The sequence below is a fragment of the Oryctolagus cuniculus genome, assembly GCF_964237555.1.
Source record: "Oryctolagus cuniculus chromosome 16 unlocalized genomic scaffold, mOryCun1.1 SUPER_16_unloc_1, whole genome shotgun sequence".
Classification (NCBI taxonomy): Eukaryota; Metazoa; Chordata; class Mammalia; order Lagomorpha; family Leporidae; genus Oryctolagus; species Oryctolagus cuniculus.
The window spans coordinates 193,087-265,175 of record NW_027208201.1 but is presented as its reverse complement, the minus strand read 5'-3'; the positions used below and the strand labels follow the sequence as shown (position 1 = coordinate 265,175).

At 39.5% G+C, this 72,089-nt stretch overlaps 1 protein-coding gene and 1 pseudogene across 1 annotated transcript; both read right to left on the bottom strand.

Moving 5' to 3' along the window:
- Nucleotides 1–13,274: 13,274 nt before the first annotated feature.
- Nucleotides 13,275–42,730, bottom strand: LOC127490094 (vomeronasal type-2 receptor 116-like; annotated as a pseudogene).
- A 9,925-nt stretch (nt 42,731–52,655) lies between these two features.
- LOC100338377 (vomeronasal type-2 receptor 116) lies at nt 52,656–63,893 on the bottom strand. The gene is made up of 5 exons (XM_051827904.2): nt 63,609–63,893; nt 62,436–63,242; nt 61,520–61,747; nt 61,049–61,172; nt 52,656–54,177 (listed from the first exon to the last, which is right to left on the bottom strand). The coding sequence occupies exons 1-5, from the start codon at nt 63,777–63,779 to the stop codon at nt 53,243–53,245; spliced, it is 2,265 nt and encodes a 754-aa protein (XP_051683864.2). The 5' UTR covers nt 63,780–63,893; the 3' UTR covers nt 52,656–53,242.
- Nucleotides 63,894–72,089: the final 8,196 nt, after the last annotated feature.

Here is a 72,089-nt window from a genome sequence, read left to right as displayed (position 1 = left end):
TTCTTTGTCTTTCTTAACATTTTTTATGTTAAAGTTTATTTTGTCTGATATTAAGATGGCTACACTAGCTGTTTTTTGGTTTCTGTTGGCATGGAATATCTTTTTCCAACCGTTCACTTTCAGTCAGCATGCATCAGTGTTGGAAAGATGTGTTTCTTTTAAGCAGAAAATAGATGCGTTTTGTTTTTTATCCATTCAACCAGTCTGTGCCTTTTAACTGTAGAGTTGAGGTTATTAACATTCAATGTTACTATTGATAAGTAGTAATCTTGCCCTCTCATTTTTCAAAGATATCTAAAATATGCTTTGAACTTCCTGTGATATTTTACTGGGATGTTTTCTTCCTTTACCTTCTTTAAAACTGATGGCTGTGTTTCTGTATTTCTGTGTGTAACACATCTTTAACCATCTTTTGCAGGGCTGGACAAGTGGTGACCAATTTTTTCAATTTGTTTGCTATGAAAGGTCTTTATTTCAAATTCATTCACAAATGAGAGCTTTGCAGGATATGATATTCTGGGCTGGCAGGTTTTTTTCTCTTAGTACTTGGGCTATATCTCGCCATTCTCTCCTAGACTGTATGGTTTCTGAAGAGAAGTCAGCTATGAGTGTAATTGGAGATCCTCAGAGTAATCTGACGTTTCTCTCTTGCACATTTTAGAATCTTTTCTTTATGTTTCACTGTGGTGAGTTTGATTACAATGTGTCATGGTGAGGATCTCTTTTGGTCATGTTTATTGGGAGTTCTATGTGCTTCCTGTACTAGGATGTCTCTGTCCTTCTCCAAACCTGGGAAGTTTTTTGCTAGCATCTCCCTAAAAATACCTTCTAATCCTTTCTCTCTCTCCATGCCTTCAGGAACTCCTAGAACTCGAATGTTAGGTTTTTTAAATAGCATCCTGAAGATTCCCAACAATATTTTTTAATTTCTAATTTCCTCTTCTTTTCTTTCATTTGACTTTATACTTTCCTGTGCTTTGTCTTCTAAGTCCAATATTCTCTCTTCTATCTCACTGATTCTGTTTTTAAGGCTCTCTAATGCGTTTGTCATTTGATCTATTGAATTCTTCATTTCATTTTGATTTCTCTTCAATATCACAATTTCATGGTCTACTAGTTTTCCTCATTTCATTTTCATTCCTCCTAAAGATTTCATTTTCAGAGAGAGATTTTCTATCCTATCCAGTAAGGCTTTCTATAGTTCATCAATATGAATTTGAGAACTTCTAAATGTGCTTATCATAAATTTTTTGAAACCTGAATCTTGCATTTCTTCAATCTCATCTTCTTCATAATCTTGTTTTGGAGTGTCATGTTCATTTTGTGGCATCATAATGTCTTCCTGTTCTAGTTTCCTCAGTTTCTGCATTTATTGTTTGGCATTGTGGAGATATCCTTTAGTTTCTTCTTTTTTTCCTCACTGTGGTGGCTTTTCTCATTATACTAAAACTCTAGATTAAGTGGACTGTCTGCATTTTATATATACTTAGAGGCTTGTTGTGAGTGTGGCCAGAGAGCTCTGTTCAGTTCTTTAGGGTTAATGGTGTGCCAAAAGTGACACACCCAGGTTTGATGTGGTAAATCTTCTCTATCTCTCTCTTTTTTTTTATTCAGAAGGGAACTAATTCTGCACAGCTGAGCTATTCTCCTTAAAGGGAACCAGTGCCTGAGTGCTAGCCCCTGTGGATATAATATTCATCCGCTCTGTCACAAGGACAACACAAAGGATCTGTGCAGTTCTCAGTGTAAGCTCAGATTCCCTGCAATCTCCCACTGGGTTGCTAAGGTTACTGAGTTTGTGGCATCTCCTACCGAGGGTAAGTCTCAGGCACTCTGTGAATTCTCCCACACACCCTGCATTTTTTTTTCACAGTCCCAGTTCATAAGCTCCACACATTCACTAGGTCTTAACCTCCTGTTATTTCTCTCCACCAGAGTCAGATTTTTCTGCTTGGCTGTGGGCAGGACAGTCCTGAGCTGGCACAGCTGTTACATAGTTCCAAAATGGTGTCTGCTCTTAGTCTTGCTCACCTTTGCAAGGTGAGTGGGGAGAGAGAATCGTGTCCAATCCACTCCCTTTTATTTATTTATTTTCTCTTCTCTGGTTATCCTGGTGAAATTTCCCCCACAGGGCTTCAAGCCTCGTTGCCTCTAGGCTCTTTCTGCCACTTTTCCATCAGTGTCTCGGGCTATTGCAGTTTTGCCTCAACTCCATTTCCAGTGCTGGTGCGTAGACTCAGCAGCTGGGGTCCCAAGCTGTGGGCTCCCCGTGTACTCCATGTAGGTCTACCATGTCCCACTAGTTCCAGAAGAGTTTCCTCTCCAATTTTTCCCCTAACTCTTTCCCAAAACTACAGTATCTCCACTTTTATTAAAATATCTTTTCCCAGACGATTGTGCACTCCCTGCCTATTCTGCCATCTTGGAGCCATGCTTTATTTGATATCTAAAGTAAATACTACAACAGGCTCTGGAATGCCCTCTCTAAAATTCATGCACAGCTAGGAAGAACATTCAAGTTGTCAAAAAAAAGCATGACTAGAAAAGGCACATCATCTTTAGCACTGCATCTAAATGTTTCCAATATTCACAAACTACAATGATTCTTCATCTTATCATATCAGTAAATGTTCTTAAAATAAGAGTCACACATGGGACAGGCGCTGTGGCTCACTTGGTTAATCCTCCACCTGTGGCACTGGCATCCCATCTGGGTGCCAGGTTTTAGTCCCAGTTGCTCCTCTTCCAGTCCAGCTCTCTGCTCTGGCCCAGGAAGGCAGTTGAGGATGGCCAGAGTGGTTGGGCTCTGCACCCGCATGGGAGACTAGGAGGAAGCACCTGGCTCCTGGCTTCAGATTGGTGCAGTGAGCCGGCCATAGTAGGATGCAGAGCTTGAAAGAAGGGAAACACTGAAAAGGGTGAACCTCTTTAGAGAAGCCTAAAACGATAATAGGATGGACTGGAAACATTGCACTGCAAGACCTGTGATGCTTTACAATTAAGACAGTCATGCATTTGTTTAGAACACTAAGCATATGTTAAAGTAAATCATTACTAGTGGTATCAGTATTTATTCAAAACAGGCCTTCTTCATTCAATTTTCCCTACAGAATTGAACATAAATAGCATTGATGTAAAGAATACTATGCATTTCTACTTTCTGGGATCTGACATTTCACAAAGAATGTGAATGACATGTCCCTTGTATTTATTTCTGATGTCCTGTGTATCGAGTCCTGATGAATAGACCAATCATGTACACAGTTTGTTGAAGGTCACTTTGTCCTTCAGAGAAAGTGACATTTTTTTCTTTTCTTGGTTCATGTTGCAACATAATATGTATGTATGAATGTATGTATGTATATTATATACTTATTCTCTCTATATATATATATTCTAAAAACTATTGTACAGTTGCTATATAGTATTTTATTTTATTTTATTTTTAACTTTTATTTAATGAATATAAATTTCCAAAGTACAGAATATTGATTACAATGGCTTCCCCCCCATAATGTCCCTCCAACCCGCAACCTCCCCTTATCCACTCCCTCTCCCGTTCCATTCAAATCAAGATTCATTTTCGATTCTCTTTATATACAGAAGATCAGTTGAGCATACATTAAGTAAAGATTTCAACAGTTTGCTCCCACACAGAAACATAAAGTGAAAAATACTGTTTGAGTACTAGTTATAGCATTATATCTCAATGTACAGCACGCTAAGGGCAAAGATCCTACATGAGGAGTAAGTGCACAGTGACTCCTGTTGTTGACTTAACAAATTGACACTCTTGTTTATGGCATCAGTAATCACCTTAGGCTCTTGTCATGAGTTGCCAAGGCTATGGAAGCCCCCTGAGTTCATTGACTCTGATCATTTTTAGACAAGGCCATGGTCAAAGTGGAAGTTCTCTCCTCCCTTCAGAGAAAGGTACCTCCTTCTTTGATGACCCATTCTTTCCACTGGGATCTCACTCGCAGAGACCTTTCATTTAGGTTTTTTTTTCCCCCAGAGTGTCTTGGCTTTCCATGCCTGAAATACTCTCATGTGCATTTCAGCTGGATCCGCATGCCTTAAGGGCTGATTATGAGGCCAGAGTGCTGTTAGGACATTTGCCATTCTATGGGTCTGCTGTGTATCTCACTTCCCATGTTGGATCATTCTTTCCCTTTTTTATTCTATCACCTAGTATTTGCAGACACTAGTCTTGTTTATGTGATCCCTTTGGTTCTTAGTCCTATCATTATGATCAATTGTGAACAGAAATTGATCACTGGGACTAGTGAGATGGCATTGGTACATGCCACCTCGATGGGATTGAATTAGAATCCCCTGGTATGTTTCTAACTCTACTGTTTGACGTAAGTCAGCTTGAGCATGTCCTGAATTGCACATCTCTTCCCTCTCTTATTCCCACTCTTATATTTAACAGCGATCACTTTTCAGTTAAGTTTCAGCACTTAAGAAGACTTGTGTATTGATTACAATGTTCAACCAAAAGTATTAAGTAGAACAAAAAAAAATACCAAGAGGGATAACATATTAAGCTGCTCATCAACAGTCAGGGTGAGGGCTGATCAAGTCACCGTTTCTCATAGTGTTCATTTCACTTTAACAGGTTTCCTTTTTGGTGCTCAGTTTGGTGTCACCTATCAAGGAGAACAAGTGGTATTTGTCCCTTTGGGATTGGCTTATTTCACTCAACATAATGTTTTCCAAATTTCTAACAGGGATCACTTTTCAGTTAAAATTTAAACACCTAAGAATAATTGTGTGTTAATTACAGAGTTCAACCAATGGTACTAGAACAAAAAAATACTAAAATGGATAAAGTATTACATTGTACATCAACCATCAGGACAAGAGCTGATCAAGTCATGTTTCTCATAGTGTCCATTTCACTTCAACAAGTTTCCCCTTTGGTGCTCAGTTAGTTGTCACCAATCAGGGAGAACATATGATATTTGTCCCTTTGGGACTGGCTTAATTCACTCAGCATGATGTTTTCCAGATTCTTCCATCTTGTTGGAAATGACTGGGTTTCGTTGTTTTTGACTGCTGTATAGTATTCTATAGAGTACATGACCCATAATTTCTTTATCCAGTCTACTGTTGATGGGCATTTGGGTTGGTTCCAGGTCTTAGCTATTGTGAATTGAGCTGCAATAAACATTAATGTGCAGACTGATTTTTGTTTGCCAATTTAATTTCCTTTGGGTTGAATGGTAGGGTTATATTCAGGTTTCTGAGGAATCTCCAGACTGACTTCCATAGTGGCTTAACCAATTTGCATTCCCACCAACAGTGGGTCAGTGTCCCTTTTTCCCCACATCCTCTCCAGCATCTATTGTTGGTAGATTTCTGAATGTGAGCTATTCTAACTGGGGTGAGGTGGAACCTCATTGTGGTTTTGATTTGCATTTCCCTGATTGCTAGTGATTTTGAACTTTTTTTCATGTGTCTGTTGGCCATGTGGATTTCCTCTTTGGAAAAATGTCTATTGAAGTCCTTGGCCCATCTCTTAAGTGGGTTGTTTGTTTTGATCTTGTGGAGTTTCTTGATCTCTTTGTAGATTCTGGTTATCAACCCTTTATCTGTTGCATAGTTTGCAAATATTTTTCCCATTCTGTCTGTTGTCTCTTCACTTTCCTGACTGTTTCTTTTTGCAGTACAGAAACTTCTCAATATGATGCAATCCCAAATGTTAATTTTGGCTTTGACTGCCTGTGCTTCTGGGGTTTTTTCCAAGAAGTCATTGCCGGCACCTATATCTTTCAGGGTTTTTTCAATGCTCTCTAATAATTTGATGGTGTCAGGTCGTAGATTTAAGTCTTTAATCCATGTTGAGTGGACTTTTGTGTAAGGTGAAAGTTAGGGGTCTTGCTTCATGATTCTGCACATGGAAATCCAGTTTTCCCAGCACCATTTATTGAATAGACTGTCCTTACTCCACGAATTGGTTTTGGACCCTTTATCAAATATGAGTTGGCTGTAGATGTTTGGATTGATTTCTCATGTTTCAATTCTGTTCCATTGGTCTATCCATCTGTTTCTGTACCAGTACCATGATTACAACTGCCCTGTAGTATGTCCTGAAATCTGGTATTGTGATGCCTCCAGCTTCGTTTTTGTTGTACAAGATTGCTTTAGCTATTCGAGGTCTCTTATGTCTCCATATGAATTTCAGCATCATTTTTTCTAGATCTGAGAAGAAGGTCTTCGGTATCTTGATTGGTATTGCATTGAATCTATAAATTGCTTTTGGGAGAATGGACATTTTGATGATATTGATTCTTCCAATCCATGAGCATGGAAGATTTTTCCATTTCTTGGTATCCTCTTCTATTTCTTTCTTTAAGGTTTTGTAATTTTCATTGGTTAAGTTTATTCCAAGGTATTTGATTGTTTTTGTAGCTATTGTGAATGGGATTGATTTCAGAAGTTTTTCCTCAGCCATGGCAATGTCTGTGTATACAAAGGCTCTTGATTTTTTGCATTGATTTTATACCCTGCTACTTTGCCAAACTCTTCTATGAGTTCCAATTGTCTCTTAGTAGAGTTCTTTGGATCCCCTAAATAAAGAATCATGTCATCTGCAAAGAGGGATAGTTTGAGTTCTTCCTTCCCAATTTGTATCCCTTTAATTTCTTTTTCTTGCCTAATAGCTCTGGCTCGAACCTCCAGAACTATATTGAATAGCAGTGGTGAGAGTGGGCATCCCTGTCTGGTACCAGATCTCAGTGGAAATGCTTCCAACTTTTCCCCATTCAATAGGATATTGGCTGTGGGTTCTTCATAGATTGCTTAGATTGCATTGAGGAATGTTCCTTCCAAACCCAGTTTGCTTAGAGTTTTCATCATGAACGGGTGTTGTATTTTATCAAATGCTTTCTCGGCATCTATTGAGATAATCATATGGTTTTTCTTCTGCAGTCTGTTAATGTGGTGTATCACATTGATTGCTTGCGTACATTAAACCATCCCGGTATACCAGGGATAAATCCCACTTGGTCTGGGTGGATGATCTTTCTGATGTGTTGTTGCATTCTATTGGCGAGAATTTTATTGAGGATTTTTGCATCTATGTTCATCAGGGATATTGGTCTGTAATTCTCTTTCAGTGCTGCATCTTTTCCTGGCTTAGGAATTAAGGTGATGCTGGCTTCATAGAAAGAATTTGGGAGGATTCCCTCTTCTTCAATTGTTCTGAATAGTTTGAGAAGAATTGGAGTTAGTTCTTCTTTAAATGTCTGGTAGAATTCAGCAGTGAATCCATCTGGTCCTGGGCTTTTCTTTGTTGGGAGGGCTTTTATTACTGTTTCAATTTCTGTTTCAGTTATGGGTCTATTTATGTTTTCTGTGTCTTCCTGGTTCAATTTAGGTAGGTTGCATGTGTCCAGGAATCTATCCATTGCTGATAGATTTCCCTGTTTGCTGGCATACAAGTCCTTGTAGTAATTTCTGATGATTCTTTTTATTTCTGTGGTGTCTTTTGTTATGTTTCCTTTTTCATCTCTGATTTTATTGATTTGGGTCTTTTCTCTTCTTTTTTTAGTTAGTTGGGCCAATGGGGTCTCAATTTTGTTTATTTTTTCAAAAAACCAGTTCCTCGTTTGGCTGATTTTTTGTAATGTTTTTTTTGGATTCAATCCTGTTGATTTCTTCTCTGATTTTCATTATTTCTCTTCTCCTAGTAGATTTGGGTCTTGTTTGCTGTAGGTTTTCTAGATCCTTGAGATGTGTTGAAAACTCATCTATTTGGTGCCTTTCCAATTTCTTGATGTAGGCACCTACTGATATAATCTTTCCTCTTAACACTGCTTTTGCTGTGTCCCATAAGTTTTGGTATGTTGTGCTGTTATCCTCATTTACTTCCAGAAAGTTTTTTATTTCTCTTTTGATTTCTTCTATGACCCATTGTTCATTCAGGAGCATGTTGTTCAATCTCCATGTGTTTGCGTATGCTCTAGGAATTCCTGAGTTGCTAATTTCCAACTTCATTCCTTTATGGTCTGAGAAGCTGCATGGTATGATTCTAATTCTTTTGAATTTGCTGAGACTTGCTTTATGGCCTAGTATGTGATCAATCCTAGAGAAGGTTCCATGCACTGCTGAGAAGAATGTAAATGATTTCTGTGTAGGATTGAAAGTTCTGTAGATATCTGTTAGATTCATTTGGGCAATAGTGTCGATTAAATCTGCTGTTTTGTTGTTGGTCTTCTGTCCAGATGATCTGTCTATTTCTGAGAGTGGAGTATTGAAGTCCCCCAGTACTATTGTATTGGGGTCTAAGTCTCCCTTTAAGTCACTTAACATATCTTTTAAATAGACTGGTGCCCTGTAATTAGGTGCATATACATTGATAATCCTTATATCTTCCTGTTGTATTGATCCCTTAATCATTATATAGTGTCCCTCTTTGTCTCTCTTAACAGTTTTTGTGGTAAAGTTTATGTTGTCCGATATTAAGATGGCTACGCCTGCTCTTTTTTCATTTCTGTTGGCATAGTATATCTTTTTCCAGCCTTTCACTTTCAGTCTGTATGGATCTTTGTTGGAAAGATGTGTTTCTTTTTTTTTTTTTTTTTTTTTTTTTTTTTTTTTTTTGACAGGCAGAGTGGACAGTGAGAGAGAGAGACAGAGAGAGAAAGGTCTTCCTTTGCCGCTGGTTCACCCTCCAATGGCCGCCGCTGCAGCCGGCGCACCGCGCTGATCCTGGCAGGAGCCAGGAGCCAGGTGCTTTTCCTGGTCTCCCATGGGGTGCAGGGCCCAAGCACCTGGGCCATCCTCCACTGCACTCCCTGGCCATAGCAGAGAGCTGGCCTGGAAGAGGGGCAACCGGGACAGAATCCGGCGCCCCAACCGGGACTAGAACCCGGTGTGCCGGCGCCGCAAGGTGGAGGATTAGCCTATTGAGCCACGGCGCCGGCTCAAGATGTGTTTCTTGTAAGCAGCAAATAGATGGGTTTTGTTCCTTAACCCAATCAGCCAATCTGTGTCTTTTAACTGGACAGTTCAGGCCATTAACATTCAATGTGACTAATGAAAAGTGGTAACTTTGCCCTGCCATTTGCCAAAGATAAGTTCTAATATATGCTTTGAATTCCCAGTGATCTTTTGCTGTGAGGTTTCCTTCCTTTATCTTCTTTCATATTGATGACCGTGTTTCTGTGTTTCTGTGTGTAACACATCTTTAAGCATCTGTTGCAGGGCTGGATGAGTGGCAACAAATTCTTTCAATTTCTGTTTGCTATGAAAAGTTTTTATTTCACCTTCATTCACAAATGATAGCTTTGCAGGATATAATATTCTGGGCTGGCAGTTTTTCTCTCTAGTACCTGGGCTATATCTCGCCATTCCCTCCTAGCCTGTAGGGTTTCTGATGAGAAGTCAGCTGTGAGTCTGATTGGAGATCCTCTGAGAGTAATCTGACATTTCTCTCTTGCACATTTTAGGATCTTTTCTTTATGTTTCACTGTGGAGAGTTTAATTACAACGTGTCGTGGTGAGGATCTCTTTTGGTCAGGTTTATTAGGGATTCTGTGAGCTTTCTGTACTAGGATTTCTCTGTCCTTCTCCAAACATGGGAAATTTTCTGCTAATATCTCACTAAAAATGCCTTCTAATCCTTTCTCCCTCACCATGCCTTCAGGAACTCCTAGAACCCGAATGTTGGTTTTTTTAATAGTATCCTGAAGATTCCTGACAATATGTTTTAGATTTCTAATTTCCTCTTCTTTTCTTTGGTCTGACGGTATCCTTTCCTGTTCTCTGTCTTCTATTTATTTATTTTATTTTTTTTATTTTTTTCATTTTTTGACAGAGTGGACAGTGAGAGAGAGAGACAGAGAGAGAAAGGTCTTCCTTTGCCATTGGTTCACCGCGCTGATCCGATGGCAGGAGCCAGGAGCCAGGTGCTTTTCCTGGTCTCCCATGGGGTGCAGGGCCCAAGCACTTGGGCCATCCTCCACTGCACTCCCTGGCCACAGCAGAGAGCTGGCCTGGAAGAGGGGCAACCGGGACAGAATCCGGCGCCCCGACCGGGACTAGAACCCGGTGTGCCGGCGCCGCTAGGCGGAGGATTAGCCTAGTGAGCCGCGGCGCCGGCCTTGTTCTCTGTCTTCTAAGTCCGATATTCTCTCTTCTGCTTCACCCATTCTGTTCGTAAGGCTCTCTATTGTGTTTTTCATTTGATCTATTGAATTCTTCACTTCATTATGATTTCTCATCACTATCACAGTTTCCTGTTGTACTAGTTGTTTCATTTCATTTTGATTCCTCCTTAATATTTTATTTACACGAGAGAGATTTTCTATCTTGTCCATTAAGGATTTCTGTAGTTCAAGAATTTGTTTTTGAGAACTTTTTAATGTTCTTATCAATTTTTTGAGATCTTCTTCTTGCATTTCTTCTAACTCATCATCTTCATAATCTTGAATTGGGGGTGTCTTTTTCGTTTGGGGGCGTCATGGTGACTTCCTTGTTTTTATTGCCTCGGTTTTTGCGTTTGTTATTTGGCATATTGGAGATATTTGGTTTCTTCCCTGTGGTGCTTTTTCTTGTTATACTATGACTCTAGATTAAGTGGACTATCTGTTTTTGATGGAGCCTTAGGGCTTGAGATGGGTGTGGCCTGAGAGCTCTGTTTGGTGTGCCAAAGGTGACACTTCCAGGTTAGGCATGGTAGATCTCTCTCTCTCTCTCTTTCTTTCTTTTTTTGATTCAAAAGGGAAGTAATTCTGCACAGCTGAACGAAGTTGGAGGTAGTTAGCAGGCAAATGATATACCCACAGGAGCCAGAGATGGGAAGCTCTTTCCCAAGGACCACACAGGGAATCTGTTCGGCCCTCAGGGTGGGCTCAGATTCTCCTTCACTCTCCCACTGGGTTGCCAAAGTTACGGAATTGTAGCGTCTCTGGAGAGTACTCATGTGAATTCCGTGAGTTCTCTCCCCACCGTCTCTTTTTTCACAGTCTCAGTTCAGTAGCACCACAAATTTACTAGGTCCTAATCTCCTGTTAATTCGCCCTGCCCAGAGTCAGGTTTTTCTGCTAGGCTCAGGGCTGGTGCAGACCTGAGGTCGCTCTGCTTATGACGTATGTCTAAGATGGCACCTGCTCTTTGTCTTGCTCGCCCTTGAGAGGTGAGCAGAGAGAGAGAAACCCGTGTCCATACCAGTCACCTTTTTTTTTTATCTCTCTCTCTCTTCTAGTTAGCCTGGTGAACTTTTCCCTCCGGGGTCGTTCCCTCTAGTCTCCTCTCTCCGCTTGCCTTCCGGTGTCTCGGGCTATTGAGGTTTGGCTCACCTCGCGTTCCAGCTCTGGTGTGTTGAGTCTGCCGCTGGTGTCCCGAACTTTGGGCTCTCACGCTCTCCACGCAGGTCCACTGTGAATCACGTGTTCCGGAAGAGTTTCTTCTGCTGTTTCCTCCCCTACTCTTCCTTGAATCTGCAGTATCTCCACTTTTATTAAACTGTCTCTCCCCGGACTATCAGTGTGCTCCCTTCCTATTCCACCATCTTGCCTCCGATCGAATGCACAGTTGCTATATATTATTTTATATACAGTTTTTTCCAGAGGAAGTGACAGTCTTTCAGTTCTTGGTTCATGTTGCAACATCATATGTATGTATGTATGTATATTATATAGATATTATCTCTATATTTTATATATAGGTGTTGTATAACCATGTATAGAGTTTCTATATATTGTTTGATATATAGTGTCCATAAATATTTGCTATCCACATTGGTCATTCATACTTTGTACATAGAATGAGGTAATTTGGAAATCCTAGCTGAATGTATCAAATAATATTTAGTTTTTTATTTCATATTTTTCTGTTTCTCTCCTCATTCTTCTACATGTCTGCCAATTGCTCATCCTCTCATTTCTTTCACCATCTTCTGCCTGGTGCCAAATGGTCTAGACGGCTATTTGATACACTGGGCATTTGTGATCTGTTTTATGCCGTTTTGATCTGTTTTATGCTGTATTCCTTATCTCTAAGAAGAGTTTATCAGGAATTATTGTATATTCTAATATTGGTGAATCTAACATTGGATGGTATAGTTTCTAAAACTATTGATAGTTCAATATGGCTTGTTTTCCAATTATCATCAACACAGGTATTTTCTCCTGGGTTTGCATGTCTAATATTTGCACTGAAATATTCCAACTATATTATAAAGCTGACTTTAATATTAAATGAGAAATGAATGAATAAATACACTATTGAATGTATAAAATCTGCAAACAGGGGAAGACGCTGTGGCACAGTAGGTTAGCGTCCTTGCCAGAAGCTCCAGCATTCCATATGGGGGCCGGTTTGAGACCCAGTGCTCCATTTATCATCCAGATCTCTGCTATGCCCTGGGAAAGCAGCAGAAAATAGACCAAGTCTCTAGGACTCTGCACTAGGAACGTCTGCCTCCTGGATTCAGATCACTGCAGCTCTGTCGAATGTGGCCAATAGGGAAGTGAATGAACAGATGGAAGACCTCTCTCCCTCTACCTCTTCTCTCTCTGTGTAAACTCTTCCAAATAAATGAATAAATCTTAGAAAACAGCAAATGTGTAACTCATTTTATTAAAATATGAATATTACAATGTCCACCAGGTGACAATGAAAACACAGAAATGAAAAGTTTCAAGGAGAGCTTTTATCTGAGATCAGTTTGTGTTTGTGAACATGAAACACAGGCTAAGAAATTTATACACAGTATTATTTTTGAGGAGAGGAGGATTAGGACAAGTGTGAGTGTGTAGTGGATATAACCACCACTTGTAACTATGACATCCCATGTGGGTGCCAGTTCATATCCTGGCTGTTCCACTTGGAATCCAGCTCCCTGTTAATGATTCAAAAAAGCAGTAGAAGATGGCCTAAGATGCTGACACTCAAATGGACAACTGAAATGATCTTGCTTTGACATGAACCAGCACTGGGCCACAGCAGATATCTTCAGAGTCTATCACCAGATGGAAGGTTTCTCTGATTATCCCTTCCTTTTCTGTAATTGGTGCTTCAGAACAAAACCATTTTAAGAGAAACATAAACTGTTCATAAGAAGGTTACATTCTGCAAGTTATTTTATAACATCAGAATGCAAAATCGGTTTTAAAATCTTTTTTTAATTTTTTTTTAACTTTTATTTAATGAATATAAATTTCCAAAGTACGATTTATGGATTACAATGACTTCCCCCCCATACCGTCCCTCCCACCCAGTTTTAAAATCTTAATCTCTAACAACTGAAAACTGTGAGACCCTTAAGAGCTACACTTCAGAACATCTGTATCCTTGGAAACTATTCTATCCCTGAATCCTTTGAAAGCATTCTTCTCAGGTCTGAAAAGAATAATGTAGCACTTTGGAACAAAGAGGCAGCCCAGGAGCCCTGCACTGGAGGCCAAGATGGAGAAGACCTCCACAGCCACCATGACCTTCCCCTTGGTGCTGTGGTAGAGAGGCAGGAAGGTCACCCAGACACTGCAGAACACCAGCATGCTGAAAGTCAGGAACTTGGCTTCGTTGAACTTGTCAGGCAGATTCCTGGCTAGGAAAGCCACAGTGAAGCTTGCCAAGGCCAAGGAAACCAGGTAGCCCAGGACACAGTAGAAGGCAGTGACTGAGCCCTTGTTGCACACCAGGATGATGTGGCCATGCTCAGAGTGTGCATCTGTGTCAATAAAGGGAGGAGAAGTCCCAAGCCAGATGCCACAGAGAGCCAGTTGGATCAGGGAGCAGATGGGAATAATGGAGTTAGGTGCCCCTGATATCAGCCAGTGTCTCATCCTTCTCCCTGGGGCAGTGAACTTGAAGGCCAGAAGCACAGTGATAGTTTTGGCCAGGACTGTGGAAACAGCCATGGTGAACACTACTCCAAACGTGGTCTGCTGGAGGACACAGGTGGTTGTGTTGGGATGACCAATGAACAGTAAGGAGCAAAGGAAGCAGAAGATGAGGGTGATGAGAAGGATGTAGCTGAGACAACGATTGTTGGCCTTGACTATGGGAGTGTCTCGGTGTTTCAAAAAGACCCCAAGAACAACAGCAGTGAGGACAGAGAAGCACAGAGCTGTGCAGACCAGGGTCATCCCCAGGGGATCTTCAAAAGACAGAAAGGTCACTTTTTTGTAGAAGCACGGGTCTCGCTCAGTGTTGGCATACTGAAGATCTGGACACTTCACACACTGTTCCATATCTGGTGAGAAATGTAAGTAACATCATCTCAAGTTCAGTTATTCCTGATTCACAAGTACCTTCTAGAATACCCAACGTAGCTAGTTTAGGCAAATGGTCCTTATTTGATGTGAAAGAGAGCATATAAAATGACATATAAAATTATTGGCAATTATTTATGTCCATCTTCCTCATGTTAGCCAGAGTTAATACTTCATCTTCCTAAGTACCTTACATAATGATGAGTACATGCTCTTTTTCTCCTAACAAAGCCCTAAGGGCTACTCTCTGAACCTATTCATGGTGCTTTAAAAACATACCTTAGCCTGTGTTATTTTAACACCACAAATTCCTTCTTCATTGTTTCTTTGGATTGGGAACTGATGATCAAGGTGCCAGAGGGTTCCATGTGTGGTGAGGGCTACTCTGCCCTTATACAGGGCATATTCTGCTGCATGCTCACTTGGAACAAGAGCAAGCAGCAGCCCTCAGTTTTTAAGTTTTTATTTAATGATTGCATTTTTCATACATTCACCTTTAGGAATATAGGGGTTCTTTTCCCTATACCCACCTTCCCACTCCCACTCCCATCACATCTCCTTCTCCCTCTTCCTATACCATCTCTCTTCTTCATTATGGTTCATTTTTAGTTTGATTTTAAATACAGAGGACCAACTCCATGTTAAGCATAGATTTCAACAGTTGGTATCCACACACACAGACCACATATAGAGCACCGTTTAGGAACAAAATTTGAAGTCAATTCTCATAGTACAACTCATTAGGGACAGAGGTCCTACATGGGACTAAGTACACAGTGACCTCTGTTGTTACTTTAACAATTAACATGTTTATGTATGTATGATGTCAGTGATCACCTAAGGCTCTTGCCATGGTCTGCCAAGCCTATGGAAGCCTTTTGTGACCAGAGACTCCATCGGTATTTGGACAGGGTCATACACAAAGTAGTTGCTCTCTCCTCTCTTCAGACAAGATTACATCCCTTTTTGATGACCCTTTCTTTCAACAGAGGTTTCACAGAGATCCTCCATGTAGTCTATTTTTTACTGCAGAGTCATGGCTTTCCATGCCTGAAATGAGCCCTTCTTTTAATGGTGCTATTCCCTCTGTACTCTCATGGCCTATTCAACCACCCAATGGTTGCAGTCTTTGTTTTAGTGAGTATTCATTTATTAATAATTTACATGAAAGTCAGAGTTTCAGAAGGAGGAGGAGAAGCAGAATGGAGAGAGAGAGAAAAAAAGAAGGAGAGGAGGACAAGGAGAAAGGGAAAGAGGGAAAAAGAGGAGGGGCAGACCTTCCCCCAGTGATTCACACCCCAAAAGACATTAATAGCTGGAACTGGGCTGTTTTGAAGCCAGTAACTGGGAGCTTCTTCTGGGCTTCCTGTATTGGTGTGAGCTCTGAAACTTGGGCCATCTTCAGCTGCTTTCCCAAGCATCAGGAGAGAGCTGCATTGGAAGTAAAGCAGCTGGGACTGAAACTCCTGACTAACTGGGATGCTACCATCCCAGCCAGAGGCTTAACCTACTATACCACAGCACCGGCCCCAGGTTCCCACTCTTAAAATCATGGACTGGGAGATCTACTTTGTGAATTTTGGTTGCACAGAAATCACTTAGGAATCTCACTAAAACATATCTCTTTAAGGTAGAATCTGGATTATGTCATGATAGGGGAAAGCATTGATTGACAAACCACCATTAGAAGGCAAATGGTCAGGTTCTAGAGAAACACAGAACAGCTGTACACTTGATACCAGCTGGATTAGTTTCCACCCTTGAACGTTTTCATCAAAGAACACACTAGGATGCTGCCTATAATCAAAGTCAGTCTGTAGATCAGCTTGAAACTTACTGGCATATTTCCACTTTCCTGTCTTTTTATCTTTGAACATGAATTTTCTCTCCAGCCCTGTCTGCATCCTCTTATGTTCAATATATTGTTCCATTGAAGACTGATGTCTCAACTTGCAGATTTCTTCCAATATTTAGTTAGTCTTTCCTTTGGATATTTCATACTTTTTAGACATTACAAGGGCCATCTTTCATAGGTTTGTTTTCCAGAATTGGTAAGGAAAAGTAACTGCTTTGTATAATTTGGTATACCAGCACTACTTAATTCAATTGCCGATTCACTGATTTCAATACACCATCCCAATATCACTTTAAATGATGCCACTTTTAAATCTTCCTTTTTAGTAACTTGAATGTCATTCTTTTTTGACAATATGCATGGAGCCAAACCTCCTGTGTAATTTTCTGTAGAAGTTGCGTTCTTTTGTCAACTTTGTATCCAATCTTCAGCTGTAATTTCCATGTTTTGTAGCATTCTAAAATACTCTTTAGGATTGAAAGCTAATCCTTCTTTTTTCATGTTTGAGTGGTTTTGTTCTTTGTTTACAATTCAGAGATCACTTAGATTTTATTAACTATTTTTCTTCAGTTATGCTAATTAATATTGCATTTTTCATGTACTATAAACTGAATTAGATTTTATGAAACTCTTTGGGCATGATGTAGCTTATTTATAAAATACTGTTGGATTTACATTGTTTGAGATTTCAAATGTATGCATTTATTTCAATAACAGCATCTTACAATTTCATTTTGCTGAAATATCTAGCAGTATTTGATCCATCAACTTGAGATGTTCCCATGGAAGAAACAGAATTTTTACATTTTTCCTGTTCTCCAATAGGAGTTGAGAAAATATCTGAAAATTGTTTATCACCATTCAAGTATTGGGAATTTTTTTAATAACTGTGAGGATATTTGGATTTTTCAAATATTGCTCAACATATTTCATAATATTTCTATCTGAGAATATCTGAATTTCTTCTATATTTTTCAATGTATCAGAATTAAATGATTAATAAGCTCTAATATTAGTATTTTTATATCTAAATAGACCTCTTCAGCTCTCTTTGTGTATACACACACACACACAGAGTAATCTTATTTTTTGCACTGTTCCATCTTGCTGAGGTTCATAAATCTTTCTTGTTTATGATCACCAACTTTAAATTCTTCCAATTTTTACTTACTTCAATTTCCTTATAACGTCCACATTTTACCTTCAAGGGCTTGTGCTGAATTTGCAGTCATTGACCTACCTTGGTATGCATACTTATTTTTTTTAAAGACAGAGTTACCAAGGGAGGTAGAGACAGAGTGAGGCCTTTCATCTGCTGGTTCACTCCCCAGATGGCTGCAGCAACCAGGGCTGTGCTGATCTGAAGACAGGAGATTCTTCAGAGCCTCTCATGTGTGTGCAGAGGCCCAAGGACTTGGACCATCTTCTACTGCTATCCCAGGCCACAGCAGAGAGCTGGATCAGAAGAGGAGCAGTTGGGACTAGAACTGGCACCCATATGGGATGCTGGTGCTTCAGGCCAGGGCTTAAGCCCACTGTGCCACAGTTCCAGGTCCACTATGCATACTTATTACCATGTATGTCAGGTTGAGTTCTTTTGATATGAATTTTATAAATGTGTGTACATATGTAAGCATAAGAATGTTCTTGAAGATTTATATTTTGAGCAGCAATGACTTTTGTCAAAGGCTAAGATTAGCCCCATTTATGATATTTGATGAGTATTATCCTCAGGATGATATACTGCATGATTTCTAAGATAGTTTTTCACGTAACACACAGTTTGTGTAGAGTTGCACTTTCTCACTCCAAGCATGCTACACTTGAATTTGGTGAAAGGATTTTTACCTGTATAAGCACAAGGAACCCAGACATGAGTTTTCCTATACTGAATTAGCACATACACCACACTACTCCCATGGACTGTACTCTGCTTCCAAAACCTTTCATTATCAACAATAAGTTTCAAAAAATTGGAATTATACTAAATATATGGTACAAATAACTACTCATACAACACAAGCAAAAACTGGAAAATCTTTATGATGCATGTGATGCATAGTTCTGATTCATGAAATAAATCTTAGAAATGCCACACTGTTTTATGGGGTGAATATTCTCCAATCTTGGTTTCTATTCATTTTTTACCATATGTATATCAGCCTGAACTCCAACATGGTCAGCATTCCAGAGACATTCAGTCTTTTATATGCTTTCAAAAATAATATAGGGAGTGTATTGTGGAAAGTTTTATCCTTTTGTGGATTATTATTGATTATAAGGAATAATTTCTACCTGAAGGGGGGAAGACTGTTCTCAGCAGTCATATTCCACATACTTTCTTTCCATGGATAAGTTGATAATTTAAGAAACAGGTGGTAACTTCTCCAAGAGGCAGGCACTGACTTACCTGTCTGATTGGAAATCTCATTCTCAGGACAAGGTGTGCAATCAAAACAACAGGCAGGCTTTCCCTCAAGAGGGGTTTTCCTGAATCCAGGGCTGCAACTCACACTGCATACCGAGCGTGGAGTCTGAGAATAAACAGATGAGTGTTGGTCATAGTTCAGACTATTACTTAAGTTCCAAGTAGAGGGTTTTCAAGTCCTGGAAACTTATTCACTGAAACTGTAAACATCTGTTTCTGACAAAATGACAACATCCAATTTGATTTTCTTAAATAGATTCAAAAGATGTGGTGGAAAATGTGTGTGTACTGTCCATCCTCATACACTAAAAACATAAGAAAGTATTTGGATTGGAAGTGGAGTGGTTTAATGTCTCTAAGTGTCTTTTGAATAAGCCATCCTGCACATACTCCCTTAGCAGTTGGGGAGCAACAATGTGTCATGTGAACCTTATGATCAGTCCAACTTACCTCTGTAATTCCTGTGGCCCACTCTATCAAATTCTCAGAGAGAGACAACTGTTCACTCTGTGAAACGTATGGGGAAAACCATCCTACTTTAACCTTATGTCCAAAACCATATGGAAAATTCCAAAAGTTGAGAATGTCGTATTCAGCTTCCAAATTTTTCCTGTGATTCAAATTCACTAGGTCACCAGCTGGATTGGTAAACTGGAGATTCTTCAGAAACGGGTGCAACTGAAAAAATGCATCATATTCTCATGAAGACTGCCCAAGTGATAACACATGAAACCCAGGTTAGAGAAAACCTCTCTTTGTCTGTAATCACAAATAAACAATAGAACCTGTTTAGAACCACCCAATGAATTGAAGTAAAAAAAAAAAAAAACTTGATGAGAACTACATCAAGGTAAGTATGATTTCACTCATTTTTCTACAAAAACAAGTGGAATCAAAAATATCTAGCTGTGAGATTCCGACTATTTCCAACAGTGCAGTCCAAGCTACCAACACTCATTTTCTCAATGTACCTAGGACAACTATCTGTAATAAAGTTACTAGAATAAAGAACTGTGCAAATTATATGAGATCCCTTATGTTCATTGTAGATGAGCATCCTCAGTAACATTTGGACCTGAAAATAATTACTGTACTGCTGAGACTGAAAATGGAATAACACAGTCTGCGTATTTCACATGTCAAAATTAAATTGACAGAATTGGAGAGTATTTTTAAGTCACAGCACTGATGCTTATCCAAGAGACCTGCCCACTTTTCATTGGAGCCCTTTTGCTAATGACAAATTACAGGCAGAGGCTCATTTTTATCTTCTATTTTGCAGAAAGGTTCCCAAGCTACTTGGATTGAACCCCTGCAGAAGCTCTTATGGGGATCACTTTAGGAGTACATGTCAATAATGGAAACCAAGTTACCTGCCAGGGAGAAAATGCCACCTTTGCCCCATTGTTCACTGGCTGCATTTCTACCTCTTGTAGAAGCATCTCATGTATGCTGTGGGCCACAGCATACACGGCATTGTATATGTTGTAACTCCCATCACTCATGGTCATATCAAAATGATGTGGAGGCAAGGATTCCAAGGAAGCATTCAGTGGACAGTTCTGCAAAGTTTTACAGGATGTCCCAGTAACTGAGCAATTAAAAGCCAGGGACCAGAATCTGGAGAGGTAAGAGTCTTCTGGGTACTTGGAAGGGTTAGCTGTGCGAAGAAAGTTTTTGAAACCAGAGATCTCACTATGGTGGTCTGAAAAAATGAGAGTCCCATGGAATGAGTGGAACAAGAAAGGTTTCTCAGAACTGGCAAAATCCCATTGTGAGGTGGTGACCCAGACTTTCCACATCATTAACTCCCTCCATGATTGAAAGCTGGTGCCTATGAGTGACTCAGTGACACAGAAAAGAATCACCACATTTGCTGATGATTTTAGGATCTGAATATGAAACGTACTTTGGAATGAAGAAAGTGACTCTAGAGTGGCTGGGATCAATTCCACAAAGTCTACACAGATGCCATTCTTCTGCAACTCTACTTTCAAATCAGTCATAAACTTAATACCTTTTGGGAGGTCTGAGATGGCCAAACCCACCCAGGTCCACCCAAAATGGAGCATCAAGGAGGCCATGCCATGGGTCAGAGAAGTGTCTTTGGGTGCCATCTGATAGAGGGAAGGAAAGTGACCACTGTCACTCAGAACAGGTTCAAAAGGTCCAAGGGTCAGCTAAGGGAAAAGGCAAGAAATCTGTGTAAGGTTATTGTCATAGTGTAAAACATTATTCCTGAAAAAATTAAGCAGATAACGGGAGTGTCAGATTTTAGGATATTTCATTTTTATCATGTCCCAGTACATAAAAGCTTCCTAGTTCATGAATCATTAGACTCACAGGTTGCAAATAATTTCTCCTTTTCATTCACCCACACCTCCGCTTCAGAACAAATGTGGCTAATCTACAAAATCTCTGCACACATTCTCTTTAGATCACATACTGTGTCAAATGTATAAGGTCTCTGTCCTTAAATTTTTGGTTCTAAGTAAGGCACCTAAGTTGATGTACTTTATCCCACTTTTTCACTACACACTCACCTGTGCAATTTTGTAGAGTTCCAGCAGGGTCCCCATTTGGACAGCAATGCTACTTTCTGAAATTACAGCAACAGACTTGCTCTGTTTCTAACATGTGTAATTAGGAATGTCCTCTTCCAGTCCCGCAAGCCAGATGAAGGGGTTCTCCATTACCGTCATATGACTGTGCATGACATTATAGAGACCAAATCCCACGGTCATGTTGGGTAAAAGATGGGGGTTTTTGTTGATCTCCTCAATAGCGAAAACCAAGGCCAGAACATACTGGTAGTTTTTGGACTGAAACCTGCATGAAAGGCACAAGGATTTTTAAGGGAAAAGCCTCCAATCCAGATTATCTTCAATTCTGTGATTACTGTGAGAGATGGAATGGTCATGGCCAAACATTCATATGTTCTAATCCATATGTGTAGATTTGCTGAGTACAGAGTGTGAACTGTTGTATTTGCAGGACACATTTCCTCACCAGAACCAAAGCTGCTACCGACTTTTACTGGTTTCCAAGCCTAAATGATTCTGAAAAATTAGATCTGCTTTTACATCATAATGTCTTGGGCATGTTGTAACATGGCTGTCTATGAAGCCAAAGAACATGATCTTATTTTTGGATGCATACCTCATCAATTTAAATCATCTCTGGCAGCAGCTACCTCTTCTAAGTGTTTGTATTTGATATCTAAAGTAAATACTACAACAGGCTCTGGAATGCCCTCTCTAAAGTTCATGCACACCTAGGAGTACACTCCAGTTATCAAAGAAAGCATGAGAAAGAAAGTCACACCATCTTTAGCACTGCCTCTAAATGTTTCCTACATTCATGAACTAAAATGATTCTTCATCTTATCACATCATTAAGTGCTTCTTGAAATAGCAGTCATACGATCATAAGGCTGCAGGTTGTAATGGGAAGAGAATAACTCACTTGAAGGCTATGTAATCGAGAAGAGGGATGATGTCATGGCACTGAAAATGGGAGTCTGTAAATGATCCTGAAAAATCTCTTCCCCATTAAACTTATCCATCAACCTCCATCACAAGCCATGAAAATAAAAATCGGGTTCAGAGCTTCAAATAAGGGAAATAGTGAAAAGGGAGGAGCACTTTAGAGAAGCTGGAAACACTCCCTGGGTGAACATGAATCACTGGGCTATGATGCTTTACAATTAAGCCAGTCATGCATTTAGAACACTAAACATATGTTAAAGTAAATCATTATGAGTGGTATCAGTATTTACTCCAAACAGGCCTTCTTCACTCAACTTTTCCTACAATTTTGAATATAAATAGCCTTCCATGCAAAGAAAATGATGCATTTCTACTTTTTAGGATCTGACATTTCACTAAGAATGTAAATGAGGAGCCCCTTGAATTTATTTCTGATGTCCTGTGTGTTGATTCCTCATGAATAGACTATGTCATGTACACTGCTTGCTAAGGGTCACTGTGTGCTCCAGAGGAAGTGACAGTTTTTCAGTTCTTGGTTCTTGCTGCAACATAATATGTATATATGTATTCATATTATATACATATTCTCTCTATATATTTATACATAGGTATACCATGCATACAGTTGCTATATATATATATAGTGTTTTATGTATATATAGTTTCTATACATATTTGTTATCCAAATATGTCATTCATACTTTGTAGAATGAGGAAATTTGAAAATCATAGCTGTGAATCAAATAAAATTCAGTTTTGTATTTCATATATCTGTTTCTCTCCTCATTACTATGACACTTCCATTATTCCGCATCCTCTCATTTCTTTCTCCAGCTGCTGCCTTGTACCAAAATGTCTAGACGGCTCTTGGACACACTGGAATTTGTAAGAGTTTATCTCTTTTATGCTGTGTTCTTTATCTCTAAAAACAGTTTTTCAGTAACTGTTGTATATTCTAAAGTTGGTGAATCTAGCATTGGAGGGTACAGTGCCTAAATGTATTAACAGTTCAGTATTTCTTGTTTTTCCAAGTATCATCAACACAGATATTTTCCCTGGGTTTATTAAGATTTGATTATGATCTTCAGTTTGTATGGCATACATCTTGGAGGAACTTGGGCTCTATTCATAGCCTCTTTTCCTACTACTGGAAATTCACTATTTCCTGGTCTCCATCATTAAGGGTACACTTAATGATGTGCTGCATGCATAACCAGGGGGAATACTACTAGTAGTAATAAATATATATTTCATAAGTGGGATACCATGTGCACATATCAAAGAATGTGAATTTATAAAAATCAATGTGAAGTGAATACTATTGTTATGCCAAGTTAGTATGCATTAGATTTTTTTCTGCAGAGATCTTTGGACAAATGCCTAAAATACTTCATCAGTTGCATCTCCTTGGTGGCACCAACTATACTTCTCAAATCCATTGGCTTTAATGATACTGAAATTATCTATGTCCTAATACCTACCTTCTCTCAAAGTTCTATGCAGCTGCAGCCTACTTGCTGTAGCCTTACAGTAGAAACCAATTAGAAAATTGACACCTTCATAAACAGGTTTGAAGAAAACAGTCCCACTGTCCTACATGATACTATATTCTGTAGGCATGAAATTTATATATACTATATATATATATATATATACATATATATAATGAAACACTTACATTTAGCTACAAATAAAGTACCTTTTAGAGGGGCAGAAACAGAATAATCCCCCTTAAAAAATCTATTTTGCCCAGAAAAGGCAGAATCGGGGAAAAATTGCAAATGTAGTAGATTAAAAACATTGAAATTCTTATGGGTATATTCATCAGTAAAATATAATTACTATATTTGTGCAAAGTGTTGCCCTGAGATTACTTTTATATAGAAAAACCTTTTTGAATCTTTTCTCCTTTACAACTGTAGAAGAAGTGAAGTGTTCTCATGGCCCCAAATCTAGTACATAGCAGAAAAGAGTGTGAGCACGTGTGGAAGAGCTCATGTAACTCAGATTTGTTCATTTCACTGCATGGGTTCTGTAAGAATCTGCTACTGAGGCACAATAGGCCCCTGAGCTGATGAACCTGGACAGGGAAGGACAGGAAGATACCAACCGGACTCTGGTTCCTCCTCTCATGAGACACTATTTCCCTGAACCATCCACGGTGCCAGGCAGAAAGAAATGTCTTTCTCATGCCCCGAATCAATTACTAGCAGTTTTTAGGAGGAACCGAAGATGGACATGGCAGGGATACAAAACATATTTGCCTATAGAATTGCAGACCTAATAACAAGTAGGTAATATGTGAATTAATGGAAAATGATTATGGCAAGGACAACTTACCATCTGAATCTTCGATATTTGCTGAACCTCATCATGGTTCTGGGAACCTCATATGTGTAAATGTGCAAAAAAGCAGCAATCTCAATATCTCCATCCTTGTAAAAACTCTGGTCCATCTGGGAATAGCAGTCGGGACCATCCTGACATGTCACAAGGGGAAACAGCTGCAGAAAGAGCAACAGAAAAATCAAAGGAAACATCTTCAAATGTGTAAAACCCTAGGACACAACAGCAGTGAACATGCAGGGTCATGCAGGTGCATACATAGAGCGTGCGCGCGTGTGTGTGTGTGTGATTGCTTGAAACTAGCCACTTTAATACTGCTCCATCTGACTTCTTTCGAACAGCTGTCCACTCATCCATGGGGGAATCTGATACTTTTCCTGCCCTGAGGCTCTGCAGTTCAGGTCTTCTGTCCTGGTGAAAAACACAAGAAGAAAAACATGTTTGTGAATCATCCTCCTTGCCCCAGGTGCCAGGCTTTCCTCCAAGTCCATGGAGACAAAGATTCAAGGAAGAAACCCCTGATAGTTACATTTGTTGCAAGGGTTTGTCAATAAACCTCTCCATGAACTTTTTCCAATTATGTACTGGGATTGCATCAGAGGGCATAAAGGGAGGCATCAGTCAAGGCTTTCTGTAAGGATTCAGACAAGAAAATTCCAGTATCACACAATACAATGTCCCAAAGTGCAACAGGGCAGCCTCCCTCAGCCAGTGTTCTGGGCAGCCACACATCGCTTTGTTAGCACATAGACCCCAAACAAATCCTGTTTACAGAGATACCCACTAGGACATGTGGTTTTCAATCAGTGTGGAACCAGTAATCACCCTGAATTCAGATATTTTCATTCTGCATGTCTAATCACTTCATCTTTAGTTGTAAAGCATAAAACCCTTCCATGTTGCTGTTAACCATGGAATCCCATGATGATCTGTTTGTACGCCTACAACCTTGGTTGTTGCTCTCATGAAAACCTGGGACTATTTGAGTACTGCTCGCTTTTTACTCTAAAGCAGACAATACCAGCTGAATGTCACCTCTTTATCCCCACCACCACAAACACCATGGGCAGACACCTGTACTTCTTGAATGCAAGTGACTTTCAGGATTATTATGTAGGACACCATCAGGTCAGCTATGTACCATTAAACCATAGCCCAATCTAAATTCTGCACAATACAAGAGTGAGCACAATGGATGCCATGTCCTATAGGCAATAATGAGGATCAATAAGGACTAATAATTTAAGCTTGCATACCTGTGTGAGGTATTGCCAATGGAGAAATCTAGTAAGTGGGGTAGAGAGGGCATATATATGAGAACTCTATTTTTCCACTCAAAAGTTTTCTAAACTCAAATTACTGTAAATGTGGTCCCTAAATATTTTAAGCAAAACACATTTTCTATGGCCTAGCCACGGCTCTGATGTCATTAGTGAGATTTTGATTAGGTGCTCATGCAAAGTGAGATGCATTGTAGGGACAAAATACACAACAGAATTCAGTGACTTCCCTAAAAATGAAAATATAATGTCTTCATGAGTTAAGTTTATTACCAGTCAAATGATGAAACTTGTTTCTATTCAGATAAACAAGAAAAGTCAATCTAACTCAGAGAGCAAGTATCCACTGTTTTCTCTAATGTGTAGAAACTAAAAGTAGAGTCAATGTGAATGCACATGATTTACTAAAAAAAAAAAAAAATTGGGAATGGAGAGGATGAACTCCATGCAATGAGTAGGATTCACAAAATTTGTGGCAAACGTGTGTTACGAAATAGTTGTACATGAATTTTAAAAAATTATCACCCAGATATATTCAATAATTTTTGCTTAAGATTTTCTTTCACATTTAACATTTTTATCTTCTACATTCTTAATGCTAAATTTGATAATTGATATTTTTATAGCTTGTAATGAATGCTTCCATTCTAGAACTTTAGACTTATTTTAGGGAATATATATTCTAACTGCATAAACATATATGGAATCTGAGATAATACATTTCTGTATAAATTGAACTTTAGCAACAACATCATAAAAGTTGATAATATTTTTTCTATTTGACACTTTTTTAACTTTTATTAAATGGATATAAATTTCCAAAGTACAGCTTATGGATTACAATGGCTTCCCCCCCATAACGTCCCTCCCACCTCCAACCATCCCCTTTCCCACTCCCTCTCCCCTTCCATTCAAATCAAGATTCATTTTTGATTATCTTTATATACAGAAGATCAGTTCAGCATACATTAATTAAAGATTTCAACAGTTTGCTCCCACACAGAAACATAAAGTGAAAAATAATAGATGATTTTTTAAATGATGATGAAATCAGATCAGACCTATTGTCATGTTTAATTCCAGTGAGAGTCAAGTTGGGAATTGATAATTTCTTTTTTTTTCTTCTTTTTTTTTTTTTACAGAAGATCAGTTTAGTATACATTAAGTAAAGAGTTCAACAGTTTGTACCCACATAGAAACACAAAGCAAAATATACTGTTTGAGTACTCATTAAAGCATTAAATCTCAATGTACAGCATATTAAGGACAGAGATCCTACATGAGGAGTAAGTGCACAGTGACTCCTGTTGATGACTTTACAAATTGACACTCTAGTTTATGGCATCAGTAATCTCCCTATGCTCCAGTCATGAGTTTCCAAGGCTATGGAAGCCTTTTGAGTTCTCCGATCCTTATCTTGTTTAGACAAGGTCATAGTCAATGTGGAGGTTCTCTCCTCCCTTCAGTGAAAGGTACCTCCTTCTTTGAAGACCTGTTCTTTCCACTGGGATCTCACAGAGATCTTTCATTTAGGTCTTTTTTTTTTTTTTGGCCAGAGTGTCTTGGCTTTCAATGCCTGAAATACTCTCATGGGCTTTTCAGCCAGATCCGAATGCCTTTAGGGCTGATTCTGAGGCCAGAGTGCTGTTTAGGACATCTGCCATTCTATGGGTCTGCTGTGTATCTCATTTCCCATGTTGGATCCTTCTCTCCCTTTTTGATTCTATCAGCTAGCATTTGCAGACACTAGTCTTGTTTATGTGATCCCTTTGGTTCTTAGTCCTATCATTATGATCAATTGTGAACAGAAATTGATCACTGGGACTAGTGAGATGGCATTGGTACATGCCACCTTGATGGGATTGCATTGGAATCCCTTGGTATGTTTCTAACTCTACGGTTTGAGGTAAGTCAGCTTAAGCATATCCCGAATTGCACATCTCTTCCCTCTCTTATTCCCACTCATATATTTTACAGCAATCACTTTTCAGTTAAGTTTCAGCACTTAAGAAGAATTGTGTATTGATTACAGTGTTCAACCCAAGTATTAAGTAGAACAAACAAAAAAAATACTAAGAGGGATAACATATCATGTAGTTCATCAACAGTCAGGGTGAGGGCTGATCAAGTCACCATTTCTCATAGTGTTCATTTCACTTTAACAGGTTTCCTTTTTGGTGCTCAGTTAGTTATCCCCTATCAGGGAGAACAAGTGGTATTTGTCCCTTTGGGATTGGCTTATTACTCTCAGCATAATGTTTTCCAAATTCCTAACAGGGATCACTTTTCAGTTAAAATTTAAACACCTAAGAATAATTGTGTGTTAATTTCTCCCTTGGTGCTCAGTTAGTAGTCGCCTATCAGGGAGAACATATGATATTTGTCCCTTTGGGACTGGCTTAATTCACTCAGCATGATGTTTTCCAAATTCCTCCATCTTATTGCAAATGATCGGGTTTCATTGTTTTTGACTGCTGTACAGTATTCTATAGAGTACGTGTCCCATAATTTCTTTATCCAGTCTTCTGTTGATGAGCTTTTCGGTTGGTTCCAGGTCTTAGCTATTGTGAATTGAGCTGTAATAAACATTTTAATGTGCAGACCGCTTGTTTGTTTGCCAATTTAATTTCCTTTGGGTAAAGTCCAAGGAGTGGGATGGCTGGGTTGAATGGCAGGGCTATCTTCAGGTTTCTGAGGAATCTCCAGACTGACTTCCATAGTGGCTTGACCAATTTGCATTCCCACCAACAGTGGGTTAGAGTACCTTTTTCCCCACATCCTCACCAGCATCTGTTGTTGGTAGATTTTTGTATGTGAGCCATTCTAACTGGGGTGAGGTGAAACCTCAGTGTGGTTTTGATTCGCATTTCCCTGATTGCTAGTGATCTTGAACATTTTTTCATGTGTATGTTGGCCATTTGGATTTCCTCTTTGGAAAAATGTCTATTGACGTCCTTGGCCCATCTCTTAAGTGGATTGTTTGTTTTGTTTTTGTGGAGTTTCTTGATTTCTTTGTAGATTCTGGTTATCAACCCTTTATCTGTTGCATAGTTTGCAAATATTTTTTCCCATTCTGTCGGTTGTCTCTTCACTCTCCTGGCTGTTTCCTTTGCAGTACAGAAACTTCTCAATTTGATGCAATCCCAATAGTTGATGTTCGCTTTTACTGCCTGTGCTTCTGGGGTGTTTTCCAAGAAGTCATTGCTGGTACCTATATCTTGCAGTGTTTTTCCATGCTCTCTAATAATTTGATGGTGTCAGGTCATAGACTTAAGACTTTAAATCATGTTGAGTGAATTTTTGTGTAAGGTGTAACATAGGGGTCTTGCTTCATGATTCTGCACGTGGAAATCCAATTTTCCCAGAACCATTTAGTGAATAGACTGTCCTTACTCCAGTGATTGGTTTTGGATCCTTGATCAAATATGAGTTGGCTGTAGATGTTTAGATTGATTTCTGGTGTTTCAATTCTGTTCCATTGGTCTATCCATCTGTTTCTGTACCGGTACCATACTGTTTTGATTACAACTGCCCTGTAGTATGTCCTGAAATCTGGTATTGCGATGCCTCCAGCTTTGTTTTTGTTGTACAAGATTGCTTTAGTTATTCGAGGTCTCCTGTGTTTCCATATGAATTTCAGCATCATTTTTTTCCAGATCTGAGAAGACGGTCTTCTGTATCTTGATTGGAATTGCATTGAATCTATAAATTGCTTTTGGGAGAATGGACATTTTGATGATATTGATTTTTCCAATCCATGAGCATGGAAGATTTTTCTATTTCTTGGTATCCTCTTCTATTTCTTTCTTTAAGGTTTTGTAATTTTCATCGTAGAGATCTTTAACGTCCTTGGTTAAGTTTATTCCAAGTAATTGATTGTTTTGGTAGCTATTGTGAATGGGATTGTTCTTAGAAGTTCTTCCTCAGCCATGGCATTGTTTGTGTATACAAAGCAGTTGGTTTTTGTGCATTGATTTTATACCATGTTACATTGCCAAAATCTTCTATGAGTTCCAATAGTCTCTTAGTAGAGTTCTTTGGGTCCCCTAAATAAAGAATCATATCATCTGCAAAGAGGGATAGTTTGAGTTCTCCCTTCCCAATTTGTATCCCTTTAATTTCTTTTTCTTGCCTAATAGCTCTGGCTAGAACTTCCAGAACTATATTGAATAGCAGTGGTGAGAGTGGGCATCCCTGTCTGGTACCAGATCTCAGTGGAAATGCTTCCAGTTTGCTTAGAGTCTTCATCATGAAAGGGTGTTGTATTTTATCAAATGCTTTCTCGGCATCTATTGAGATAATCATATGGTTTTTCTTCTGCAGTCTGTTAATGTGGTGTATCACATTGATTGTTTTGCGCACATTAAACCACCCCTGCATACCAGGGATAAATCCCACTTGGTCTGGGTGGATGATTTTTCTGATGTGTTGTTGCATTCTATTGGCGAGAATTTTATTGAGGATTTTAGCATTTATGTTCATCAGGGATATTGGTCTGTAATTCTCTTTCAATGCCGCATCTTTTTCCAGCTTAGGAATTAAGGTGATGTTGCCTTCATAGAAAGATTTTGGGAGGACTCCTTCTTTTTCAATTGCTCTGAATAGTTTGAGAATAATTGGAGTTAGTTCTTCTTTAAATGTCTGGTAGAATTCAGCAGTGAATCCATCTGGTCCTGGGCTTTTCTTTGTTGGGAGGGCCTTTATTACTGTTTCAATTTCTGTCTCAGTTATGGGTCTGTTTAGGTCTTCTATATTTTCCTGGTTCAATTTAGGTAGGTTGCATGTGTCCAGGAATCTATCCATTTCTGATAGGTTTCCCTGTTTGCTGGCATACAAGTCCTTGTAGTAGTTTCTGATGATTCTTTTTATTTCTGTGGTGTTTGTGGTTATGTTTCCTTTTTCATCTCTAATTTTATTGATTTGGGTCTTTTCTCTTCTTTTTTTAGTTAGTTGGGCTATTTGGGTGTCAATTTTCTTTATTTTTTCAAAAAAGCAGCTCTTCGCTTGGCTGATTTTTTGTAATGTTTTTTTGGATTCAATCCTGTTGATTTCTTCTCTGATTTTAATGATTTCTCTTCTCCTACTAGATTTGGGTCTGGTTTGCTGTATGTTTTCTAGATCCTTGAGGGGAACTGAAAGCTCCTCTATTTGGTGCCTTCCCAATTTCTTCAGGTAGGCACCTATTGATATAAACTTTCCTCTTAACACTGCATTTGCTGCATCCCATAAGTTTTGGTATGCTGTGCTGTTATCTTCATTTACTTCCAGAAAATTTTGATTTCTCTTTTAATTTCTTCTATGACCCATTGTTCATTCAGGAGCATGTTGTTCAATCTCCATGCATTTGCATATGCTCTAGGGATTCCTGAGTTGCTAATTTCCAACTTCATTCCTTTATGGTCTGAGAAGCTGCATGGTATGATTCTAATTCTTTTGAATTTGCTGAGACTTGCTTTATGGCCTAGTATGTGATCAATCCTAGAGAAGGTTCCATGCACTGCTGAGAAGAATGTAAATGATTTCTGTGTAGGATTGAAAGTTCTGTAGATATCTGTTAGATTCATTTGGGCAATAGTGTTGTTTAAATCTACTGTATCCTTGTTGATCTTCTGTCCTGTTGATCTGTCTATTTTTAAGAGTGGACTATTGAAGTCCCCCAGTACTATTGTATTGGGGTCTAAGTCTCCCTTTAAGTCACTTAACATATCTTTTAGATAAACCGGTGCCCTGTAGTTAGGTGCATATGCATTGATAATTGTTATATCTTCCTGTTGAATTGATCCCTTAATCATTATATAATGTCCCTCTTTGTCTCTCTTAACAGTTTTTGTGGTACAGTTTATGTTGTCCGATATTGAGATGGCTATGCCCGCTCTTTTTTCATTTCTGTTGGCATGGTATACCTTTTTCCAGCCTTTCACTGTCAGTTTGTATGCATCTTTGTTGGAAAGATGTGTTTCTTGTAAGCAGCAAATAGATGGGTTTTGTTCCTTAACCCAATCAGCCAATCGGTGTCTTTTAACTGGACAGTTCAGGCCATTCACGTTCAATGTGACTAATGATAAGTGGTAACTTTGCCCTGCCGTTTGCCAAAGATAAGTTCTAACATATGCTTTGAATTCCCTGTGATCTTTTGCTGTGAGGTTTCCTTCCTTTACCTTCTTTCATATTGATGACCGTGTTTCTGTGTTTCTGTGTGCAACACATCTTTAAGCATCTTTTGCAGGGCTGGAAGAGTGGCGACAAATTCTTTCAATTTCTGTTTGCTGTGAAAGGTCTTTATTTCAACTTCATTCACAAATGAGAGCTTTGCAGGATATAATATTCTGGACTGGCAGTTGTTCTCTGTTAGTACCTGGGCTATATCTCGCATTCCCTCCTAGCTTGTAGGGTTTCTGATGAGAAACACCTGTGTGTCAGATTGGAGATCCTCTGAGAGTATTCTGACGTTTCTCTCTTGCACATTTTAGGATCTTTTCTTTATGTTTCACTGTGGTGAGTTGAATTACAACGTTTTGTGGTGGGGATCTCTTTTGGTCGTGTTTATTAGGGGTTCTGTGGGCTTCCTGTACTAAGATTTCTCTGTGCTTCTCCAAACTGGGAAATTTTCTGCTAATATCTCACTAAAAAGGCCTTCTAATCCTTTCTACGTCTCCATGCCTTCAGGAACTCCTAGAACCTGAATGTTGGTTTTTTAATAGTATCCTGAAGATTCCCGACAATATGTTTTAGATTTCTAATTTCCTCTTCTTTTCTTTGGTCTGACTGTATCCTTTCCTGTTCTCTATCTTCTAAGTCCGATATTCTCTCTTCTGCTTCACCCATTCTCTTTGTAAGGTTCTCTATTGTGTTTTTCATTTGATCTATTGAATTCTTCACTTCATTATGATTTCTCATCACTATCACTGTTTCCTGTTCTATTAGTTGTTTCATTTCATTTTGATTCCTCCTTAATATTTCATTTTCACAAGAGAGATTTTCTATCTTGTCCATTAAGGATTTCTGTAGTTCAAGAATTTGTTTTTGAGAACTTCTTAATGTTCTTATCAATTTTTTGAGATCTGCTTCTTGCATTTCTTCTAGCTCATCATCTTCATAATCTTGAATTGGGGTGTCTTTTTCATTTGGGGTGTATAGTGACTTCCTTGTTTTTATTACCTCAGTTTTTGCGTTTGTTATTTGGCATATTGGAGATATTTGGTTTCTTCACTGTGGTGCTTTTTCTTGTTATACTATGACTCTAGATTAAGTGGACTGTCTGTTTTTGATGGAGCCTTAGAGGCTTGAGATGGGTGTGGCCTGAGAGCTCTGTTTGGTGTGCCAAAGGTGACACTCCCAGGTTAGGCGTGGTAAATCTCTCTCCCTCTCTCTCTTTCTTTTTTTGATTCAAAAGGGAAGTAATTCCGCACAGCTGAACGAAGTTGGAGGTAGTTAGCAGGCAAATGATATACCCACAGGACTCAGAGATTGGAAGCTCTTTCCCAAGGACCACACTGGGAATCTGTTCTGCCCTCAGAGTGGGCTCAAATTGTCCTTCAGTCTCCCACTGGGTTGCCAAAGTTACAGAATTGTAGCGTCTCTGGAGAGTACTCACGTGAATTCTGTGAGTTCTCTCCCCCACCGTCTTTTTTCACAGTCTCGGTTCAGTAGCACCACAAATTCACTAGGTCCTAATCTCCTGTTAATTCACCCCACCCAGAATCGGGTTTTTCTGCTAGGCTCAGGGTCAGTGCAGACCTGAGGTCGCTCTGCTTATGATGTATGTCCAAGATGGCGCCTGCTCTTTGTCTTGCTCGCCTTTGAGAGGTGAGTGGAGAGAGAGAAACCTGAGTCCATATGAGTCACTTTTTTTTTTCTCTCTCTCTCTCTTCTAGTTAGCCGGGTGAACTTTTCCCCATGGGGTCACTCCCTCTAGTCTCCTCTTTCTGCTTGCCTGCTGGTGTCTCGAGCTATTGAGGTTCGGCTCACCACGTGTTCCAGCGCTGGTGTGTTGAGTCTGCCACTGGTGTCCTGAAATGTGGGCTCCCACACTCTCCACACAAGTCCACTGTGAATCACTCGTTCTGGAAGCGTTTCTTCTGCTGTTTCTTCCCCTACTGTTCCTTGAACCTGCAGTATCTCCACTTTTATTAAACTGTCTCTCCCCGGACTATCAGTGTGCTCCCTTCTTATTCTGCCATCTTGCCAACTCCCTCTATTTTTTTTTTCTTACCTGTGAACTAGAAAAGAGCATGAAATACAATCTCCTCACTCAGAATATGGTATATCATAAACATGTTTTACACATCAGTAATACATACCAGTAAATCAAACACAACCTTTATAAGCACGTGCTCCACTGAAAAACAGTGCCAGGTCCTGGGAAAATAAGGACTTGTAGTATTTGTGTCTTCAATGTGATCTAAATGTAGTTTCACACTAAATGAAAAGTAGATACATATGATACCTGTGTTCACTCCATGATGAAGATGGAACTCAGGAGACTGAGCGGTGGTCAAGAGGAGTTTTATAAAGCCTCTAATGTCTGCTGTACGTGTAAAATAATGCCTGAAAACACATATGTCACTGAGTGAATGTTTAGACTATTGGTGAAGGCACACATGTCCCACATTTGAGTAACCAGGTTTGATTCCCAGATATGGCTCCTGTTCCAGTTTCCTGTCATTGAGGACCCTGGAAGGCAGGGGTGAAGATTGAAGTGGCAGGGTTCCTAACACACACATGAGAGCTCTGGACTCAGTTCTCAGCTCCTGATTCCAGGAATGGTCCAGCCCTGGCCACTGCAGACATTTTGGAACTGGATCAGAAGATAGGAGATTTGTTTATATCTGCCTGTCTTGTTCAAGGCAGATGCAAAGTAACATAATAGGGTAGGGTAAATATTTATAATAATAATTTCCTTATTAACTTACAAGTGGAGATCCTTGTCTCTGCAGTTCTCCTCTGGGCCCTTTCCACTTCCTTGGATGGATGGGGGAGATTGAAGGAGAAATGAGGAATTTCTCCAAATAGGTACACTTATCTGTCTGATTGGAAATCTCATTCTCTTGGCATGGAGTACAATCAAAACAACAGGCAGCCATTCCCTCTCAAGGGGTCTTCCTGAATCCAGGGCTACAACTCGCACTGCATATGGACTGGGGAAGCTGAGGACAATCAGATATGTGTTGGTCACTACTGAGAGTACCACCCATTCTTCTACCAACTAGGGTGTTTTACAATACTGAAATCAAAATAAACTTTACTTGCACGTACATCTACATCCAATTTTATGGACTGAATGCCATGTTTATTGTATGCTGTGAAATGTATGAGAATTGAGAAATATTATTGAATAGTTGTGTTCCCTTCATATCCAGCAGAAATACAGTAAGAAAAATCTCTTAGTTGGGAAGGTGTATTGTTAAATGGCATAAATAGCCATTTACTGTGCTATGAGTAAACAGAAACCTCCACAACAATATTAATCATTTGGGGCTAGCGATGTAGCATAATAGGTTAAGCCTCTGCCTGCAGCATCGGCATCCAATATGGGTGCCAGTTCACATCCCTGCTGCTCCTCTTCCAATCAAGCTCCCTGAAAATGGCCTGGGGAAGCATTGGATGTTGGCCCAAGTCCTTGGGACCTGGCACCTACGTGGGAAACATGGAAGAAGCTCCTGGTTCCTGCCTTCAAGTAGACCCAGCTCTGGCCATTGTGGCCAATTGGGGAGTGAACCACTGGATGGAAGACCTCCCTCTGTCTCTCCCTCTTTCTGTCTCTAACTCTGCTTCTCAAATAAATAAATCTTTTTAAAAGATATTTTAAAAATATCTTATTATTTTATTTACTAATCTTATTTATTTATTTGAAAGGCAGAGTTAGAGAGAGGCAGAGGCAGAGACAGGTCTTCCATCCACTGGTTCACTCCCCAGATGGTGCAATGGCTGGAGCTAGGCTGATCCAAAGCCAGGAGCCAGGAGCTTCTTCCCAGTCTCCCACATGGGTGCAGGGGTCCAAGGACTTGGGACATCTTCTACTGCTTTCCCAGGCCATAACAGAGATCTGGGTCAGAAGTGGAGCAGCTGGGACTCGAACCAGCACCCATATGGGATGCTTGGCACTACAGATGGCAGCTTTACCCACTATGCTACAACACTGGCCCCTGTAAATCTTTTTTTTAAAGATTGGCTATTTATGAGTAGTGTAAAGAATTATTATTAGTTCCAATACACCTGTTCAATTTTTGTGCCCAGTCTATCAAAGTTTCATATAAAGACAGGTGTTGACCATGTGGAGCATATGAAGAAAACTTCCCTACTTTCACCTTAATTCCAACACCATCTGGGAAATTCCAATAGTTGAGAATGTCATACTCTCCACTCAATTTGTGTCCCTGATTGAAATTCACTGTGTCACCAGCAGGATTGTTAAACTGGAGGTTCTTCAGAAAAGGTTGCAGCTAAAAGAGATGCATCATCTGATGATAAAGGGCATCCCAGGGTTCAGACACAAAGCCTAAATTACTGAAAGTCTCTTATCATTTGAAATGCCTTGCTGAAGATGTCAACGTATTACAGGCACACAAGGGAGTAACAGAAATGAAAGGCCACGGAAAACCAATCATAATGTTTCTAAAATATCAGTAAGAATCAACAGAAAACTCCCAAACATGCACACCTACACAGTAAGGAGGCTGACTGCTCAGACAATTCTCAGCTGTTGATCAAACCCACACCCTTTTCCTACTGAAGTATCCAGGACATCAATCTGCAAAGTGAGGTTATCAGTGACTCATTTCTGCTTAGTTACATTATATGATAAGGCTCAACATCTTTTATCAACTTAAAGAACTAATCCTCTTCCTGTTGGGAGGAAAGTACGGTTATCTTTTCAGAACTCTATGAAATATCTGAAATCCGTTCTCTGAAAAATTTTAAAAAGAACTTCACAGGAAACCTCTAGATTTCTTCTATAGAAAGCAGTAAAAGGGCAGGCTGTTGAGGCCTTATATAAAACAGAGCATCAGTCAAATTCACAATGACTTTCTGCTTGCCCACTTGGCTCCATGCTCTTGACAATCACTTATACCAAGTCTACATTTATGTCCTGGGCAATACATACAAGTCATATTCCCCAATGCTTTTGGAGAAGGATTATAAATGATCTGGTTTGCTTAAAACATCTTGGCAACAAGTGACAGTATGTAACATCCAATGGCAGAGCCATTATCTACCAAGGAGAAAACACCAGTCCATTTCCATTTCCTCCTGGTGACATTTCTACTTGTTGAAGAATCATCTCATGTATGGCATGAGCCACAGCATACACAGCATTGTATATATTGTAACTCTCTTCTGTCATTGTCATGTCAAAATGGTGCCAAGGCAACCATTCCAAGGATGCACTGGGTGGACAGTTCTCCAAAGCTTTACAGTCAAGTTTAGAAATAGAGCAATTAAAATATGGCAACCACAGGTCAGCAAGGAAAGGGTCCTCTGGGTATCTGGATGGATTGGCTATTCGGATAAAATCTGTGAAACCAGAAATTTCACCATGGTGATGTGAGAAAATGAGTGCCCCATGGAATGAGTCAAGTAGGCAATGTCTCCTCCCAGTGGTGATATCCCATTATGAAGTGGTGACCCACACTTTCCACATCATTATATGTTGCCACCTTCCAAAGGTCAGGCCTAAAAAAGATTCATTGTCACCAAAAATAATAACAACATTTGCTGATGATTTCATGATCTGCCAGTGATACAATGAGGTTCTTGAGTAATACAGCAACACAGTAACAGGGATCATTTTCAAAAAGGCTATACAAACTCCATTCCTGTCCATCTCGGCTCTCAATTCTGAGAGAAGTTGCATACCTTTCTCATCATCTGAGATGGCCAGCCCCACCCATGTCCAACCGAAATGAAGCATCAGAGACACCATGCCATGCACCAGAGTCATCTCCTTGGGAGCCATCTGATAGAAGGGAGGAAAATTGCCATTGTCACTCAGAATAGGATCAAAAGGGCTGAAAGTTAGCCAAAGGGAAAATAAAATATGAAGCAACATGAGGAACAGGCTTTCCAAAAATCATAATCTCAGTTCTGACAGGCATTAATCAAAAGATGGTCAGAGGGGGCTGGCGCTGTGGTGCAGTGGGTTAATGCCCTGCCCTGAAGTGCCAACACATATGAGCGCTGGTTCAAGACTTGGCTGCTCCACTTCCAATCCAGCTTTCTGCTATGGCCCAGGAAAGCAGCAGAAGATGGCCCAAGTCCTTGGGTCCCTGCACTCACCTGGGAGATCAGAAGAAGCTCCTGGCTCCTAGCTTCAGATCAGTGCAGCTCTAGCCATTGCAGCCAATTGGGGAGTGAAGCATTGGATGAAAGAATTTCTCTCTCTCCCTCTCTCTCTCTCATTCCCTGTCTCTCCTCTCTCTGTTTAACTCTGACTTGCAAATAAATAAATAAGTCTCTTTAAAAAGCTGGTCATAACTCTTTAATTAACAATTATTCTTAGGTGTTTAAATTTAACTGAAACGTGATCCCTGTTAAATAGAAGTGTGGGAATAAGAGAGGGAGGAGATGTACAATTTGGGGCATGCTCAATCAGACTTGCCCCAAATGGTAGAGTTAGAAATGTGCCAGGGGATTCCAATACAATCCCATCAAGGTGGCATGTACCAATGCCATCTCACTAGTCCAAGTGACCAGTTTCAGTTCACAATTCATCATAATGATAGATTTAAGAGTCAAAGGGATCACATAAACAAGACTAGTGTCTGCTAATACTAACTGATAGAATTAAAAAGGAGAGAACGATGCAACACTTGAAGCAGAATACACAGCAGACTCATAGAATGGTATATGTCCTATTATTAAATAAAAATAAGAAAAAAAACTGGTCATAGGAAAAAAACAATCAATCATTTATTTTTATTTTTCTTTTTTTTGGGGGGGACATATTGGTTTTTATTAACATTTATAGCTGAACTAAGGTTACATGATCAAAATGCAATAGAATTATTTCATTGGTAATAACTGGTTATATTGTATGATTTTTTTTAATTTAAAGATGAACTGTTATGTTCACAAATATTTTCTTTTTTTCAGATTCCATTGATACATTTATTTTTTCAACTTTCATTTAACTAACCTTTTCTTTTTCTAGTCATCCTCACTCCTTTAGAATATTCTAGGGAAAAATTAACAATATAATAGTTCCAGGAAAAAACTCTGTCTTCTCTCTCTCTCTCTCTCTCTCTCTCTCTTCTGCATTTCAAAAAGAAAATATGGCTTTTCCATCATTTTCCTGAGTATTTGCCCTTTGAGTTTATGTACTTTAACAGGTGCTTAAATCCAGTATCCTCCTCTCACCCTTCAAAGCACCAGAGATTGGCATCAGCCAAAAACAGCTCTCTCTCCTCATGACACCCCGCTCACCTGTGGAAACTTGTAGAGTCCCAGCAGTGTCCCAATTTGGGCAGAAGTTGCCCACATTGTCCCTGTCAGTACCGCTGCAGAACTGCTCTCTCTTCCCTAAGTGTAATTCGGGATACTCTCAACCATCCCTGAGAACCAAAGGAAGGGAGTCTGTAACATCCTTCGATTACTGTGTAGGACACTGAAGACATCATATCCCAGAGACACGTTGGGTAGAAGATGTGGGCTCCTGTTGATCTCTTCAGTGGTGAAAACCAAAACCAGAACATGTTGATTGGTCTTAGACTCCAACCTGCATACAGGGCACAGGAGTCCTTAGGGAAAAGGCTCCAAACATGACTGGCCTCAAATCCAATTCAATGACTGCTGTGGCCTGAAAGTTTGTAAGATTCTTTCAAAATACATTATTTATGAAGTTTTCAGTTTGGTGTTTGCCTTTAACTGCATCTTTGCTTTTATGTGGTCTATTTCTATATTTCTTTATATTCTGAGGTGAGTACATTAAATGCCTGCAGGTTTAGGGGTATAATTCCATTTCTTTTTACTTTAATACCATTTATTTTACTGACACTCAAATTTTAAAGAGCTCAGAAAATTAGTACATATTATTCAGAACAATCATAAGGGGAGAATACAACTTTCCAAGGGGAAGAAAACAACAGCAATGACTTCTTATGTGCAACATTTTAAACAGATTGGCAATGGTTCCAGAAAACCCTGCAAGATATAGGTACCGGCAATGACTTCTTGGAAAACACCCCAGAAGCACAGGCAGTAAAAGCGAACATCAACTATTGGGATTGCATCAAATTGAGAAGTTTCTGTACTGCAAAAGAAACAGCCAGGAGAGTGAAGAGGCACCCAACAGAATGGGAAAAATTATTTGCAAACTATGCAACAGATAAAGGGTTGATAACCAGAATCTACAAAGAAATCAAGAAACTCCACAACATCAAAACAAACAACCCACTTAAGAGATGGGCCAAAGACCTCAATAGACATTTTTCAAAAGAGGAAATCCAAATGGCCAACAGGCACATGAAAAAATGTTCAAGATCACTAGCAATCAGGGAAATGCAAATCAAAACCACAATCAGGTTTCACCTCACCCCAGTTAGAATGGCTCACATTCAGAAATCTACCAAAACAGATGCTGGTGAGGATGTGGGGAAAAGGTACTCTAACCCACTGTTGGTGGGAATGCAAACTGGTCAAGCCACTATGGAAGTCAGTCTGGAGATTCCTCAGAAACCTGAATATAACCCTACCATACAACCCAGCCATCCCACTCCTTGGAATTTACCCAAAGGAAATTAAATTGGCAAACAAACAAGCGGTCTGCACATTAATGTTTATTGCAGCTCAATTCACAATAGCTAAGACCTGGAACCAACCCAAATGCCCATCAACAGTAGACTGGATAAAGAAATTATGGGACATGTACTCTATAGAATACTATACAGCAGTCAAAAACAACAAAACCCAGTCATTTGCAACAAGATGGAAGAATCTGGAAAACATCATGCTGAGTGAATTAAGCCAGTCCCAAAGGGACAAATATCATATGTTCTCCCTGATCAGTGACAACTAACTGAGCACCAAAGGGGAAACTTGTTGAAGTGAAATGAACACTATGAGAAACAGTGACTTGATCAGCTCTTGTCCTGACAGTTGATGTGCAATGTAATACTTGATCCATTTTAGTATTTTTTTGTTCTAGTACCATTGGTTGTACTCTGTAATTAACACACAATTATTCTTAGGTGTTTAAATTTTAACTGAAAAGTGATCCCTGTTAGGAATTTGGAAAACATTATGCTGAGTGAAATAAGCCAATCCCAAAGGGACAAATACCACTTGTTCTCCCTGATAGGGGACAACTAACTGAGCACCAAAAAGGAAACCTGTTAAAGTGAAATGAACACTATGAGAAACGGTGACTTGATCAGCATAGCCCTGTTGATGAAAAACTCGATATGTTATCCCTCTTAGTATTTTTTTTGTTTGTTCTACTTAATACTTGGGTTGAATACTGTAATCAATACACAATTCTTCTTAAGTGCTGAAACTTAACTGAAAAGTGATTGCTGTAAAATATAAGAGTGGGAATAAGAGAGGGAAGAGAGATGTGCAATTCGGGACATGCTCAAGCTGACTTACCTCAAACGGTAGAGTTAGAAACATACCAGGGGATTCCAATTCAATCCCATCAAGGTGGCATGTACCAATGCCATCTCACTAGTCCAGTGATCAATTTCTGTTCATAATTGATCATAATGATAGGACTAAGAACCAAAGGGATCACATAAACAAGACTAGTGTCTGCAAATACTAGGTGATAGAATCAAAAAGGGAGAGAATGATCCAACATGGGAAGTGAGATACACAGCAGACCCATAGAATGGCAGATGTCCTAAACAGCACTCTGGCCTCAGAATCAGCCCTTAAGGCATGCGCATCCGGCTGAAAAGCCCATGAGAGTATTTCAGGCATGGAAAGCCAAGACACTCTGGGAAAAAAAAAAAAAAAAGAACCTAAATGAAAGATCTCCACGAGTGAGATCCCAGCGAACCGAACGGGTCATCAATGAAGGAGGTACATTTCTCTGAAGGGAGGAGAGAATTTCCTCTTTGACTATAAACTTGTCTAAATAAGATAAGAGTCAGTGAACTCAAATGGCTTCCATAGCCTTGGCAACTCATGACAAGAGCCTAGGGTGATTACTGATGCCATAAACAAGATTGTCAATTTGTTAAGTCAACAACAGGAGTCACTCTGCACTTACTCCTCATGTAGGATCTCTGCCCTTAATGTGCGGTACATTGTGATTTAATGCTATAACTAGTACTCAAACAGTATTTTTCACTTTATGTTTCTGTGTGGGAGCAAACTGTTGAAATCTTTACTTAATGTATGCTAAACTGATATTCTGTATATAAAGAGAATTGAAAATGAATCTTGATGTGAATGGAATGGGAGAGGGTGTGGGAAAGGGGAGGGTTGCGGGTGGGAGGGACGTAATGGGGGGGAGCCATTGTAATCCATAAGCTGTACTTTGGAAAATTATATTCATTAAATAAACTACCTGAAAATAAAAAAAAGGCAGAAAGTAGAGGACACAAGATTTTTATATTTTACTCTCTTTCAAGTTCGAGTTTGTTTCTACTGTAAAGATCCCACACTCATCAATATTTAAGATAAGCAGCAACTTCATAATAACATTGCACAAAGTTCTTTAAAAGGGAAATAACAAGTTAAAATTAAGATAAAAAGAACAAGAAATCAAATAATATATGAAGACATGAGGTATACATATGATCAACCTATCTATACCTATCTATCCATAAAAATACTAATACAAACAATGAGAAACAATTTGTACATGGATAATGAGGAATAAATCCCTCTTTTAAAAGTAAACATGAGTGCCGGCGCCACGGCTCAATAGGCTAATCCTCCAACTGCGGCGCTAGCACACCAGGTTCTAGTCCCGGTTGGGGTGCTGGATTCTGTCCCGGTTGCACCTCTTCCAGTCCATCTCTCTGCTGTGGCCTGGGAAGGCAGTGGAGGATGGCCCAAGTCCTTGGGCACTGCACCCGCGTGGGAGACCAGGAAAAGCACCTGGCTCCTGGCTTCGGATCAGTGCATTACGCCAGTCGCAGTTCACCAGCCGCAGCGACCATTGGGGGTTGAACCAACGGAAAAGGAACACATTTCTCTCTGTCTCCCTCTCTCACTGTCCACTCTGTTTGTCAAAAAAAAAAAAAAGTAAACATGAGGGGCTGAAACTATGACATAACAGGTAAAGCAGCCATCTGCAGTGCCAGCGTTACATACCGTGCTGGTTCAAGTCCCGGCGGGTCCACTTCTGATCTGGCTTTCTGCTATGGCATGGGATAACAGTGGAGGATGGCCCAAGTCCTTCAGCCCCTGCACACATGTGGGAGACCTGGAGGAAGCTCCAGGATCTTGGCTTCAGATCAGACCAGCTCTGATCATCGCAGCCATTTTGGGAGTGAGGCAGCAGATGGAAGATCTCTTTGTCTCTCTGCCTCTGCCTCTCTGTAACTCTGCCTTTCCAATAAATAAAATCTTTTAAAAAAGTAAACATGAAGTGGTAATTCTCTTCTGTATAGTTTTTGAAACAGGATATTTCCCTGGGTCAGGGCCAGGGCCAGGGCTAGTGGGTTCTTAGACTATATTCCTCTAACTGCTTTAAAATATAGATAACTCTGACTGCAAACAGTGAAAATTGTTGCAGATTAATTAACTTGACTTAATTGTTCTCCACAGTGTGGTCAATTTTACTCTCTAAAAATATAAAATTCTAATTTATTCATGTATAACAAAGTAAAACTAAATATAAATAGCAATGTACTGAGCTAGTTTCCATCTTATCAATTCATTAGTTTTCAAATTATACTGTAGATCTCTTTGTTATAATCGATCTTCAATCAAAGATCTTTCTACTGGAGCAGGTGTTTTTCAAAGCAATTAGGACAATATTGAGATACCCTCATCCCAAATTGGAGTACCTCAGTTTCAGTTTGCTCTACTTCAGTATGTAGTTTCCTTCCAAGGCAAACGCTGGGAGGCAGTAGGTGTTGGCTAAAACATTTGGTTCCCTGCCACCCATGCCCATGGGAGACCTGGATGGAATTTCTGGTTCCTTCATTAGGCCTGGCCCAGATCTCACTGTGTTGGCAATTTGGGGAGTGAACCAGCAGATTGGTGATCTTCTTCTTTGTCTCTCTGCTTCTCATATAAAATACCTAATTATAGTACAGCAAATTGCAGTACCACAAACTAGGAATGCAATTAGAAAACTTAGAAACACCCCAAAATTGTTAAGAAACTAAAATTATGCTAACCCTACAAAGTAAAATAATAATAGGTATAAGATATAATTATGTGATCCCACTTGTCATGTCTTAATATTTACATGAAGTAATAGAAAGCATAAGATCAGGGTGATGTGATGATTTTGTGGAACTGAGGCATTTACACTTAGGTAGGCCTCTTTCTCCAATAAAGACAAATTGAAAATTTCATTTCACAAAAGTATTGAACTAAAAAGACAAATATATTAATTCTGCACATGGAAACATCCTCCCTGTCAAAAAATCCTTCTGTTTCCCTATCTGAATTATAAAGTAACGCATTCTCATGGGCCCATAAAGGCTTCTAGCTATTGGATAACTTGGTGTGAACAGGAGGACCTTGTGTAGCTTCAAATATATGCACTTCAGGCATGGATAGGGCATCCAGCACATGGGTCTGGAGAGAAACACTGGCCCAGGCACCTTGGGCCCCTGAGCTGGGGACAGAGAAAATCAGAGGACAAGAAGAGCAGGAGGTTCACCGTGGCTATGATGAGAGACAACTGCCCTCTCCAGCACCCTAGGGAACCCTGCCTTCTGCCCTGGCCAAGATTCATTTCATCAAATTTGACTCAGCCTCCTCTGAATTGTTTTCATTTTACTATTTATTTTTATTAATATAAAGAGAACAGATTTAATATAGTTTATAGATAAAATTCTAATATGATACTTCTCACTTCCTCCCTCCCTCCCTCCCTTCCTCTCCATCCCTGATGCTTGCCCTTTTTAATTTTTATGATAACATTTTTAATTTATTGTACAGTATATGAGGTGTACATAACAGCTTCTATAGGGACATTAGGAATTGTACACTTGATGCAAACAGTCTCAAGATGCTGTGGAAAGAACACTTCTCTGTTCCTCTTAGAAATGAGCTCATGCAAATAGACTGCATTGTCATCCTAAGGGGCTTGGTTTGACCTCTGGCAGTGGTGGAGGGTCTAGATGACAGGGTAAGATGTAGAGTGATTGCTCACTCAGTCCCCAGCCCTACAAATGGGGAAAAACAAGGTATTCTGCCACCTCCTTTTAACAGTGGAAACACAGTCTGCCAAGGGAGAGAGAGAATACATTATGGACAGATGCTAAAGAGAAGGGCACCAAGAGCACTATTCTATCTAGGATTGAAACATGCAAGAAGGGTATAGGGATCCTTAGGGAAATGTCTCCAACCATGATTATTATCAACTCCAATGTGATAACCTCTATAGAATGAATGTTCTCTGCAAATATGCATAGGCTGAGATACTGCTCTTTAGTACGATCATATCTGATGTGGTTTCTGGGAGGTAAGTACAATTTTTTATGACTTACCTAACTACTTTCTTAGAAATTTTCAATATGAGATTGTGCAGTGAGATTGCTACATCTCTCTAACTGGTGAAGATAGTGAGAATAGGAAAGGAAAAATGTCTCTCCTTGAGGCAGGAAATGTGTCTTTCACAGACGCCAACCTCATGTATCTTGATCCTGGTCTTCCCAGACTCAGCAATTCTAAAAAATAAATTCCTGTTGTTAAGTCACAAAGTCATGGTATGTTGTTATGTGGAAACTCTAGGTGACTAACACAACAATGAAATGGGGAAGAATGCAGGTTAATTTCATTTGTGTCAACAGCTGGCTATCCCAAGTCCTTGGATTTTGTATTTTTAGCAAATGGCAGAAAGGCTCTGGAATATTTTGTCTAAATCCCATGAACCATGAGGAAAAGAAACTGATTTTCAAGGGAAAAGAAAAACGAATTAAATAGAAATCAGTCTTTGTTTTTGCACATGTTCTACTCATGGCCAAAAATGGTTATTTATATTGGCACACGATTAAATGATTCCCAAAACAGCATCAACATGAACATGACTCTGCACAAGGTCATGGGATTGATTACCTCACCTGAAGGCTAAGGGGCCAGCAGAGGCAGGATATCTAAGTGTGGCGAATGGTGGAGTGCAAGACTTGGCATTTATAACTCAAGCTTCCTCCTTATCAAACCTGAGCATCAGCTTCCATCCCAAATCAGGAAACTAACTCAAGTTTAAAGCTTAAAGGAAGGAGAATCATGAAAATGTAGAACATTTAGAAGATGTTGGAATCATTTATTGGGGGGATGTCAAGTACTATAGATCAAAAGCCTGCCACCTAGTGAAGTTTAATGGCTGCGATCTATTTTTCTTTTTTTTTTAACTTTTATTTAATAGATATAAATTTCCAAAGTATAACTTTTGGATCACAGTGGTTGCCCCCCACAACTTCCCTCCCATCTCCTGCTCCCACTCCCATCCCATTCACATCAAGATTCATTTTCTTTTTTTTTAACTTTTATTTAATGAATACAAATTTCTAAAGTACGGCTTATGGATTACAATGGCTTCCCCCCCATACCGTCCCTCCCACCCACAACCCTCCCCTTTCCCACTCCCTCTCCCTTCCATTCACATCAAGATTCATTTTCGATTATCTTAATATACAGAAGATCAGTTTAGTATGCATTAAGTAAAGATTTCAACAGTTTGCACCCCCATAGAAACACAAAGTGAAGTATATTGTTTGAGTACTCGTTATAGCATTGAATCTCAATGCACAGCACATTAAGGACAGAGATCCTACATGAGGAGTAAGTGCACAGTGACTCCTGTTGTTGACTTTACCAATTGACACTCCTGTCTATGGCATCAGTAATCTCCCTAAGTTCTTGGATCCTGGCTTCAGAATGGTGCAGGTCCAGCCATTACAGCCAACTGGGGAGTGAACCATTGGATGGAAGAACTCTCTCTCTCTCTGTCTCTCTCTCTCTCTCTCTCTCTGCCTCTCCTCTCTCTGTGAAACTCTTTCATAAATAAATTAATATATTAATATTTTAAAAAAGAAAAAAATATTTTCTCATGTCTCTATTCTTCCTCTTTTCCTTTGTCATTTTCTAGTGTTTCTCTAATCCCTCTGCCCTCTTCATCTCCTCATCCTCATCCTCCACCTCCTCTTCTTTATAAAGCTATATATGATCTCTGCCAAACAGGCTTTTGCAGACAGTTTGCATGTGGATACATTACGTAATTCCATCCTTTATCTCTTTGAACAGGTAATCAGTAGTAAGAGATATTCTGATGCTGGGAAATCTAACAGTTGGGAGTTTAGAGTCTAAAGCAGTTATTTTAAATTCAATGTTGTTTTATTCTGCTGTCATCAACAATGGTCTATTTTTCTTCCATGTGTCTAATAAGGCTGCTTTATAAGGTCCTTATTGAATGATTTTTCACCTGTGAAGTACCTGTGTTCTTATCACGGTCTTTTCCTCCACTTAAGAACCATGTTGGTTTCTCCTGATCATGGGATGATCCCATGTTGAATGATTTCATGTTCCTCTTCAGACTCAGTGTTTATCTGGGATTCCACATTAATTTGCCCCAGCTTGATGGGGACCTACACACAAATCTTTTCCTATTTTGATGGCTCTTGGCGTTTGTCTGTTGCTGGTTCATGCAAAAATGTACAGTTGTTAACAATCCACTTCCCTTCTTTCTGGGATTTTCTTCTCAAGCAAATTCAGCAAACTAATCAGAATGATATTGTTTGAAAGACCTTGATGTTTTGTTGTAGAAACTCTCATGCTTTATTTGAGAAGAAAGAGAAGGGACTTTCAGATCAATAAACTTGCATTTTTATTTAATGAGGAATAAGGGAAATCCAAAACACAAGGAAGCAGAATTGGGAGAGGCTCCTAGTCACCACATGTGGAGCTGAATGCCACAGCCACCCCCAGGTCTACCAGATAAGGCATCACAGAGTGCATCCCAGCAGTCTCCCTGTTTCAGTAAGTGTTCAAGGTGATTCTGAGGGTTGCAGAAACAAGGAAACAAAATTACCCTCCTCTTAAAAAGTTGGCATCTCAGTGAGGTAAGACTTCCTATTCCAGAATTTAAAACTTCCATAATATACTGTTCAAGTAAGATGTAAATTCCTGGCCCAAGGGATACAAGGTGCATTAGAATTATTTTACATTACAGGATTACTAGGTTTCACCAAAACAGTGGGGAAGAAACCAGAAGGACTCGCCCTCCTCACAATTCCCCAGGAGAACCCCCAGAGTCACCAACCCAGCTCCTCTCCAGGTCTCACAACCTGGCACAGAGCCTGGAAAGGCCTGTTGAGCTACAGAGCAGTGAGGAGCCAACAGGGGGCAGTGGCAGGAACACACTTTGCTCCTCTGCAGCTCGGCCCTCCGGGGTCGCACACATAAAGACCCAAAACCTCATATTCTGCACCAAAAGAGCAAGGTGGGTTGGGGCCTTTTCTCATTCCTTGTGACACGTGACCCATATTCCTGTACAGGACATGGTTCCTGCCTCTGTCCTCTCATGAGAAACTTGTGCTCACAGTGCTGAGCCTCCTGACTTTGGCTGCAGATCGATGTGGAGGTATTCATTATGGCTGATGTGTGGCTCTCTGCGAATTTCAGGTGTTACTCTGGAGGAGCTGACTTGAGAGGTTCTACAAGAAAAAGCCCTATACCCACCCCAAATCACCTCAGTTGCATCACTGCATTCTTGCAGGAATGTTCAAATCCATCTTCGGCCTCAGGCTCCCTCTAGTGTTGTGGTCGGTATTGACCTGACTGAAAGGAAGGGAGACCTGGGCATAATAGCAGTAGACAGCTCCAAGTCAAGACTGGGTGAACTGAAACATCCATGTAATGGAAGCGATCTCCATGGGAACACCAGATGGCCCTGCAGAAATAAACAAGTGTGTGTACAGGAAGTCTGAAAGACTATTTAGATAGGAGCGGCCTCTGAGCAATGGGATTGCAGTTGGTTTTCCTTTCTCCTTTATAAGTGCTTAGATTTATTTGCCTTAAGGATACTATGGAACAGTAACTGAAAACAGGCCAATTTCACATTGAATTTAAAGCTAAATGTCAACGTGTTTCATTTTAATGAAATAAACAAGCCTATCATACAACAGACAACTCATGAAAGGTAAGTCAGCATGGAATATGCTACTCAGAAAATACATAAACATATGATCTAGCTATGGATGATAGAATTATAATCAGATATCATTGGCACATTAACTTGGGAATTAGTTTTTACACGCAAAAATATAGAATTTCAATTCCAGTGATCTTGCCTTTACACACACACACATACACACACAATTGTAAAATGCAAAGACTCAGAGACAAATTGACTTGGATATTGGAAGACACACATGCTAATGGCTATTCATACACAATTGAGTATGACTCAGGAAGTGTTGCTATGTTGAGACAGCCACATAAAGTTATGATAACTCCTACTAAAGTGCTTCTCAGACTATAGCTGCTGAAGACACTGATGGAGGTTTTGGGGAGAAAGAAGTAATTCTATGAAAAACTGATAACTGTACTAGAGAGGATGGGGACATTTAATTTAAGAAACCTCTACTGGGGTAAAGGCTATTAAAAGATGATTAGAATCTGCGTGATCTGGTGCTTTTCCACTTATCTTTAAGAATAATGCAGGCCAGCGCTGTGGTTCAATAGGCTAATGCTCCGCCTTGCAGCACCGGCACACTGGGTTCTAGTCCCAGTCGGGGCACCAGATTCTCTCCCGGTTGCCCCTCTTCCAGGCCAGCTCTCTGCTATGGCCAGGGAGTGCAGTGGAGGATGGCCCAAGTCCTTGGGCCCTGCACCCCATGGGAGACCAGGATAAGCACCTGGCTCCTGGCTTCGGATCAGTGCAGTGAGCCGGCTGCAGCACGCCGGCCACAGCGGCCATTGGAGGGTGAACCAATGGCAAAAGGAAGACCTTTCTCTCTGTCTCTCTCACTGTCCACTCTGCCTGTCAAAAAAATAAATAAATAAAAGAAATAAAAAAAGAATAATGGAAATGAGCTGGGCTGTGGTGTAGTATGTTAAGTTTCCACCTTAAGTGCTAGCATCCCACATTTCGTAGGCTCAAGTCCCGGCTGTTCTATAGCAAGAACCCTGTAAGAGTGAAAGGAATTCAACAACAAAAAAACTAAACATCCAGTTAAGTAATGGGAAAAACCTTCATCATGCATTTTTCAAAAAGAAGAAACTGAAAAGGCCAAAGTCACTTAAAAAATTCTCAGGACTACTAGCCATCAGGGAAATGAAATCAAAACCACCATCAGGTTTCACCTTACCCATCATAATGGCTCTCATACAGAAATCAATTAACAACCTATTCTGGAGAGGACTCAGGTAAAAAGGTAGCCTAATCCACAGTTGATGAGAATGTAAACTGATGCAGTCATTGTGGAATACAGTATGGAAATTTCTGAGAAAGAAAATAGATCTTCCATGAGACCAAGACAACTGACTCCTAGAAAGTTACCCAAACTAAATGAAATCAGCATGAAAAGGGGTCATCTGTACCCCCAAGTTCATTGCAGCTCAATTCAAAATAGCTAAGATATGGAATCAACCCAGATATCCATCAACTTATGACCGGATAAAGAAATCCTGGCGTGTATACTCTAAGAATGTTTATCAGTAGTAGAAAAAAAAAAGAATCCTCTCTTTTGCAACAACATTGATGCAACTGGCATCCATGATACTTAAAGAAATGAGCCAGTATCAGAAAAGACATATGCCATGTGTGTCTAGACAGAATCTAGAAGCAACTTAAAATACAAGGTCAATGGTTCTAAGAAAATGGACAACAGATTCGTTATTGTAAAAAGAAAGAATCATTATTTGACTTATGATATAAAAATGGGATGGTTCAACTTTCGCAAATCAATCAATGTGATACACCACATTAACAAACTGCAGAAGAAAAAACATATGATTATCTCAATAGATGTAGAGAAAGCATTTGATAAAATACAACACCATTTCATGATGAAAACTTACCTAAAGTTTTCATGATGAAAACTCTAAGCAAATTGGGTGTGGAACAAACATTCCTCAACACAATCAAAACAATTTATGAAAAACCCACGGACAGAACCTTATTGAATGGGGAAAAGTTGGAAGCATTTCCACTGAGATCTGGTACCAGACAGGGATGCCCACTCTCACCACTGCTATTCAGTATAGTTCTGGAAGTTTTATACACAGCCATTAGTCAAGAAACAGAAATTAAAGGGATACAAATTGCAAAGGAAGAAGTACAATTATCCCTCTTTGCAGATGATATGACTCTTTATTTAGGGGATCCAAAGAACTCTGTTAAGAGACTATTGGAGCTCATAGAAGAGTTTGGCAAAGTAGCAGGATATAAAGTCAATGCACAATAAGCAATAGCCTTTGTATAAACAGGCAATACCATGGCTGAGAAATAAATTATATGATCTATCCCATTCACAAGAGCTACAAAAAAAAAAGTACCTTTGAATAAACTTAACAAAGGACATCAAAGATCTCTACAATGAGAATTATAAAATCTTTTTTTTTTGTTTTTGAAAAGGCAGAGTGGACAGTGAGAGAGACAGAGAGAAAGGTCTTCCTTTTTGCGGTTGGTTCACCCTCCAATGGCTGTTGCAGCCGGCGCGCTGCAGCTGGCACATTGTGCTGTTCCGAAGCCAGGAGCCAGGTGCTTCTCCTGGTCTCCCATGCGGGTGCACGGCCAAAACACTTGGGTAATCCTCCACTGCACTCCTGGGCCATAACAGAGAGCTGTCCTGGAAGACGGGCAACCAGGACAGAATCCGGTGCTCCAACTGGGACTAGAACTTGGTGTGCTGGCACCGCCGGTGGAAGATTAGCCTATTGAGCCATGGCACTGGCCAGAGAATTATAAAATCTTAAAGAAAGAAATAGAAGAGGATACCAATAAATGGAAAATTCTTCCATGCACATGGATTGGAAGAATCAATATCATCAAAACTTCCATTCTCCCAAAAGCAATTTATAGATTCAGTGTGATACCAATCAAAATGCCAAAGAAATTCTCAGATCTTGAAAAAATTATGCTGAAATTCATATGGAAGCACAGGAGACCTGAAATAGCTAAAGCAATCTTGTACAACAAAAACAAAGCCAGAGGCACCACAATACCAGATTTCAAGACTTACCACAGTGGATCTATAATCAAAACAGCCTGGTATCACAATGGATGGGTAGAACAATGGAACAGAATGGAAACACCAGAAATCAATCCAAGCATCTATAGCCAACTTATATTTGATCAAGGAGCTAAAACAAATTCCTGAAGAAAGGACAGTCCATTCAACAAATAGTGCTGGTAAAATGGATTACCCATGCAGAAGCATGAAGCAAGACCCCTACCTTATATCTTACACAAAAATCCACTCACTATGACCAGCACTTTCAAATTATTAGAGGACATCAAAGAAACCCTGCAAGATATAGGCACAGGTAAAGATTTCTTGGAATAGACCCCAGAGGTACAGGAAGTCAAAGCCAATATTCACAGTTGGATTACATCAAAAATCACTTTCTTATGTCTGGTATTGGCAAAAGTAAATCAAAGCCAGATTGATAATAAATAGAAATGAAGAGATGGAAAAGAAGTTTACAGAATCACTTCTATGTATAATGAAAACTTGATGTGTGATTATCACATCATTATATTTATTTATTTTTTTACATCATTTTAAATTCATATGAAATGATATATAATTCAGCATTTTCTTGACAATGAATTACACATTATAATGATTTAACATGTCTAAAGATTGTGCTGAAATATTTCAACTATATTAATAAGCTTATTTTAATATAGACTAATGAATTAATAAAAACAAAGAAATGTGTAACTCATTTTATTAAAATATGAATATGACAATGTCAATGAGTTGACATTGAAAATACAGGATTGAAAAGAAATGAAAAGTTTCAAGGGGAGCCTTTATCTGAGATTGGTTTTGTGCTTATGAACATAAAACCCAGACTAAGAAATTAGTTCATAGTATTATTTTGAAGAGAGAAGGAATGGGTACAGCATGGGGGTATAGTGGCTATAAGTAGCACCTATAACCCCGACATCCCATGTTGGTGCCAGTTCATGTCTTGTCCGCTCCACTTGCAATCCAGCTTTTTGTTAAGATCTAGAAAATGCTTTGGAAGATGGCCTAAGCCTTTCTGTCCTTGACACTCACATGAAAACCTGAATTAATCTCCTTGCTTTGGCATGAACTAGCACTGGGCCACTACAGATATCTTCAGATTCCATTACCAGATGGAAGGTTTCTCCCACTCTCTATCTTCATTTTCTGTAAATTGGACCTTCAGAACAAAAACATATTAAGAAAAGTATAAATTGTTCATAAGGAGGGTACATTATACAAGTTATTTTTAACATCAGAATGCAAAATGTTTTATAATATTAGATTCTAACCAATAAAAACTGAGAGAGCCTAAGAGCTACACCTGAGAACATATGTTTCCTTAGAAATTCTTCTATCCCTTAATCCTTTCAAAGCATTCTTCTCAGGTCTTAGGAGAATAATGTAGCACTTGGGGACAAAGATGCAGCCCAGGAGCCCCGCACTGGAGCACAAGATGGAGAAGACCTCCACAGCCACCATGACCTTCCCCTTGGTGCTGTGGTAGACAGGCAGGAAGGTCACCCAGACACTGCAGAACACCAGCATGCTGAATGTCAGGAACTTGGCTTCATTGAAGGTGTCAGGCAGATTCCTGGCTAGGAAAGCCACAGTGAAGCTCGCCAGGGCCAAGGAGCCCAGGTAGCCCAGGACACAGTAGAAGGCAATGACTGAGCCCTTGTTACACACCAGGATGATGTGGCCATGCTCTGAGTGTGCATCTGTGTCAATAAAGGGAGGAGAAGTCCCAAGCCAGATGCCGCAGAGAGCCAGTTGGATCAGGGAGCAGATGGGAATAATGGAGTTAGGTACCCCTGATATCAGCCAGTGTCTCATCCTTCTCCCTGGGGCAGTGACCTTGAAGGCCAGAAGCACAGTGATAGTTTTGGCCAGGACAGTGGAAACAGCCACGGTGAATGCCACTCCAAACATGGTCTGCTGGAGGACACAGGTGGTTGTGTTGGGACGACCAATAAACACTAAGGAGCAGAGGAAGCAGAAGATGAGGGCGATGAGCAGCATGTAGCTGAGACAATGATTGTTGGCCTTGACTATGGGAGTGTCTCGGTGCTTCACAAAGACCCCAAGAACCACAGCAGTGAGGACAGAGAAGCACAGAGCTGTGCAGACCAAGGTCATCCCCAGGGGATCTTCAAAAGACAGAAAGGTCACTTTTTTGTGGAAGCACTGGTTTCGCTCTGTGTTGGCATACTGATGATCCAGACACTTCATACACTGGTCCATATCTGGCAAGAAACGTACAAGAACATCATCCTAAGTTCAGTTATTTCTGATTCACAAGGACCTTCTGGAATAACGGACATAGCTAGTTTAGGCAAATAGCCCTAATTTGATGTTGAAATAGCATATAAAATAACATCTAGGAAATTATTAGCCATTATTCATGCCCATCTTCCTCATGTTAGCCAGAGTTATTACTTCATCTCTCTAACTACCTTGCGTACTGATGAGTACATGTACTTTTTCTCCTAACCAAGACCTACAGGCTACTCTCTGAAACTACTCCTGGTGCTTTAAATCCTACCTTTTTTGCCTGTATCATTTTAACACCGCAAATTCATTCTTCGTGGTTTCTCCACACTTGGAAGTGGTGATCAAGATTCCAGAGGTTTCCATGTATTATGAAGACTACTCTGACCTTTATATATGGCACATGCTTGATGCATCCTCACTTTAAACAAGAGCAAGCAGCAGTCCTTGTTTTCTTAAGTTTTTATATAGTGATTGCATTTTTTCATATTTTTATTTTAAAGTTTTTATTCAACAAATGCATTTTTTCATAGATATAACTTTAGAAATATTGTGTTTCTTTCCCCTAAACCCACCCTCCCATCCCAACTCTCATCCCACCTCCCTCACCCTCTCCCATCTCCTTCTTCATTATGTTACATTTTTATTTGATTTTATATACAGAGGACCAACTCCATATAACATATAGATTTCAATAGTTTGCATCCACACAGACACACTACATATAGAGTACAGTTTGAGAAAAAATTGCAGTCGATTCTCACAGTTCAACTCATTATGAATGGAGTTACTAAATGGGGAATAAATGCACAGTGATTTCGTTGTTCCGTTAACAATTAACACTTGTACGTATGATATCAGTGATCACCCAAGGCTCTTGCCATGGGCTGCCAAGGCTATGGAAGTCCTCTGTAACCATAGACTCCATCAGCATTTGGACACTGCCATAAGCAAAGTGGATGGTCTCTCTTCCCTTCTGAGAAGAGTATATCCTTCTTTGACGATCATTTCTTTCCACTGGGGTCTCACAGAGATCCTCCATGTAGCCTATTTTTTGGCCAGAGTGTTCGCTTTCCATGCCTGCAGTGAGCCCTTGTTTTATTGGTGTTATTCCCTCTGTACTCTCATTGCCTAATCAATGACCAAAGGCCCCAGTCTTTATTTCTAATGAGTGTTTTTATTTATTTATAATTTAATGGAAATGCAGAGTTTCAGAAGGAGGCAGAGAAGTATGAGGGAGAGAGAGGGAGAGGGAGAGAGAGAAGGACAGGAGGGCAGGGAGAAAAAGAGAGGGAGAAAGGAAAAGAGTGAAAAAGAGAAAGAAAGACATCTTCCACCAGTGATTCACACCCCAAATGATGGCAATAAATGGAACTAGGCTGTCTTAGGGCAATAAATGGGATCTTCTTCTGGGTCTCCTACATGGTGTGGACTCAGAAACTTGGGCCGTCTTCTATTGCTTTCCTAAGCATCAGCAGAGAGCTGCATTGGAAGTGAAGCAGCTGAGACTGGAACCGCTGCCCAACTGGGATGCTGGCATCCCAATCAGAGGCTTCAACTACTATGATGCAGCACTGGCCCCAGGTTCCCACTCTTAGTGTCATGCACTGGGAGATTGACTTTGTGAATTTTGGGTGCACAGAAAGCACACAACGATCTCACTAAACCACATCTCTCTAAGGTAGGATCTGGATAGTCATTCTATGGGCAAGCACTGATTGAGAGATCACCATTAGAAAACAGATGATCAAGCTCTAGAGAAACACAGAAGAGTTGTACACTTGATACCTTCTGGATAAGATGCCACCCTTGAGCAAATTTCCATCAAGGAACACACTGGGATGCTGCCTGTAATCAAAGTCTGTCTGTAGATCACCTTGAACCCTACTGGCATATTTCCACTTTGCTGCCTTTTTATTCTTGAACATGAATTTTATCTCCATCTCTGCCAGTATCCGCTTCTTTTTCCATACATTTCTCCATCAATGTCAGTTGTCACAACCTGCAGATGTCTTCCAAAGTTTAGGTGGTCTTATTTTTGGATAGTTCATACTTTTGAGACATTACATGTGCTCATCTTTCAGAGCTTTGTTTTCCAGAATTGATAAGCAAAAATACCTCTTTTTGTATTTAATCTAGTATTCCAGCACTACTAAACTCAATTACTGATTTTTGATTGTATTACACCATCCCAATATCAGTTGAAAATGATGCCATTTTAAATCTTCCTTTATAATAACTTGCATGGCTTTCATTTTTATTATATACACAAAGAGACCAATGGGTAATTTCCTGCAGAAGTTACATTCTTTCTGCAACTTTGTATACAATCTTCAGCCATAACTTCCATGTTTTTGGCATTCTAAAATACACTTTAGGATTGAAAACTGATCCTTCTTTTTGGCATTTTGTGTTGTTTTGTTCTTTTTTTATAATTCTTAGATAACTTAAATTTATTAAATGGTTTTCTTCAGAAATGCTCATTCTTATTACTATTTTTCAAGGATTATAAACTGAGTTACACTTTATGCAAGACATTGGGCATAATGTAACCTATTTAAAAATACTGTTGGGTTTACATTGTTTAAAATTTCTATGTGTGAATTTATTTCAACAACAGTGTCTTACAAGTTCATTTTGCTGAAAAATCTGGCAGTATTTGATCAAACAAGTTAAGATGTTCCTGTAGACAGTGAGAGACAGAGAGAGAGGTCTAACTTTTGCCGTTGGTTCACCCTCCAATGGCCACCATGGCCGGCACACCACGCTGATCCAATGGCAGGAGCCAGGTGCTTATCCTGGTCTCCCATGTGGTGCAGGGCCAAAGCACTTGGGCCATCCTCCACTGCACTCCCGGGCCACAGCAGAGAGCTGGCCTGGAAGAGGGGCAACCAGGACAGAATCCGGTGCCCCGAGAGGGACTAGAACCCAGTGTGCCAGCGCCGCTAGGTGGAGGATTAGCCTGTTGAGCCACGGCACCAGCTGCTGAATTCTAACAGACATTTAAAGAAGAACTAATCCCATTTCTTCTCAAACTATTCAGAACAATCGAAAAAGAGGGAATCCTCCCAAATTCTTTCTATGAATCCAGCATCACCTTAATCCCTAAGCCAGAGAAAGATGCAACACTGAAAGAAAATTGTAGACCCATATCCCTAATGAACATAGATGCAAAAATCCTCAATAAAATTCTCGCCAATAGACTACAACAACACAACACAAAAATCATCCACCCAGACCAAGTGGGATTCATCCCTGGCATGCAGGGATGGTTCAACATTTATAAATCAATCAATGTGATTCACCACATTAACAGACTGCAAAAGAAAAACCGTATGATTATCTCAATAGACGCCGAGAAAGCATTTGATAAAATACAACACCCTTTCATGATGAAAACTCTAAGCAAATTGGGTATAGAAGGAACATTCCTCAATATAATCAAAGCAATTTATGAAAAACCCACGGCCAGCATCCTATTGAATGGGGAAAAGTTGGAAGCATTTCCACTGAGATCTGGCACCAGGCAGGGATACCCACTCTCACCACTGATATTTAATATAGTTCTGGAAGTTTTAGCCAGAGCCATCAGACAAGAAAAAGAAATTAAAGGAATACAAATTGAGAAGGAAGAAGTCAAACTATCCTTCTTTGCAGACAATATGATTCTTTACTTAGAGGATCCAAAGAACTCTTTTAAGAGACTATTGGAACTCATAGAGGAGTTTGGCAAAGTGGCAGGATATAAAATCAATGCACAAAAATCAACAGCCTTTGTATATACAAGCAATGCCATGACTGAGAAAGAACTGCTAAGATCAATCCCATTCACAATAGCTAAAAAAACAATCAAATACCTTGGAATAATCTTAACCAAGGACGTTAAAGATCTCTATGATGAGAATTACAAAATCTTAAAGAAAGAAATAGAAGAGGATACCAAAAAATGGAAAAATCTTCCATGCTCATGGATTGGAAGAATCAACATCATCAAAATGTCCATTTCCCTAAAGCAATTTATAGATTCAATGCAATTCCAATCAGGATACCAAAGACATTCTTCTCAGATCTAGAGAAAATGATGCTGAAATTTATATGGAGGCACAAGAGACCTCGAATAGCTAAAGCAATCTTGTACAACAACAACAACAACAACAACAACAACAAAGCGGAGGCATCTCAATACCAGTTTTCAGGACATACTACAGGGCAGTCGTAATCAAAACAACATGGTACCGGTACAGAAACAGATGGATAGACCAATGGAACAGAATCGAAACACCAGAAATCAACCCAAACATCTACAGCCAACTTATATTTGATCAAGGATCTAAAAACAATTCCTGGAGCAAGGACACTCTATTCAATAAATGGTGCTGGGAAAACTGGATTTCCACGTGCAGCACCATCAAGCAAGACCCCTACCTTACACCTTACACAAAAATCCACTCAACATGGATTAAAGACCTAAATCTATGACCTGACACCATCAAGTTATTAGAGAACATTGGAGAAACCCTTCAATTATTGGCACAGGCAAAGAGTTTCTGGAAAAGACCACGGAGGCACAGGAAGTCAAAGCCAAAATCAACTATTGGGATTGCATCAAATTGAGAAGTTTCTGTACTGCAAAAGAAACAGTCAGGAGAGTGAAGAGACAACCGACAGAATGGGAAAAACTATTTGCAAACTATGCAACAGATAAAGGGTTAATAACCAGAATCTACAAAGAGTTCAAGAAACTCCACAAAAGCAAAACCAACAACCCACTTAAGAGATGGGCCAAGGACCTCAATAGACATTTTTCAAAAGAGGAAATCCAAATGGCCAAAAGGCACATGAAAAAATGTTCAAGGTCACTAGCAATCAGGGAAATGCAAATCAAAACCACAATGAGGTTTCACCTCACCCCGGTTAGAATGGCTAACATGCAGAAGTCTAGCAACAACAGATGTTGGCGAGGATGTGGGGAAAAAGGGACACTAACCCACTGTTGGTGGGAATGCAAACTGGTCAAGCCACTATGGAAGTCAGTCTGGAGATTCCTCACAAACCTGAAGATAGCCCCCCGTTCGACCCAGCCATCCCACTCCTTGGAATTTACCCTAAGGAAATGAAATTGGCAAACAAAAAAGCAGTCTGCACCCTAATGTTTATTGCAGCTCAATTCACAATAGCCAAGACCTGGAACCAACCTAAATGCCCATCAACGGTAGACTGGATAAAGAAATTATGGGATATGTACTCTTTAGAATACTATACCGCAGTAAGAAACAACGAAATCCAGTCATTTGCAACAAGATGGAGGAATCTGGAACACATCATGCTGAGTGAAATAAGCCAGTCCCAAAGGGGCAAAAACCATATGTTCTCCCTGATCCGTGATGACTGACTGAACACCAAAAAGGAAACCTGTTGAAGTTAAATGGACACTATGAGAAACGGTGACTTGATCAGCATAGCCCTGACTGTTAATGAACAACTTAATACATTATCCCTCTTAGTATTTTTTGTTGGTTCTACTTAATATGACTGGTTTAATTCTGTAATTAATACACAGTTATTCTTAAGTGTTGAAATTTAACTGAAATGTCATCCCTGTTAAACATAAGAGTGGGAATAAGAGAGGGAAGAGATGTATAATTTGGGACATGCTCAAGCTGACTTGCCCCAAATGGTAGAGTTAGAACCATACCAGGGGATTCCAATTCAATCCCATCAAGGTGGCATGTACCAATGCCATCTCACTATTCCAAGTGATCAATTTCAGTTCACAATTGATCATAATGAAAGGACTAAGAGTCAAAGGGAGCACATAAACAAGTCTAGTACCTGCTAATACTAACCGATAGAACAAATAAAGGGGAGAGTGATCCAACATGGGAAGTGAGATACTCAGCAGACTCATAGAATGGCAGATGTCCTAAACAGCACTGTGGCCTCAGAATCAGCCCTAAAGGCATTCGGATCTGGCTGAAAAGCTCATGAGAGTATTTCAGGCATGGAAAGCCAGGACCCTCTGGAGAAAAAAAAAAAAAGAAAAAACACCTAAATGAAATGTCTCTCTGAGTGAGATCCCAGTGGAAAGAACAGGTCTTCAAAGAAGGAGGTACCTTTCTCTGAAGGGAGGAGAGAACTTCCACTTTGACCATGGCCTTGTCTAAACAAGGTAAGAGTCGGAGAACTCAAAAGGCTTCCATAGCCATTGAAACTCTTGACTGGAGCATAGGGAGATTACTGATGCCATAAACAGGAGTATCAATTTGTAAAGTCAACAACAGGAGCCACTGTGCACTTACTCCTCATGTAGGATTTCTGTCCTTACCATGGATGTCAGCCTGTATTCTTTCAAAATAAATTTTACTCCTGAGTGTGTATGAGTGTAAGCATATGAATGTTCCTGAAGATTTATATTTTGATATGCAATGATTTTGCTCAAAGGCTAAGGTTAGCTCGTTTATGATATCTGATGAGTATTATCCTCAGCATGATATACTGTATAATTTCTAATACAGTTTTTCAAATTACACACAGTTTGATGAGAGTTGTGCTTTCTCACTCCAAGCATGCTATGCTTGAATTAGGTGAAAGCGTTTTATCTATTTATGTACAAGGAACACAGACGTGAATTTACCAAAATGATTTTGCAAATACTACATGCAGTAAAGTATAGTGTGCATACTTTTATCATTTTAAGGGTTATTACTGAATATAAGGTTTAACTTCTACCAGAAGGTGAAAAGAATCTTCTCAGCAGTCATACTCCACATCCTTTTCTTTCCATGGAGAAGAGGAATATTTTAAGAAACATGTGTTAACTTCTCCATGAGGCTGGCACTGACTTACCTGTCTGATTGGAAATCTCATTCTCAGGACAAGGTGTGCAATCAAAACAACAGGTAGGCTTCCCCTCCAGAGAGGCTTTCCTGAATCCAGGGCTGCAACTCTCACTGCATACTGAATGTGGAGTCTGAGAAAAATCAAATGAATATTGGTCATATTGGGAATGTTACTTCTGTTCCAAGTAGAGGGTTTTCAAGTCCTGCACAACCTGTTCTCTTAAGCTGTAGATACCTATTTCTGACACAATGATTGCATGCAATTTGATTTTCTAAATAAATGGAATCAAAACATGTGGAGGAACAAGTACGTGTAGTGTCCAACCTCAGACACTAAAAACATAAGAAAGTATTTAGATTGGAAGGGGTGTAGTTTAATGTCTCTAAGTGTGTTTTTAATAAGCCAAGTGGCACAAATCCCCATATGAATTGTGGGTAACAATGTGCATTGTGAACCTTATGATCAGGTGCAACTTACCTCTGTAATTCCTGTGGCCCATTCTATCAAATTCTCAGAGAGAGACAACTTCTGGCTCTGTGAGGCATAAGGGGAAAACTGTCCTACTTTAACCTTACGTCCAACACCATATGGAAAATTCCAAAAGTTGAGAATGTCATATTCAGCTTCCAAATTCGTCATGTGATTCAAATTCACTAGGTCACCCACAGGATTGTTAAATTGGAGGTTCTTGAGAAACGGGTGCAACTGAAAAAATACATCATATTCACATGAAGACTGCCCAAGCAATAACACATCAAACCCAGGTTAGAGAAAGCCTTTTGTCTGTAATCACAAATAAACAAAGGGAACTTTTTATAGCTACCCAATGAATTAAAACTAAAAACCTGATGAGAACTACATCAAAGTAAGTATGATTTCACTCATTTTCATCTAAAAACTAGGGCAATCAAAAATATCTAACTGTGAGATTCTGATCATTTCCAACTGTGGACTCCATGCTACCAACACTCACTTATTTTCTCAGTGTACCTAGGACAACCATCTGTAGTACAGTTACCAGGATAAAAAATATGCAATTTAATGAGATGTCTTATGTACATTGTGGATGAACATACTCAACAACATTTGACACTAAAATGTAATAATTTTTTACCGTTGAGACTGAAAACAGAATGACAGATTCTAGGTATTCACAAGTCCTAATTAAACTGACAGGATGGGAGAGTACTTTTTAAGACACAACACTGAAGCTTATCCAAGTTACCTTCCCACTTGTCAATGGAACCCTGTGTCTTATGACAAATTACAAGCAGAGGCTCATATATATCTTGTGATTGGAGAAATGTTCCCAAGCTACTTGGTTTGAACACCGGCAGAAGCTCTTAAGGGGATCACTTCAGGAGTACATGTCATACAATGGAAACCAAATTACCTGCCATGGAGAAAATGCCACCTTTGCCCCATTGTTCACTGGCTGCATTTCTACCTCTTGTAGAAGCATCTCATGTACGCTGTGGGCCACAGCATACACAGCATTATATATGTTGTAACTCCCATCACTCATGCTCATATCAAAACGATGTGGAGGCAAGGATTCCAAGGAGGCATTCAGTGGACAGTTCTGCAAAGTTTTACAGGATGCCCCAGTAACTGAGCAATCAAAAACCAATAACCAGAATCTTAAGAGGTAAAAGTCTTCTGGGTATTTTGAAGGGTTAGCTGTCTGAAGAAAGTTTTTGAAACCAGAGATCTCACCATGGTGGTGTGAAAAAATGAGAGTCCCATGGAATGAGTGGAGTAGGAAAGGATCCTCAAAACTGGCAAAATCCCATTGTGAGGTGGTGACCCAGACTTTCCATGTCATTACACGTTCCCATGTTGGAAAGCTGATGCCTATGAGTGAATCAGTGTCACAGAAAAGAATCACCACATTTGCTGATGATTTTAGGATCTGGATATGAAACCTATTCTGGAGTGAAATACGTGACTCCTCAGTGACTGGGATCAATTCCACAAAGTCCACACAGATGCCATTCTTCTGCAGCTCTACTTTCAAATTGGACATAAACTGAATACCTTTTGGGAGGTCTGAGATGGCCAAACCCACCCACGTCCAGCTGAAATGAAGCATCAAGGAGACTATGCCAAGGGCCAGAGAAGTGTCTTTGGGGGCCATCTGATAGAGGGAAGGAAACTGACCACTGTCACTCAGAAGTGGTTCAAAAGACCCAAGAGTCAGCTAAGAGAAAATGCAAGAAATCTGTGTAAGGTTATTGCCATAGTGTACTATCTTACTCCTGAAGAAATTAAGCAGATGATGGAAGCATCAGAAGATTTTACAATATTTCATTTTTCTCATCCCCCTGCATGAAAACATCCTAGTTCCTGAGACATTACATTCACAGATTAAGGAAAACATTTCTCCTTTTCACTTGCCAACACTCTGCTTCTGATAATATGTGGCTAATCCACCTAATCTCTATACGCCTTCACTTTTGATCACATGCTGTGGCAAGTGTATTTGGTTCTGTCACTTAAATTTTTGGGTCTAAGTCAGGCACCTCAGGTGATGTGTTTTATCCCTCTCTTTCACTTACACACTCACCTGTGGAATTTTGTAGAGTTCCAGCAGTGTCCCTACTTGGACAGCAATGCTTGTTCCTGATATTACAGCTACAGACTTGCTCCATTTCCTACACATGTAATTAGGAACATCCTCTTCTAATCCTGCAAGCCAGATGAAGGGATTCTGCATCACCATCATGTCACTGTGCATGACATTATAGAGATCAAATCCCAAGGTCACATTGGGTAAAAGCTGGGGGTTCTTGTTGATCTCCTCAATAGCAAAAACCAAGGCCAGAACATACTGGTAGTTTTTGGACTGAAACCTGTATGAAAGGCACAAGGATCTTTAAGGGAGAAGCCTCAAATCCAGATTATCATCAATTCTTCTGTAATAACTGTAACAGATGGATTGGTCTTGGCCAAAGATTCATATGTTCTAATGATTATCTGCACATTTGCTGAGGACAGCGTGTTAAGAGTGTTGAATTTGCAGGACACATGTCCTCACCAGAACCATAGCTGCTACTCCCTTGACCTCGGTCTCCCAGCCTAAATGATTCTGAAAATAAGATCTGCTTTTACATTATAATGTCTTGGGCATGTTATCACATGGCTGTCCATGCAGCCAAAGAAAATGATCTTATTTTTAATATAAACCTATCAATTTAAATCATCTCTGGCAACAACTACGTCTTCTAAGTTTTTATATTTGATATCTAAATACTATAATATGCTCTGGAATGCCCTTTCAAAAGTTTATGCACACCTAGAAATAACATTCATATTTCAAAGAAAACTTGACAAGGAAAGGTGCATCTTTAGCACTGCCTCTACAAATATTCCTATATTCGGAAACTACAATGATGCTTCATCTTATCACATCATTATATGCTTCTTGAAATAGGAGTCCTATGATCATAAGGCTGCAGGTTGTAATGGGATAAGAGAGTAACTCAACTGAAGGCTATGCGATCACATAGAAGGATGACGTCAAAGCACTGAGAATGGTAGATGTAAGTCTGGATATATCCTGGAAAATCTCTTCCCCAACAAACTCACCCATCAACCACCATCACAAGCCAGGAAAATGAAATCAGATTCAGAGCTTGAAAGAAGGAAATCAGTGAAAAGGGAGGGACACTTTAGAAAAGACTGAAACACTCCCCGGTTGGAGTTTTAATGCTTTACAACTAAGACAGTCATGCATTTATTTTGAACACTAGGTATATATTAAAGTAAATCATTATCAGTGGTAAAAGTATATACTCCAAACTGGCCTTATTCACCCAATTTTCCCTACAGAACCAAACATAAATATCCTTCCATGCAAAGAACATGATGCATTTCTACTTTCCAGGTTCTGACATTTCACAAAGTGTGTAAATGAGGAGCCCCTTGTATGTATTTCAGATTTACTGTGTGTTGAGTCATTATGAATAGACTAGGTCATGTACACTGATATTAAGGGTCACTGTGTGCTCCAGAGGAAGTGACAGTCTTTCTTTTCTTGGTTCATGTTGCAACATAATATGTATGTATGCATGCATATTATATACATATTCTGCCTATATATTTACATATAGGTATCCATTACCATGTAAAGAGCTGCTCAATATCTATTGTTTTATATAAATCTCATTTCTATAAATATTTGTTATCCAAATATTTCACTCATACTTTGTATATAATGAAGAACTTTAAAAATCCTTGCTAAGAGTATCAAATAATATTCCATTTTGTAGTTCATATTTCTCTGTTCCCCTCCTCATTCTTGACATTTCCATCAATTCCTTAACCTCTCATTTCTTATTCCCGCTGCCATTGGTAGAAAAGGTCTAAAAGATTTTTGGACACACTGGGCATTTTTGAGAGTTGCCTTTTCAATCTGTTTTATGTTGTGTTTCTTATCTCTAAGAACAGTTTATAAATAATTATTGGGTGTTCTAAAGTTGTTGAATCTTATATTATATTCCCAAGTATCATTAACACAGGCATTTTCTCCTGGGTTTGCTAAGATTTGGTTATGATCTCCAGTTGGCAAGGTATACATCTTGGAGGAACCTGGGCTCTATTCATAGACTCTATTCCTACTATGGGAAATTTACACTCTTCTGGTCTCCATCATTTAGGGTACATGTAAATGATGTACTGCATGCATAACCATGGGAAATACCACTACTACTAATAAATAAATATTTCATAATTGGGATGTCATGTGCACTATCAAAATAGGCAAATTCATAAAAATCATGTGAAGTGAATAATATCATTATACCAAGCTGGTATCCATTAGATTTTTTCTGGATAGAACTTAGGACAAATGCCTAAAATACTTGATCAGTTGTCTCACCTTTGTGGCACCAACTATAGTTCTAAATTCCATTGGCTTTAATGATACTGCAATGATATATGTCCTAATATCTACCTTCTATCAAAGATCTATGTATCATCAACCTACTTTTATAGCTTACAGTAGAAACCAATTAGAAAGTAGCACCAAAATAAACAGATGTGAGGAAAACAATTTCACTGTCCTACAAGATACTATATTCTGGAGGCATGAAATATTCATATATAAATATATATGAAACATTTATATTTAGCTACAGGTAGACCGTATCTTAAAGATGGGCAGAGCAGAATAATCCCTCTTCTGAAATGTATTTTTCCAGAAAAAGAATCAGGGGTGCATCCTGAATGTGTAGATTCCAACCATTACAGTTCTTATGGGTATATTCATCATTAACATACAATTATTATTATACTTGTGGCCTGAGGTTACTTTTACCTAGTAAAATCTTACTTTCTTGAATATCTTTTCTTCTTTTTGACTGTAGAAGAAATGAAGTGAGCTCATGGCCCCAAATCTAATATGTAGCAGAAAAGTTTGTGAGCACATGTGGAAGAGCTCATGTAACTCAGGGTTGTTCATTTCAGTGCATGGGTTCTGTAAGAACCTGCTACTGAGGCACAATAGGCCCCTGAGCTGATGAACAGGGACAGCGAAGGACAAGAAGATCCCAACCAGACTCTCCTTTCTCCTATGATGAGATAACATTTCCCTGAACAATTGAATGTGCCAGGCAGAAAGAAATGTCTTCCACATGCCCCAAGTTAATTATCAGAACTTTTTAGGTGGGACAGAAATGGAAAGGGCAGGGACACACAACACATGTGCCTATCCATCTGCAGACCCAATAGCAAGCATCTATTATGTAAATCAAGGAAAATGATTATGGCAAAGAGAACTTACCCTTTGAATGTGATATCGTTTTTGAAAATATTAATCATTCTGTCCACAAGGTATATGTAAATGGGGAAAAAAGCAGCGATCTCAATGTCTCCATCCTTGTAATAACTCCGTTCCATCTGGAAAAAGCAGTTCTGATCATCATCACAAGTCACAAGGAGACACAATTGCAAAAAGAGCAACAGAAAATTCAAAGGGAACATCTTCAAAGTCTGTGAAAACCCTAGGACACAACCATAGTGGAACTTGAAGGGTCATGCATGTGCATACAAATAGCATGTGTGTGTGTGTGTGTGTGTGTGTGTATGATTCCTCGCATCAAGCCATTTTAACACTGCTCAATCTGATTTCTTTCTACCATCTGTCCATTCGTCCATGTGGGAATCTGGAACCCTTTCTACCCTGAGGCTCTGCAGATCAGGGCTTCTGTCCTGATAAACAACACAAGAAGGAAAACATGTTTGTGAATCATCCTCTTCACCCCAGGTGCAAGTATTTCCTCCAAGTCCATGGGTACAAAGACTCAAGGGCATAAATTCTATTAGTTACATTTGGTCCATGGGCTTTGTCAATAAACCTCTCCATGAACTTTTGGCAATTATGTACCTGGATTGCATCAGAGGGCATGAAGAGAGGCATCAGGTGAGTTTCTCAGAAAGTTTTCAGACCAGAAAAATCCAGTGTAACACACTTCAAAGACCCAAAGAACAATAGGGCAGCCTCCAGACCCCATGTTCTGGGGAGCCACACATTGCCTTGATGCCACACAGACCCAAAGCAGATCCTGTTTACAAAGATACCCAATAGGCCTTCTGATTCTCAAGCACTGTGGAACCAGTAATCACCCTGAATTCAGGAGTTTCATTCTGTATGTCAAATCATCACATCTTCAGTTGTAAAATATGAAACCCTTCCACATTGCTGTTAACCATGGTAATCTCATGGTAATCTGTTTTCACACTAAAACCTTGGTTAATACTCTCATGAGAACTAGGGACTATTTGAGGACTTCTCACTTTTTACTATAAGGCAGACAATACTAGCTGGAAGTCATCACTTTATTCCCACCACGACAAACACCAAGGGCAGGATGATGCATACAGATACTTGTACTTCTTGAATGTAAATGACTTTAAGGACTCATGTAGGACACCATCAGGGCAGCTACATACCTTTAACACTTTGCAAAACCAACAGACTGCACAACACAACTGAACAAAATGGATAGCATGTCTTGTAAGCAATAATGATGATCAACACTGACTAATCATTTGTGCTTGCATATCAGTGTGAGGTATCACTAATGGAGTAAATCTAATGAGGAGGGAAACAAGAGAGCATGGAAGAGAACTCTGTTATTCCACTCAGAAGTTTCCTAAACTCGAACTTCTATCAATGAGTTCCCTAATATTATAAGCAAAACACATTCTCCATTGCCTAGTCAATGCTCTGATGCCATTAGTGAGATTTTGAATACAGGCTCATGCAAATTGAGATGAAGTATAGGCACAAAACACACAAAATTCACTGACTTGCATAAAATTGAAAATATAATGTCTTGATGAGTTAGATTTATTACCAGTACAATGACAAAACTTGTTGTCTATTCAGTTAAACAAGAAAAGTAAATCTAAATCAGAGAGCAAACATCTCCCGTTCTCTCTAATGTGTAGAAACTAAAAGTAGAGTCAATCTGAATGCACAAGATTCACTGAATAAAGGTTGGGACTGGAAAGGATGAATTCCATGCAATGAGAAGGCTTCGAAAATGTATGGAAAATGTGTGTTATGAAACATTATGCATGAATTTCAAAAAATTTGGCACCCAGATCTATTCATCATTTTTTGCTTAACTATTTCTTTCATATTTATCACATATCTTCTACATTCTTTTTTATAGAAAACTTTTATTTAACAAATGAGAATTTCAAAAGTACCACTTTTGGATTACAGTGGTTCTTCCTCCCATAACAATCCTCCCAGCGGCATACCATCCATCTCTTAATCCCTCTCCCATCCCATTCTTCACTCAGATTCATTTTATTATCTTTATATACAGAAGATCAACTCTATACTAAGTAAAATTACAACAGTTTGCACCCACACAGACACACAAAGTATAAAGTCCTGTTTGAAGATTAGTTTTACCATTAATTCTCATAGTACAACACATTAAGGACAGAGGTCCTATATAGGAGCAAGTGTACAGTAACTCCCGTTATTGATTTAACAATTGACACTCTTATTTATGATGTCAGTAATCACCTGAGGCTTTCGTCATGAGCTGCCAAGGCTTTGGAGCCTATTTTTTTTATGAATAGAGTTAGACAGTGAGAGAGAGAGAGGCAGAGAGAAATGTCTTCCTTTGTTTGTTCACCCCACAAATGGCTGCTGTGGCTGGAACTATGCCGATCTGAAGCCAGGAGCCAGCTGCTTCTTCCTGGTCTCCCATGTGGGTGCAGCCATCCAAGCACTTTTGGCCATCCTCCACTGCCTTCCTGGGCCAGAGCAGAGAGGTAGACTGGAAGAGGAGCAACCAGGACTAGAACCCAGCGCCCATATTTGATGCCAGTGCCACAGCGGAGGATTAACTAATTGAGCCACGGCACTAGCCCCTGGAAGCCTCTTCAGTTCACAAACTCCAATCTTATTTAGACAAGGCCATAATTAAAGGGGAAGATCCCTCCTCCCTTCAGAAAAAGTTACTTCCCTCTTTGATGGCCCATTATTTACGCTGGGATCTCACTGACAGAGATCTTTCTTTAGGCTTTTTTTTTTTTTTTTTTTTTTTCTACAGTGTCTTGGCTTTCCTTGCCTCCATGCCTCACATAAGCTTTTCAGCCAAATCCAAATGCCTTAAGAGCTGATCCTGAGGCCAAAGTGCTGTTTAGGGCATTTGTAATTCTATGAGTCTGCTGTGTATCCAGCATCCTATGTTGGATTGTTCTCTCCTTTTTAATTCTATCAATTATTATTAGCAGACACTGGTCTTATTTATGTGATCCTTTGACACTTAATCCTATATTTATGATGAATTATGAACTTAAACTGATAACTTTAACTAGTAAGACGGTGTTTATATCTGCCAACTTAATGTGATTTTGAGTCCCATGACACATTTTTAGCTTTACCCTTAGGGATAAGTCCGAGGGAGGATGTGCCAAACTGTATATCTCCTCCATCTCTTATTCTCACTCCTATTCTTTTTGAAAGGCTTATTTTATTTATTTGAAAGACAGAGCTACAGAGAGAGGTAGAGACAGATAGAAAGGTTTTCCACCCACTGCATCACTTCCCAGATGGCCGCAACAGCCGGGGCTGCACCAATCGGAAGCCAAGAGACAGGAGCTTCTTCCAGGTCTCCCACGTGGGTGCAGGGGCCCAAAAACTTGGGCCATCTTCTACTGCTATCCCAGGCCATGGAATAGAGATGGATCCAAAGAAGAGCAGCTGGAACTTGAACCGGCACCCATGTGGGATACTGACACTTCAGGCCATGGCTTTAACCTGCTGCACCACAGGTTTGGCCCCTCCCACTCTTATTTTAACAAGGATCAATTTTCAGTTAACTTTAAACACCTAAGGATAATTCAATGTTAATTCAAGAGTTCAACCAATGGTATTAAGTAGAAAAAGAAAATACTAAAAAGAATAAAATAGTAAACTGTTGCTCAAAGCACTAATCAAGTCATTGCTTCTCCTAGTGTCAGTTTCACTTCTACAGGTTTCCTTTTAGGTGCTCAGTTAGATGTCACAGATCAGGGAGAACATAGGATATTTGTCCCTTTGGGACTGGCTTATTTCACTCAGCATGATGTTTTCCAGATTCCTCCATTTTGTTGCAAATAACCAGATTTCATTTTTTGCTTTTACCACTTTGTAGTATTCTATAGAGTTCATATCCATAGTTTCTTTATCCATTCTTCCATTGATGGGCATTTAGGTTGATTTCACCTCACCTGTCCGAATGGCTCTCCTACAGAAATCAACAAACAACCTGTGCTGGAGAGGATTTGAAGGAAAATGTACCCTCATCCACAGGTTGTGGGAATATAAACTGATTCAGTCATTGTGAAACACAGTATAGAAACCTATGAGAGCTGAAAATAGATCTGCCATATGACCCATCCAACTGATTCCTAGGAATCTCCTCAAACAAAATGAAATCAGCACGAAAAAGTGTCATCTATACCCCCATGCTCATTGCAGCTCAATTCAAAATAGCTAAGAAATGCAATCAACCCAGATATCCATCAATAGCTGACTGGATAAAGAAACCATGGTATATATACTCTAAGAATATTAATCAGCAGGAAAAAAAAAAGAAAAGAAATCCTGTCTATCGCAACAAAATTGATGCAGCTGAAAACCATGATACTTAAGAGAAATCAGCCAGTATCAAAAACAGACATAAACCATATGTATTCTCTTATCCATCATAACAAGTGCCTAAATGTAATGTTGGAGTAAAATTGACAATTTGAGATTCCATGGCTTTTTTTTTTTTTTGTAACCTTTGTCTTTATTTTGAGGAATAGTGTTGGTTTCTTCATACCATTTGTAGAACACATTACATATGGTAAGGTTAATCTCCTGAGTATAAAGTAAACCAGAAAACAGTTCTTTGCAAAAATTAAGAGTGGTGATAGGAGAGGGAGGAGGAAGAAGAATAAGATTGGGGCTGGCGCTGTGGAGCAGTGGGATAACACCCTGGTCTGAAGTGCCAGCATCCTATATGAGCACCAGTTTGAGACTCGTTTGTTCCAATTCCTGTCTGGCTCTCTGTGTGGCCTGGGAAGGCAGTGGAGGATGGCCCAAATCATGGGAGGCCTGGAAGGAGCTCCTGGCTTTGGATCGGCACAGTTCTGGCCATTGCGGCCAATTGGGGAGTGAATCATCAGATGGAAGACCTCTCTCTCTCTCTGCCTCTCCTCTCTCTGTTTAACTCTTTCAAATAAAATAAATAAATCTTTTTAAAAAAAGAAGCTTCAGATTTTTGTGGACAGGACGAATGGATAGGTGGGAAGTATCTCTGTGATCTAAAACTGTATATATGATATTCATGAAACTTGTATACATCAAGTAAAATTTGAAATAGAAACAAATTGAGTAACTTACAAACAAGAAAATATATTTTTAGAAAGCAGAAGTAACAACAAAATATAATTCATGAACAATGGGAATATAATATGATGGATATTTCTGCACAGATAAATAAATGACCAAAGGACATTACAAATGATGCTAATCAGTAATAAATATGGACAA

Bases quoted from the DNA above. Each gene is read 5' to 3' on its own strand.
- LOC100338377 (XM_051827904.2), bottom strand. From the start codon at position 63,779: ATGCACAGTGACATGATGGTGATGCAGAATCCCTTCATCTGGCTTGCA. The intron at 61,173-61,519 runs GTAAGTTGCACC...GATTTTTCTCAG, and splicing joins GGGCCACAGGAATTACAGAG to ACTCCACATTCAGTATGCAG. The intron at 54,178-61,048 runs GTAAGTCAGTGC...GTTTCTTGCCAG, and splicing joins TGAGATTTCCAATCAGACAG to ATATGGACCAGTGTATGAAG.